Source organism: Rhinoraja longicauda, chromosome 1, assembly GCF_053455715.1.
Source record: "Rhinoraja longicauda isolate Sanriku21f chromosome 1, sRhiLon1.1, whole genome shotgun sequence".
Lineage (NCBI taxonomy): Eukaryota > Metazoa > Chordata > Chondrichthyes > Rajiformes > Arhynchobatidae > Rhinoraja > Rhinoraja longicauda.
In genome coordinates, this window is record NC_135953.1 from 501,111 (window position 1) to 559,942 (window position 58,832).

At 48.1% G+C, this 58,832-nt stretch overlaps 2 protein-coding genes across 2 annotated transcripts; both read right to left on the reverse strand.

Moving 5' to 3' along the window:
• Positions 1–5,825: 5,825 nt before the first annotated feature.
• Positions 5,826–15,110, reverse strand: LOC144598225 (C-type lectin LmsL-like). The gene is made up of 6 exons (XM_078408114.1): positions 15,061–15,110; positions 14,453–14,523; positions 11,717–11,871; positions 7,568–7,708; positions 6,716–6,821; positions 5,826–5,902 (listed from the first exon to the last, which is right to left on the reverse strand). The coding sequence occupies exons 1-6, from the start codon at positions 15,108–15,110 to the stop codon at positions 5,826–5,828; spliced, it is 600 nt and encodes a 199-aa protein (XP_078264240.1).
• Positions 15,111–20,718: 5,608 nt separating this feature from the next.
• LOC144598234 (snaclec rhinocetin subunit beta-like) lies at positions 20,719–29,155 on the reverse strand (the record flags this gene model as incomplete). The annotated part of the gene is made up of 3 exons (XM_078408126.1): positions 29,086–29,155; positions 21,461–21,615; positions 20,719–20,793 (listed from the first exon to the last, which is right to left on the reverse strand). Coding segments are annotated over exons 1-3 (285 nt in total), but the record flags the coding sequence as incomplete, so codon positions are not given.
• Positions 29,156–58,832: the final 29,677 nt, after the last annotated feature.

Consider the following 58,832-nt stretch of genomic DNA (forward strand, 5'->3'; position numbering starts at 1 on the left):
TTGTACGCTTCATCTTTTGTTTTGATACTATCCCTAATTTCCCTTGTTAGCCACGGATGCACAACCTTACCTGATTTATTTTTTTGCCAAACTGGGATGAACAATTGTTGTAGTTCATCCATGCGGTCTTTAAATGCCTTCCATTGCATATCCACCGTCAACCCTTTAAGAATCAATTGCCAGTCTATCTTGGCCAATTCACGTCTCATACCCTCAAAGTTACCTTTCTTTAAGTTCAGAACCGTTGTTTCTGAATTAACTAAGTCACTCTCCATCCTAATGAAGAACTCAACCATATTATGGTCACTCTTGCCCAAGGGGCCACTCACATCAAGACTGCTAACTAACCCTTCCTCATTACTCAATACCCACCTACATGTCTTTGGAGTGTGGGTGGAAAGCGAACATCTTGGAGAAAACCCACGCAGGTCACGGGGGGAACGTACAAACTCCGCATAGACAGCACCCGTAGTCGGAATCGAACCTGGATCTCTGGCGCTGCATTCGCTGTAAGGCAGCAACTCTACCGCTGCACCACCTCGCTGTTCATTTCCATCTTGGGACATGAGTGTTGCTGAGAGATGTGCACTTGCAAAGTTTGGAGACATTATTGTGTCTTTCCTAATCTCCTCTGAGGACATTTGTTAAAGGGACAAGCATTTGTTGTGAGTTTAGTGTCACACAGAGGTTGGAGCTTCATTATACAGTAGAGTCAGAGAGTGATACAGTGTGGAAACAGGCCCTTTGGCCCATCGTACCCACACCGGCCAACATGTCCCAGCTACACTAGTCATAGAGTGATACAGTGTGGAAACAGGTCCTTTGGCCCAACTTGCCCACACCGGCCAACATGTCCCAGCTACACTAGTCATAGAGTGATACAGTGTGGAAACAGGCCCTTTGGCCCAACTTGCCCACACCGGCCAACATGTCCCAGCTACACTAGTCCCACCTGCTGGCATTTGGCCCATATCCCTCCAAACCTGTCCTATCCATGTACCTAACTGTTTCTTAAAGGTAAATAGTCCCAGCCTCAACTGCCTCCTCTGGCAGCTTGTTCCATAACCCCACCACTCTTTGTGTGAAAATGTTACCCCTCAGATTCCTATTAAATATTTTAACCTTAAAGCTACAGAATGTTCTCTTGTGATTCACCTACTCTGGGCCAGAGACTGTGTGCTTCTTCATCCCAAGTGCGTGAAGGAGAGATATAGGAGGTCCTTCCTTCTCGCTGCTGTGAGACTGCACAACCAGCACTGCTCCCAGCAGACCAGTCAACAATAACAGCTAAGAACACACAGGAAACTGATGACAATTTATCCTTGTCTTTACTTTTATTTATAGTGTCTTGCTATCCACTTTGCTGCTATAACACTGTAAATTTCCCCGGTGTGGGACGAATAAAGGAATATATTATTATTAAGATCACCCCTCATCCTCCTGCGCTCCAAGGAATAAAGTCCCAGCCTGCTCAACCCCTCCCCTCAGCTCAGCCCCTCTAGTGATGGCAACATCCTCGTAAATCTTCTCCGCACCCTTTCCAGCTTGACAACATATTTTCTGTGAGATGGTGCCGAGAACTGACCACAATATTCTGAATGTGACCTCAGTGTGATTCAGCAGCTCAGTGGGACACACTGAGAGTGAAGTGGAAACACACATGAGGGTCTGAACACTGCAGCTTTATCTTCACATGAAGAGACCCCCTACTACAGGTAACCACAGCAGTGGTTCCACTGGGTCTCCCCCATCCCCCTCTAGCCGGACGACCCCAAATACTCCCCACATCGGTCCTCATGCCCCCCTCTGCCCTGCTAACCCACCACCCCCTCACCATACATCCCCTCCACCTGCCCCCCTGCCTCCATCCGACCCCAACCCCCACCATTGCCGGGTGTTCACCACCCCCCCTGACCTCCCCCTTTCAGACACCGAACGTTCTGTCCTCAGCAGAGGCCTTACCTTTGTTCCCCTCCGCCCCCACATCAACCAGTTCCGCGTTGCCATGACGTGGAGCTCTTCTTCCGCCTCCGAGCCTTTTACCATGGGAAGGTCCTGACCCCCCACTGATGACCCCTTCTCCTGTCTCCAACGGACCCCCTCCTCCTGGACCCCCCTGTGTGGCCAACTACCCTCACTAGAACTTTTTATCTCCAACTGCCGTCGTGACATCAGCTGCCTCAAATTCTCCACTCCCCTGACTCACTCTAACCTCTCCCCTCCTGAACGTACAGCCCTCCACTCACTCCGCAACAACCCGGACTTAATCATTAAACCCGCTGACAAGGGAGGGGCTGTGGTAGTCTGGCGTGCTGACCTCTACCGGACCGAGGCCAGACGACAACTCTCAGACACCTCTTCCTACCTATCCCTGGACCATGACCCCACCGATAAACACCAGACCTTTATGATCAACACCATCACGGACCTCACCATTTCTGGCAATCTACCCTCCAATGCCTCCAAACTTATAGTTCCCCAGCCCCGCACGGTCTGATTCTACCTCCTACCCAAAATCCATAAACACAACTGTCCCGGCAGACCCATTGTCTCTGCCTGCTCATGTCCCACCGAACTTATTTCCACCTACCTCGCCTCCATCCTATCCCCCCAGGTTAAATCCCTCCCCACCTACATCCAAGACACCTCACACGCTCTCCATCTCCTCAGATAACTTCTGGTTCCCAGGCCCCCACTCCCTCATCTTTACCATGGATGTCCAGTCACTCTACACTTCCATCCCCCACAAGGATGGTCTCGAAACCCTCCGTTTCTTCCTCGACTGTAGATCCAGCCAATCCCCATCGACCAACACTCTCCACCGCCTAGCAGAGCTGGTTCTTACCCTCAACAACTTCTCCTTTAACTCCTCCCACTTCCTCCAAACCAGAGGCGTAGCTATGGGCACTCGTATAGCTACGCCTGCCTCTTTGTCGGGTACGTCGAACAATCCCTGTTCCAGACGTACACTGGCCCCATCCCCGAACTCTACCTCTGCTACATCGACAACTGCATTGGTGCTACCTCTTGCACCCATGCAGAACTCACTGACTTCATACACTTCACCACTAATTTCCATCCTGCCCTTAAATATACCTGGACTATCTCCGACATCTCCCTCCCGTTTCTGGACCTCACCATCTCCATCACAGGAGACAGACTAGTGACTGACATCTACTATAAACGCACTGACTCGCACAGCTATCTGGACTACACTTCTTCCCACCCGGTCCCCTGCAAAACGTCTATCCCCTACTCCCAATTCCTCCGTCTACGCCGCATCTGCGCCCGGGATGAGATGTTTCACACTAGGGCTTCAGAGATGTCCTCGTTCTCCAGGAAACGGGGCTTCCCCTCTTCCATTGTAGATGAGGCTCTCACTAGGGTCTCTTCATCATCCCGCAGCTCCGCTCTTGCTCCCCCTCCCCCCACTCGCAACAAGGACAGAATCCCCCTCGTTCTCACCTTCCACCCCACCAGCCAGCTGATCCAACAAATCATCCGCCAACATTTCCGTCACCTACAACGGGACCCCACCACTGGCCATATCATCCCATCCCCTCCCTTCTCTCCGTTCCGCAGAGACCGTTCCCTCCGTGACTCCCTGGTCCACTCGTCCCTTCCTACCCAAACCACCCCAACCCCGGGCACTTTCCCCTGCAACCGCACGAGATGCAACACCTGTCCCTTTACCTTCCCCCTCAACTCCATCCAAGGACCCAAACAGTCTTTCCAGATGAGACAGAGGTTCACCTGCACCTCCTCCAACCTCATCTATTGTATCTACTGCTCCAGATGTCAACCTCTCTACATCGGCGAGACCAAGCACAGGCTCGGCGATCGTTTCGCTCAACACCAGCGCTCGGTCCGCCTTAACCAACCTGATCTCCCGGTGGCTGAGCACTTCAACTCCCCCTCCCATTCCCAGTCTGACCTTTCTGTCATGGGCCTCCTCCAGTGCCATAGTGAGGCCCACCGGAAATTGGAGGAACAGCACCTCATATTTCGCTTGGGCAGCTTGCAGCCCAGTGGTATGAACATCGACTTCTCCAACTTTAGATAGCTCCTCTGTCCCTCCCTTCCCCTCCCCCTTCCCAGATCTCCCTCTATCTTCCTGTCTCCACCTATATCCTTCCTTTGTCCCGCCCCTCTGACATCAGTCTGAAGAAGGGTCTCGACCCCAAACGTCACCCATTCCCTCTCTCCTAGATGCTGCCTGACCTGCTGAGTTACTCCAGCATTTTGTGAATAAACACCTTCGATTTGTACCAGCATCTGCAGTTATTTTCTTATATTATATATAAGAGACAGAATGTGGTGGCTCAACCACAACAGGCTGGTGGAGCAGAGCTTTCTCACGCCCACCTACGACAATCAGTCTGAAGAACAGTCCCATCTGTCCATTTCCCCCCAAAGATACAGCCTGGCCCCTTGAGTTCCTCCAGCACTTTGTGTTTTACTCAAGAGACATTTTGTCCTGCAGCATTCATCCCATTTTCCCACAGACATAACTATGGTCCAGACATCTTGCATGAAACCCGGGTTTAGCAGCAGAATGCATTTGGATTGAAGTGGTTCATTTGGTCAACTTGTATCAACAGCTAATATGATTAGACAGCTTCCCATGAAAAAACAATGAGCCTTCCTCTTTCTCCTCAGTCACATTTTATCCCACATCACCATTCAGAATACTCTGGCAATAAAGGCTCAGGGCAGGAATTGGAGGAGAGATGATCATTGAGATGAACAGGTTGGACACGTGTGGGATGATCAAGGGGGTAAGGTGTGGGAGGCCCATTGTCCTGGCGGCAGCACTGGTTGGGGTGACAGGGGTCAGCCTGGCCAGACGATGTTGACAATGTCCATCACTGCTGCTCTGCTGGTCTGTGGTGGCTCCTGGCTGTGTCCCCGTGGGCTCAGCTCCACCCGTGGGCTCAGCTCCACCTGCAGGCTGTGTCCCCCCCGTGGGCTCAGCTCCACCTGCAGGCTGTGTCCCCGTGGGCTCAGCTCCACCTGCAGGCTGTGTCCCACCCGTGGGCTCAGCTCCACCTGCAGGCTGTGTCCCACCCGTGGGCTCAGCTCCACCTGCAGGCTGTGTCCCACCTGTGGGCTCAGCTCCACCTGCAGGCTGTGTCCCACCCGTGGGCTCAGCTCCACCTGCAGGCTGTGTCCCACCCGTGGGCTCAGCTCCACCTGCAGGCTGTGTCCCACCCGTGGGCTCAGCTCCACCTGCAGGCTGTGTCCCACCCGTGGGCTCGGCCGGGCAACTGCCAGGGTGCAGTCGGTGGGACCCCAACCCGAATATGGGCTCCAGCCAGAACCATGGGGACATTGCCCGACACCCGGGTGAGCTGATTTATAAACACACAGCACAGGTTTCCTTACAAATGTGCCGAGGAATTTCTGGGCCCAGTTCATCTTTTGCAGCCCACCCACAGGACTGTGAGAGCTCTCTCTCTCCCTGCAACTATTCCACTAACTCCCCGTGGATCCTCTCCACAGCCGTTATTTCTCTCCCAGGTGCGTGTCCGGGACCTGACACACCAGGTGCGGTCGAAGGGCAAGCATTCATTTTGCAAAGTGTGTGCCACCTTCTCCTCAGCGCAGCACTGAGTGCAGAGGTGGGGAACAAGTAACAGTGGGTCAGGAAGGCTGTGGGAAACTGGACTCACACAGCACCAAACACACAGCTCATGATGCAGGTCTCTTTATTATTGGCTGAGAAGCTAAGCGTGTACAGTCACCACAGACAGTGAGAGCGACTACAAAGAAATCAAAGCACTGGATCCACTGCTGGGAGGTTGAGTGGACCATTCTGGAGTCTTCTAATGACAGCCCGGTTTGTAGGAACAAACAAAACCAATTGTTACACCACACGGCAGGTCATTCCAAAGTCCATCATCTAGAAGCAGGAAAAGAGAAAAACATTGACCTGTTAGTCTACAAGCAAATGGAGCTGACACTGGGAATCTGAACTGAATGCTGGCAATACCCAATAGGTCGGGTGGCACGTGTGGAGAGGAAACAGGGAGGTCGTTGGTCAAGAAGATTGTCCCTCTGCTCACTTTGATTTATCGGTGGCTATTTTACATTTACGACCAGTAAATCTAGTTTCACACTCGAGGACACATCCTCTCGACATCCCCCTACAAATCCTTCACAGTGGGATCGGCCCCTGGCTGGTCACGCCTCAATCTTCTCTCTTGTGGATAACAAACCCCAGCCTGTTGGATCTTCATGGCCACTCTGTTTTGTGACCAGTTCACTGCTCCACTGCCTCTCAGTCTTTTGTCAAACAGTGTCATGGAACGTCTCACAGGACAGCATGTCCACTCCAACCGGATATACAGAGGTTGAGCAGAATGTTCCTGCATTTAATTCACTTTGAAATGAATCTCAGGACATTCCTTTCACTTTCCTGTCTGTGTTCAGTTCTTTCTTTATGTGTCGTATCTCACTGTATCTCCCTCTAACTCCAGTGTTCCCCCCCCTTGTACATTCCCCCTGCACAGTCACAGTCAGTGTCTGTTCCCCTGACTCCAGCATTACATCGCATATATCCTCCACTCACTGCTGGGCAGTCAGTCCAGTTCTGCAGAGCACAGGACCCATGGGGCTGGTTCACCCCTCTGTGTACCAGCGGGTCTGTAGAGGTCAATACTGTGTCTGAAATTAACTTCCAGCAAAACAACATTTCTGTCACGGTTGCACTTACAATCAGTGTGCGCACAATCTTCATTGCCTTCATGATTATCAGGTTGATTACCACCCCAGTGTCTGTAACTTGATGGAGATCCATCGATCCAAGTGAAAGTCCCTTCCTGTGGGTACAAATCAATGGTCATTGCTGTTGGAATGCTGAGTAACTGCTACTGAACTGTACAGGGAGGAGCTGTACATGAGCCGAAGTGACAGCAGAATACGAGCAGCCGGGACAAGTAGGGCAGTGGATGGGAGTTTAAACTATGGAATGGCAGGGTGGGGGAATCTCATGGACGTAACAGAATCCTTGAGATGAAAGTGACAGGATCTGAGAGTGAAGGTCAGGGAAGAGGAGAAATGGTAACTCAGAAAATGAGGAAAAGATGGTCATTGAACACAAATACAAAATAAGATCTCCCAGAGAAAGACAGATACGCCCAGTGTTATCCGGGTGCGTTTGCACATTCACCCTGTTTCCCAGCGAGTGCTCCGGTTTATGTGAGAGGAAGTAGGTTACAATGAAATGATTGCATGGATGGGGGTGATGGGATTGTACTGGGAGCTGGCGTGGACTAGATGGGCTGAACGGACTTCTCTGTTGTCAGAAATTATGAAACTAAATCCTGGAACAAAGTCAGCCATTGCAATCATTGTTTTGACCAAGTATCTTGGTTAATGGTGCCCGCCCGGGCCGGGAGGTGAGTTGTTAACTGTACCTAGCGGTTGCCAACTTCCTCACTCCCAAATACGGGACAAGGTGACGTCACCGCCCCGCGCCCCACGTGACCTCACCCAGCCAGCGGCCACGTGCTCCCGCTCTACCAATGGCGGCCGCCCGGGCCGGGAGGGGGGTTGCTAACTGTACCTCACATCTGTCGTTTAGGCCAATCCAGGCGAATGGATTCCCTTTGATCACTGCAGCAATCACGTTGATAATGAACGTGTTGTGTTCACTCGAGGTCACAGTAGCCAGGTGCCCGTAATGTGCTTGCTGTTTGCAGAACGCCTGTAAAATAGTTTAATATCAAAATATTTTATCTGTGAATTAATACATTTCATCCTCTCACATGCCTCCAAATAAATAATCAGGATTAATATTGGAAATGGGCAACTTTGTACATTTGAATCAGAGTTCTTGTTCTTTAATCTCTCTGATGCCAACCCCAGCTCTGAGTTAACTCCTGGATGTGGAGTTTCCCCCGAATCCCAATATTTCACCCACCGGTCGGAGTGATAGAAACAGGAGCCCACGGCCACAGTGAAAGGCAGCCTGGAACACAGGGCCTCATCGCAGGTATTCAACGACAGGCCGCAGTGAAGGGCAGCCTGGAACACAGGGCCTCATCGCAGGTATTCAACGACAGGCCGCAGTGAAGGGCAGCCTGGAACACAGGGCCTTATCGCAGGTATTCAACGACAGGCCACAGTGAAGGGCAGCCTGGAACACAGGGCCTCATCGCAGGTATTCAAGGACAGGCCGCAGTGAAGGGCACCCTGGAACACAGGGCCTTATCGCAGGTATTCAACGACAGGCCACAGTGAAGGGCAGCCTGGAACACAGGGCCTCATTGCAGGTATTCAACGACAGGCCACAGTGAAGGGCAGCCTGGAACACAGGGCCTCATCACATATAACATATAACAACATATAACAACTACAGCATGGAAACAGGCCTGTCCGGCCCTACCAGTCCACGCCGACCATTCTCCCTGACCTAGTCTCATCTACCTGCACTCAGACCATAACCCTCCAATCCCCTCCTATCCATATACCTATCCAATTTACTCTTAAATAATAAAATCGAGCCAGCCTCCACCACTTCCACCGGAAGCCCATTCCATACAGCCACAACCCTCTGAGTAAAGAAGTTCCCCCTCATGTTACCCCTAAACCTTTGTCCCTCAATTCTGAAGCTATGTCCCCTTGTTGGAATCTTCCCCACTCTCAAAGGGAAAAGCCTACCCACGTCAACTCTGTCCGTCCCTCTCAAAATTTTAAAAACCTCTATCAAGTCCCCCCTCAACCTTCTACGCTCCAAAGAATAAAGACCCAACCTGTTCAACCTCTCTCTGTAGCCTAAGTGCTGAAACCCAGGCAACATTCTAGTAAATCTCCTCTGTACCCTCTCCATTTTGTCGACATCCTTCCTATAATTTGGCGACCAGAACTGCACACCATACTCCAGATTTGGCCTCACCAATGCCCTGTACAATTTCAACATTACATCCCAACTTCTATACTCGATGCTCTGATTTATAAAGGCAAGCATACCAAACGCCTTCTTCACCACCCTATCCACATGAGATTCCACCTTCAGGGAACAATGCACAGTTATTCCCAGATCCCTCTGTTCCACTGCATTCCTCAATTCCCTACCATTTACCCTGTACGTCCTATTTTGATTTGTCCTACCAAAATGCAGCACCTCACACTTATCAGCATTAAACTCCATCTGCCATCTCTCAGCCCACCCTTCCAAAAGGCCCAAGTCTCTCTGTAGACTTTGAAAATCTACCTCACTATCAACTACTCCACCTATCTTAGTATCATCTGCATATTTACTAATCCAATTTGCCACACCATCATCCAGATCATTAATGTAAATGACAAACAACAGTGGACCCAACACAGATCCTTGGGGCACTCCACTAGACACTGGCCTCCAACCTGACATACAATTGTCAACCGTTACCCTCTGGTATCTCCCATTCAGCCATTGTTGAATCCATCTTGCAACCTCACTATTAATACCCAACGATTTAACCTTCTTAATCAACCTTCCATGTGGAACCTTGTCAAATGCCTTACTGAAGTCCATATAGACAACATCCACAGCCTTGCCCTTATCAATTTCCCTGGTAACCTCTTCAAAAAATTCAAGAAGATTAGTCAAACATGACCTTCCAGGCACAAATCCATGTTGACTGTTTCTAATCAGGCCTTGATTATCCAAATAATTATATATATTGTCCCTAAGTATCTTTTCCATTAATTTTCCCACCACAGACGTCAAACTAATAGGTCTATAATTGCTAGGTTTACTTTTAGAACCTTTTTTAAACAAAGGCACAACATGCGCAATGCGCCAATCTTCCGGCACCATCCCTGTTTCTAATGACGTTTGAAATATTTCCGTCATAGCCCCTGCTATTTCTGCACTAACTTCCCTCAATGTCCTAGGGAATATCCTATCAGGACCTGGAGACTTATCCACTTTTATATTCTTCAAAAGTGTCCGTACCTCCTCTTCTTTAATCCTCCTAATTTCCATCACTACTCTACTTGTTTCGCTTACCTCACATAATTCAATATCCTTCTCCTCGGTAAATACCGAAGAAAAGAAATTGTTTAATATCTCCCCCATTTCTTCCGGCTCAGCACATAGCTGTCCACTCTGACTCTCTAATGGACCAATTTTATCCCTCACTATCCTTTTGCTATTGACATATCTGTAGAACCCCTTGGGGTTTACTTTTACATTACTTGCCAAAGCAGCCTCATATCTTTTTTTCGCTTTTCTAATTTCCTTTTTAAGATTCCTTTTACATTCTTTATATTCCTCAAGAACCTCATTTACTCCCTGCCGCTTATATTTATTGTATATCTCCCTCTTTTTCCGAACCAAGTGTCCAATTTCCCTGGAAAACCATGGCTCTTTCAAATTATTATTCTTTCCTTTCCACCGAACAGGGACATAAAGACTCTGTACTCTCAAAATTTCACCTTTAAATATCCTCCATTTCTCTATTATATCCTTTTCATAAAACAACAATTTCCATTTCACTCCTTTTAAATCCTTTCTCATCTCCTCAAAATTAGCCTTTCTCCAATCCAAAATCTCAACCCTTGGTCCAGATTTGACCTTCTCCATAATGATATTGAAACTAATGGCATTATGATCACTAGACCCAAAGTGCTCCTCAACACATACCTCCGTCACCTGACCCATCTCATTTCCTAACAGGAGGTCCAACACTGCCCCTTCTCTGGTAGGCACCTCTACGTATTGCTGCAAAAAACTATCCTGCACACATTTTACAAACTCCAAACCATCCAGCCCTTTAACAGAATGTGATTCCCAGTCTATATACGGAAAATTGAAATCACCCACAATCACCACTCTGTGCTTACTACTAATATCTGCTATCTCCTTACATATTTGCTCTTCCAATTCTCGTTCCCTATTTGGCGGTCTATAATACACCCCTATAAGTGTTGCTAAACCTTTCTCATTTCTGAGTTCCACCCAAACAGCCTCCTTAATCGAGCCTTCTAGTCTGTCCTGCCAAAGCACTGCTGTGATATCCTCCCTGACAAGCAATGCAACACCCCCACAGGGCCTTGGTGAGACCGCACCTGGAGTATTGTGTACAGTTTTGGTCTCCTAATCTGAGGAAAGACATTCTAGCCTTAGAGGGAGTACAGAGAAGGTTCACCAGATTGATCCCTGGGATGGCAGGACTTTCATATGAAGAAAGACTGGTTAGACTGGGCTTGTACTCGCTGGAATTTAGAAGACTGAGGGGGGATCTTATTGAAACATATAAAAATTTTAAGGGGTTGGAGAAGCTAGATACGGGAAGATTGTTCCCGATGTTGGGGAAGTCCAGAACCAGGGGTCACTGCTTAAGGATAAGGGGGAAGTCTTTTAGGACCGAGATGAGAAAACATTTCTTCACACAGAGACTGGTGAGTCTGTGGAATTCTCTGCCACAGATGGTAGTTGAGGCCAGTTCATTGGCTATATTTAAGAGGGAGTTAGATGTGGCCCTTGTGGCTAAAGGGATCAGGGGGTATGGAGAGAAGGCAGCTACAGGTTACTGAGCTGGATGATCAGCCATGATCATATTGAATGGCGGTGCAGGCTCGAAGGGCCGAATGGCCTACTCCTGCACCTATTTTCTATGTTTCTATGTATTCAACGACAGGCTGTGCTGTGAGTTCATGGGAATGAACCAGCAGAGAGCAATGTTCCCCTGGCCTCCCAGAACAACCACTAGTTTCAGGGACTTACCTCAGCATCTGACCAGGTCTTTTTGTGACTGAAAAATTGATAACAGGATCCTAATTTAGGAAAATAAAACCAGTTTTCAGCACACGGCCCTTCGGATAAGGCCCGCATTTCAAGGTCTTGCTGAGTCTCCTCCGGTCCCAAGGAATCGGTCGTCCCTGTCAGTTAAGGAGAATTCAGATTTAAACCAACTCACCGACCAAAGGGCCTTCCTCAGTGAGTCCCTTTTGTCTGCATTTGGCCCCTCTCCTCTCATCCTTACCGATCCATGAACCCGTCCAAGTGGCCTTGTAACATTGTAGATGTACCTGCCTGCCCCACTACCTCTGGCACCCTCATTGTGAATAACATCCCTCCAGTGTTTCTGCCCTACACTGTGATATCTATGTTCTATTGCTGCACCTCATGAATTTATAACCCCCCCCCCCCCCCCTTATAACTCAATCCCACCACACCTGGTAACACCATGTCCTGGTGGGGTCTCACCAACATCTTGTAAGGCTGTAACATGGATCCCAACTCCTTTAATCTTCGATGAGGGCAAGCGTGCCAAACACCTTCTTCACCACCTTGTCCACCTGAACCACTACTTTCACAGAGCTATGTGATCGTATCCTGAGCTGAGAAAAGGGCAATGGGTAGAAGACATTGGTTGGATTTGTCCGCAGTCACCCAGCAGTTTGGCCCACAGCAGGGGTGGCCACGTCACTGAGCTGCAAACTGGAAGTGTCCTGAGCTAATGCTGCCACCACCATCATCAGGTAAGACAGGAGAGAAGCAATGGTTGGCAATTAAAGAATTAACCCACAGTTCATAACAGATAGAGAGCCATTTAAGAAACACCAACTACAGAGGAAAGTGTGGTCCAAGCGTGGCCATTGTTTAAACAAGACTGCTCCGAGCCGGGAAACCATAAAGTCCAGGATCAGGAGCCGCTTCTTCCCTACAACCACCAGGCGACTCAACACAACGTACAAATAGGCTCTGAAATAGAGAGACTTTGGGGCATTATTTTTGACGGCACCATTATTGTTTGTTTATTGGTCTGTTCATTTAGTAAATTAACTGAATTGTCTTTGCTGTTTATCATGGGTTTTACAGAGTACTATAGTTCACACATTAGTTAGTGTGGTGCAAGTAAGGATTTCATTATTCCATTTCAGGACATTTGACAATAAAAACGCTGTTGACTCGTGACTCTGAAATGTCCGTGCTACAGGGCAGTGAAATGAAGGTTACCCAGACTGATTCCTGGGAAGGAGGGAACTGTGACAATAGACAATAGGTGCAGGAGGAGGCCATTCGGCCCTTTGAGCCAGCACCACCATTCAATGTGATCATGGCTGATCATTCTCAATCAGTATCCCGTTCCTGCCTTCTCCCCATACCCCCTGACTCCGCTATCCTTAAGAGCTCTATCTAGCTCTCTCTTGAATGCATTCAGATAATTGGCCTCCACTGCCTTCTGAGGCAGAGAATTCCACAGATTTACAACTCTGACTGAAAATGTTTTTCCTCATCTCCATTCTAAATGGCCTACCCCTTATTCTTAAACTGTGGCCCCTAGTTCTGGACTCCCCCAACATTGGGAACATGTTTCCTGCCTCTAACGTGTCCAACCCCTTAATAATCTTATGTTTCGATAAGATCCCCTCTCATCCTTCTAAATTCCAGAGTATACAAGCCTAGTCGTTCCAGTCTTTCAACATATGACAGTCCCGCCATTCCGGGAATTAACCTAGTAAACCTACGCTGCACGCCCTCATTAGCAAGAATATCCCTCCTCAAATTTGGAGACCAAAACTGCACACAGTACTCCAGGTGCGGTCTCACTTGGGTCCTGTACAACTGCAGAAGGACCTCTTTGCTCCTATACTCAACTCCTCTTGTTATGAAGGCCAACATTCCATTGGCTTTCTTCACTGCTGCTGTACCTGCATGCTTCCTTTCAGTGACTGATGCACTAGGACACCCAGATCTCGTTGTACGTCCCCTTTTCCTAAATTGACACCATTCAGATAATAATCTAATTGCTAATGTTTCTTTTAATCCCTTCATCCAAGTCAGTAATGTATATGGTAAATTGTTGCAGTCCCAGCATCGAGCCTTGCGGTACCCCACTAGTCACTGACTGCCATTCTGAAAGGGACCCATTTATCCCCACTCTTTGCTTTCTGTCTGCCAACCAATTTTCTATCCATGTCAGTCCCCTACCTCCAATACCATGTGCTCTAATTTTGCCCACTAATCTCCTATGAGAGACCTTGTCGAAGGCTTTCTGAAAGTCGAGGTACACCACATCCACCGGCTCTCCCCTGTCAATTTTCCTAGTTACATCCTCAAAGAATTCCAGAAGATTAGTCAAGTATGATTTCCCCTTCGTAAATCCATGCTGACTCGGAATGATCCTGTTACTGCTATCCAAATGCTCCGCAATTTCGTCTTTTATAATTGACTCCAGCATCTTCCCCACCACTGATATCAGACTAACTGGTCTATAATTTCCTGTTTTCTCTCTCCCTCCTTTCTTAAAATGTGGGATAACATTAGCTACCCTCCTATCCACCTGAATCTATAGAACATTGGAAAATGATCACCAATGCGTCCACAATTTCTAGAGCCACCTCCTTAAGTACCCTGTTCCACAAACTCCCATGTTCCACAGTCCCAACACAATGCCTGTGCATTCATTCCTCACCCCAATGTATTTCTAACGCTCCTGGAACCAATGGACCTTACCTGCCACATCACTGGCAAGCAGTGCGGTCAGCACCAAAACACACATCAGCATCATGTTTCCTTCCTTGAACCTGAAACACAAGAAAATGATTGATGATTAGTGTCAAGTTTCACAGTGAAGGTGGGCATCTCCTGCTGCCGTTCCCACCTCTCTCTCTCCCAGCTCTCCGTGTCGATGAGGTTTCCAATGCTGTTGCATCTTATATACCTGTAGTTCTGGCATCTTGGAGGCTTTTGGAACCATTGGAATCAACGCAATTGGCTGCAGCAATCTATGTAATACTCCTGATGACCAATCACTGACTGACAGATTAGAACAAGATAAACAGGAAGCCACAGAAATGTCTTGTGATCTCCAAGTGTGACTGTACAATGTGGCACTGTATCTGAACACTTCATGGTCCCATTATCTGGTTATGACATGTCCAATTAATATTATCAATGGGGACAATTAAGATGGACTATCCAGTCAAATATTTCCAAAACAACTGACTATTTATGCAGACCATTTCACTCGTTCCTATTTTCACTCTGGGGTGGGACTGACTGATGGGCCAAATGGCCCTTTCTTTCCCTTGGTTTTCTCTTGTTCCCCAAACACTTCCCACCCTAAAGGCAGAGCAAGTGGTCCTTGGACCCATTGTACTTTCAGCTTCATCGTCAACCCCTGGTAGAATCACAGCATGATACAATGATACTGCACAGAAGGATGCCATTTGGCCCATCCTATGTGTGCCATCTCTTTGATCGTGTGATTCATTTAACACAATTCTCCTGCTCTTTCCCGGAACCACTGGAAATTGTTCCTTCACACATTTCGCCAAGTCCTTTGAAAGTTATTGTTGACTCTGCTTCCACCAGCCTTTCAATCCGTCAGTTTCAGTTCATGACAACTTCCTGAACAAAACGGATTCCTCCTGTCCCCTCTGATCCATTTGCAAATGGAGGCAGTTACGCCGGCTAGAGTAACTGCTTCCAACATGGACCGTGGTGACATGGAGAGTGGGACTACAAGTGATGCAGGCAGGGGAACAAGGTGCGGACTGAGTGGGAGGACAGTAGGAAGCAACCTGATCAGGGCAATGTGGTTCGTGGCCATTCGACAGGGAACAGGGAAGAAAATATGTTGAAAGACTGGAGCGACTAGGCTTGTATACACTGGAATTTAGAAGGATGAGAGGAGATCTTATCGAAAAACATATAAGGTTATTAAGGGGTTGGACACGTTAGAGGCAGGAAACATGTTCCCAATGTTGGGGGAGTCCAGAGCCAGGGGCCACAGCTAAAGAATAAGGGGTAGGCCATTTATCATCATATCATATCATATCATATCATATATATACAGCCGGAAACAGACCTTTTCGGCCCTCCAAGTCTGTGCCGCCCAGCGATCCCCGTACATTAACACTATCCTACACCCACTAGGGACAATTTTTACATTTACCCAGCCAATTAACCTAAATACCTGTACGTCTTTGGAGTGTGGGAGGAAACCGAAGATCTCGGAGAAAACCCACGCAGGTCACGGGGAGAACGTACAAACTCCTTACAGTGCAGCACCCGTAGTCAGGATCGAACCTGAGTCGATGGCGCTGCATTCGCTGTAAAGCAGCAACTCTACCGCTGCGCTACCGTGCCGCCCCACGGAGAACGGAGATGAGGACAAAGGTTTTCAGTCAGAGAGTTGTGAATCTGTGGAATTTACTGCCTTTCCATCTTGGGACATGAGTGTTGCTGAGAGATGTGCACTTGCAAAGTTTGGAGACATTATTGTGTCTTTCCTAATCTCCTCTGAGGTCATTTGTTAAAGGGACAAGAATTTGTTGTGAGTTTAGTGTGACACAGAGATTGGAGCTTCATTATACAGTAGAGTCATAGAGTGATACAGTGTGGAAACAGGCCCTTTGGCCCATCGTACCCACACTGGCCAACATGTCCCAGCTACACCACATAGAGTGATACAGTGTGGAAACAGGCCCTTTGGCCCAACTTGCCCACACCGGCCAACATGTCCCAGCTACACCAGTCATAGAGTGATACAGTGTGGAAACAGGCCCTTTGGCCCATCGTACCCACACTGGCCAACATGTCCCAGCTACACCAGTCATAGAGTGATACAGTGTGGAAACAGGCCCTTTGGCCCAACTTGCCCACACCGGCCAACATGTCCCAGCTACACTAGTCATAGAGTGATACAGTGTGGAAACAGGCCCTTTGGCCCAACTTGCCCGCACCGGCCAACATGTCCCAGCTTCACTAGTCCCACCTGCTTGCATTTGTCCCATATCCCTCCAAACCTGTCCTATCCATGTACCTAACTGTTTCTTAAAGGTAAATAGTCCCATCCTCAACTGCCTCCTCTGGCAGCTTGTTCCATAACCCAACCACTCCTTGTGTGAAAATGTTACCCCTCAGATTCCTATTAAATATTTTAACCTTAAAGCTACAGTAAGTTCTCTTGTGATTCACCTACTCTGGGCCAGAGACTGTGTGCTTCTTCATCCCAAGTGCATGAAGGAGAGATATAGGAGGTCCTTCCTTCTCGCTGCTGTGAGACTGCACAACCAGCACTGCTCCCAGCAGACCAGTCAACAATAACAGCTAAGAACACACAGGAAACTGATGACAATTTATCCTTGTCTTTACTTTTATTTATAGTGTCTTGCTATCCACTTTGCTGCTGTAAGACTGTAAATTTCCACGGTGTGGGACGAATAAAGGAATATATTATTATTAAGATCACCCCTCATCCTCCTGCGCTCCAAGGAATAAAGTCCCAGCCTGCTCAACCCCTCCCCTCAGCTCAGCCCCTCTAGTGATGGCAACATCCTCGTAAATCTTCTCCGCACCCTTTCCTGTTTGACAACATATTTTCTGTGAGATGGTGCCGAGAACTGACCACAATATTCTGAATGTGACCTCAGTGTGATTCAGCAGTTCAGTGGGACACACTGAGAGTGAAGTGGAAACACACATGAGGGTCTGAACACTGAAGCTTCCTCTTCACATGAAGAGAAAGAATGTGGTGGCTCAACCACAACAGGCTGGTGGAGCACAGCTTTCTCACGCCCACCTACGACAATCAGTCTGAAGAACAGTCCCATCTGTCCATTTCCCCCCAAAGATGCAGCCTGGCCCCTTGAGGTCCTCCAGCACTTTGTGTTTTACTCAATAGACATTTTGTCCTGCAGCATTCATCCCATTTTCCCACAGACATAACTATGGTCCTGACATCTTGCATGAAACCCGGGTTTAGCAGCAGAATGCATTTGGATTGAAGTGGTTCATTTGGTCAACTTGTATCAACAGCTAATATGATTAGACAGCTTCCCCTGAAACAACAATGAGCCTTCCTCTTTCTCCTCAGTCACATTTTATCCCACATCACCATTCTGAATACTCTGGCAATAAAGGCTCAGGGCAGGAATTGGAGGAGAGATGATCATTGAGATGAACAGGTTGGACACGTGTGGGATGATCAAGGGGGTAAGGTGTGGGAGGCCCATTGTCCTGGCGGCAGCACTGGTTGGGGTGACAGGGGTCAGCCTGGCCAGACGATGTTGACAATGTCCATCACTGCTGCTCTGCTGGTCTGTGGTGGCTGCAGGCTGTGTCCCCATGGGCTCAGCTCCACCCGTGGGCTCAGCTCCACCCGTGGGCTCAGCTCCACCCGTGGGCTCAGCTCCACCCGTGGGCTCAGCTCCACCCGTGGGCTCAGCTCCACCCGTGGGCTCAGCTCCACCCGTGGGCTCAGCTCCACCTGCAGGCTGTGTCCCTGTGGGCTCAGCTCCACCTGCAGGCTGTGTCCCCGTGGGCTCAGCTCCACCTGCAGGCTGTGTCCCACCCGTGGGCTCAGCTCCACCTGCAGGCTGTGTCCCACCCGTGGGCTCGGCCGGGCAACTGCCAGGGTGCAGACGGTGGGACCCCAACCCGAATATGGGCTCCAGCCAGAACCATGGGGACATTGCCCGACACCCGGGTGAGCTGATTTATAAACACACAGCACAGGTTTCCTTACAGATGTGCCGAGGAATTTCTGGGCCCAGTTGATCTTCTGCAGCCCACCCACAGGACTGTGAGAGCTCTCTCTCTCCCTGCAACTATTCCACTAACTCCCCGTGGATCCTCTCCACAGCCGTTATTTCTCTCCCAGGTGCGTGTCCGGGACCCGACACACCAGGTGCGGTCGAAGGGCAAGCGTTCATTTTGCAAAGTGTGTGCCACCTTCTCCTCAGCGCAGCACTGAGTGCAGAGGTGGGGAACAAGCAACAGTGGGTCAGGAAGGCTGTGGGAAACTGGACTCACACAGCACCAAACACACAGCTCATGATGCAGGTCTCTTTATTATTGGCTGAGAAGCTAAGCGTGTACAGTCACCACAGACAGTGAGAGCGACTACAAAGAAATCAAAGCACTGGATCCACTGCTGGGAGGTTGAGTGGACCATTCTGGGGTCTTCTAATGACAGCCCGCTTTGTAGGAACAAACAAAACCAATTGTTTCATCACACGAAAGGTCATTCCAAGCTCCATTATCTAGAAGCAGGAAAAGGGAAAAACATTTACCTGTTAGTCTACAAGCAAATGGAGCTGACACTGGGAATCTGAACTGAATGCTGGCAATACCCAATAGGTCGGGTGGCATGTGTGGAGAGTAAACAGGGAGGTCGTTGGTCAAGAAGATTGTCCCTCTGCTCACTTTGATTTATCGGTGGGTATTTTACATTTACGACCAGTAAATCTAGTTTCACACTCGAGGAAACATCCTCTAGACATCCCCCTACAAATCCTTCACAGTGGGATCGGCCCCTGGCTGGTCACCCTTCAATCTTCTCTCTTGTGGAGAACAAACCCCAGCCTGTTGGATCTTCATGGCCACTCTGTTTTGTGACCAGTTCACTGCTCCACTGCCTCTCAGTCTTTTGTCAAACAGTGTCATGGAACGTCTCACAGGACAGCATGTCCACTCCAACCGGATATACAGAGGTTGAGCAGAATGTTCCTGCATTTAATTCACTTTGAAATGAATCTCAGGACATTCCTTTCACTTTCCTGTCTGTGTTCAGTTCTTTCTTTATGTGTCGTATCTCACTGTACCTCCCTCTAACTCCAGTGTTCCCCCCCTTGTACAGTCCTCCTGCACAGTTACAGTCAGTGTCTGTTCCCCTGACTCCAGCATTACATCCCATATATCCTCCACTCACTGCTGGGCAGTCAGTCCAGTTCTGCAGAGCACAGGACCCATGGGGCTGGTTCACCCCTCTGTGTACCAGCGGGTCTGTAGAGGTCAATACTGTGTCTGAAATTAACTTCCAGCAAAACAACATTTCTGTCACGGTTGCACTTACGATGAGTGTGCGCACAATCTTCATTGCCTTGATAATTGTCAGGTTGATTATCATCCCAGTGTCTGTAACTTGATGGAGATCCATCGCTCCAAGTGAAAGTCCCTTCCTGTGGGTACAAATCAATGGTCATTGCTGTTGGAATGCTGAGTAAGCTGCCACTGAACTGTACAGGGAGGAGCTGTACATGAGCCGAAGTGACAGCAGAATACGAGCAGCCGGGACAAGTAGGGCAGTGGATGGGAGTTTAAACTATGGAATGGCAGGGTGGGGGAATCTCATGGACGTAACAGAATCCTTGAGATGAAAGTGACAGGATCTGAGAGTGAAGGTCAGGGAAGAGGAGAAATGGTAACTCAGAAAATGAGGAAAAGATGGTCATTGAACACAAATACAAAATAAGATCTCCCAGAGAAAGACAGATACGCCCAGTGTTATCCGGGTGCGTTTGCACATTCACCCTGTTTCCCAGCGAGTGCTCCGGTTTATGTGAGAGGAAGTAGGTTACAATGAAATGACTGCATGGATGGGGGTGATGGGATTGTACTGGGAGCTGGCGTGGACTCGATGGGCTGAACGGCCTTTTCTGTTGTCAGAAATTATGAAACTAAATCCTGGAACAAAGTCAGCCATTGCAATCATTGTTTTGACCAAATATCTTTGTTAATGGTGCCCGCCCGGGCCTGGAGGTGGGTTGTTAACTGTACCTAGTGGTTGCCAACTTCCTCACTCCCAAATACGGGACAAGGTGACGTCACCGCCCCGCGCCCCACGTGACCTCACCCAGCCAGCGGCCACGTGCTCCCGCTCCACCAATGGCGGCCGCCCGGGCCGGGAGGGGGGTTGCTAACTGTACCTGGCATCTGTCGTTTAGGCCAATCCAGGCGAATGGATTCCCTTTGATCACTGCAGCAATCACGTTGATAATGAACGTGTTGTGTTCACTCGAGATCACAGTAGCCAGGTGCCCATAATGTGCTTGCTGTTTGCAGAACGCCTGTAAAATAGTTTAGTATCAAAATATTTTATCTGTGAATTAATACGTTTCATCCTCTCACATGCCTCCAAATAAATAATCAGGATTAATATTGGAAATGGGCAACTTTGTACATTTGAATCAGAGATCTTGTTCTTTAATCTCTCTGATGCCAACCCCAGCTCTGAGTTAACTCCTGGATGTGGAGTTTCCCCCGAATCCCAATATTTCACCCACCGGTCGGAGCAATAGAAACGGGAGCCCACGGCCGCAGTGAAGGGCAGCCTGGAACACAGGGCCTCATCGCAGGTATTCAACGACAGGCCGCAGTGAAGGGCAGCCTGGAACACAGGGCCTCATCGCAGGTATTCAACGACAGGCCGCAGTGAAGGGCAGCCTGGAACACAGGGCCTTATCGCAGGTATTCAACGACAGGCCACAGTGAAGGGCAGCCTGGAACACAGGGCCTTATCGCAGGTATTCAACGACAGGCCGCAGTGAAGGGCAGCCTGGACACAGGGCCTCATCGCAGGTATTCAACGACAGGCCGCAGTGAAGGGCAGCCTGGAACACAAGGCCTCATCGCAGGTATTCAACGACAGGCTGTGCTGTGAGTTCATGGGAATGAACCAGCAGAGAGCAATGTTCCCCTGGCCTCCCAGAACAACCACTGGTTTCAGGGACTTACCTCAGCATCTGACCAGGTCTTTTTGTCACTGAAAAACTGATAACAGGATGTTAAGGTAGGAAAATAAAACCAGTTTTCAGCACACGGCCCTTCGGATAAGGCGCGCATTTCAAGGTCTTGCTGAGTCTCCTCCGGTCCCAAGGAATCGGTCGTCCCTGTCAGTTAAGGAGAATTCAGATTTAAACCAACTCACCGACCAAAGGGCCTTCCTCAGTGAGTCCCTTTTGTCTGCATTTGGCCCCTCTCCTCTCATCCTTACCGATCCATGAACCCGTCCAAGTGGCCTTGTAACATTGTAGATGTACCTGCCTGCCCCACTACCTCTGGCACCCTCATTGTGAATAACATCCCTCCAGTGTTTCTGCCCTACACTGTGATATCTATGTTCTATTGCTGCACCTCATGAATTTATAACCCCCCCCCCCCCTTATAACTCAATCCCACCACACCTGGTAACACCATGTCCTGGTGGGGTCTCACCAACATCTTGTAAGGCTGTAACATGGATCCCAACTCCTTTAATCTTCGATGAGGGCAAGCGTGCCAAACACCTTCTTCACCACCTTGTCCACCTGAACCACTACTTTCACAGAGCTATGTGATTGTATCCTGAGCTGAGAAAAGGGCAATGTGTAGAAGACATTGGTTGGATTTGTCCGCAGTCATCCAACAGGGGTGGCCACGTCACTGAGCTGCAAACTGGAAGTGTCCTGAGCTAATGCTGCCACCACCATCATCTATTGTACCTGTAATGTCCCGTCATATCTGTTAGTCTTGTGTCATGTTCTGTGTTTAGATTCTCATTTCAGGTCCCTTGACTTCCTGCCATTGTAATTGTCAGACCCGCCTTGATTGTTTCCACCTGTGTGCCCTTACCTCATGTATATATAGTCCACGCCTCCCTTTGTCCTGTGCCAGTTCGTATTGTGATTCATGTGCTCTCGGTCGTAGTATAGCTAGTAAGTAATTTTTGTAACTAATGTTTTTGTAGCTGAGTAAGTTTAGAGTTTTTGGTTCGAATCGCAGTGTTCTTTAATGTGAAAATTAAAGAACGCCTTTATTTTCTCCAAATTGACTCTTGTGTGTGAGTCGTGCGTTTGAGTCCAGTTCCTGTGTGCCCCAGAACATAACAGAACGAACTGGCCATAATATGGACTCAGCCGACTCTAAGATTTGGAAATCAGCCCTTGCCAACCAGGGCACTAAGATCCATCACCAGGAGGAGCAGCTGCGCTCAGTCAGTCACGGGGTGCGCGAGCTGAACGATAGACAAAGCGAGTTCCAGTCATCAGTGACGACCCAGATTAACCACCTCGCTGTACAACTCCATCAGGTTCTGGCTCATCTCGACCCAACCTCGGCAGCTTCTCCACTGGCTCACGTTGAACCTTCAGCCGGCCATCCGCCTGCTGTTCCGGCCACACCTGCGAACCCCACGCTGATTCTACGCCTGGCTTCACCAGATAAGTTCTCTGGAGACTCGGAGAATTGTAGATCATTCCTTGTACAATGTGATCTCCACTTCAAGCATAACCCTGCACACTTCCCCTCAGACCAGGCCAGGGTAGCATTTATTGTGTCCCATTTGACGGGACGAGCCGCAGCATGGGCCACTGCGGAGTGGTCTCGGGGCTCCACAGTCTGTCAGGATCTAGACCACTTCCAAAGAACATTTAGCAGTATTTTTGATCACACTTCCTCTGCTAAGGAAGCTTCCCGAGTCTTACTGCAGCTAAAACAGAACACTCGCCCAGTGATAGACTATGCCATTGACTTCCGAACCCTTGCAACAGACAGTGGGTGGAATATGCCTGCACAAGTGGATGCATTCATGAATGGGTTGTCGGAGGCTATAAAGGACAGACTTTCACCTTTTGAGTTACCCAGTGATCTAGAGACATTAATTACCAGGGCTATTCGTGTCGATAACAGGATAAAGGAAAAGGAAAGACACCAGGCTGCTGATCGTCCTCCCAATCACCAGGGGCGCTCCTCCGGGTCCTTCACACCGAAGAAGTCATCGTTCCCTGTCCATCGCTGGCCGGAGAAAACAGCGTCCTCTCAGCCGTCGGAGGAACCCATGCAGCTAGGACGAACCAGGCTGACTCCGGAGCAGCGACAGCGCCGCCTGAAGGACGGAGCCTGCTTTTACTGCGGTCAACAAGGACACCGTCTGGCCGACTGCTCGGTAAAAGGGGTGGCTCACCAGTGAAAAGGAGGACACTGGTGAGCCAATTCCCCGTTTCGTACTTACCTCCTCGACCTCTGACACAGGCCACCCTCACTCTGAATCAGCAAATTGTGACTCGGGGGGTTTTGATCGACTCCGGAGCCGACGATAGTCTCATGGACTGGACTCTAGCTCGATCGTATAAGGCTAAATCTGTGCCCTTGTTGCAACCTATTGTGGCGAGCGCTTTAGATGGACGTCAGTTGTTTGAGATAACTCATCGTACAGAACCTGTCAAAGTCATGTTCAATGCTAACCATGTGGAGATAATGTCTTTTCACTTGTTTGACTCAGCTCAACATCCCTTGGTCTTTGGTTTCCCTTGGCTGCAGAAACACAATCCTCAGATTGATTGGCGATCTGGTAAGATCAGACGATGGGGGGTTGAGTGCACACAATCATGTCTTGTTGAACCAGTGAACAAAGGGGTGAGTTACGGGAAGATCGGGGCGGTTTTGGGAATAAATGTTCTTAAATCTGAAGAAATAAAGATTTCTAATGATGATGATGACTATCCCGATCTGTTGAAGGTTCCACCCTGTTACCATGAACTGAAGGAGGTGTTCAACAAGTCCAGGGCCACCACCCTACCTCCTCATCGACCTTTCGACTGCGCTATCAACCTGCTGCCGGGGGGCCCTATTCCCAAGGGGCGACTGTACTCCATATCCGGCCCCGAGAGGAAGGCGATGGATGAGTACATTGAGTCCTCCCTGAGGACGGGCATTATTCGCCCGTCCTCCTCGGCAGCAGGCGCGGGGTTTTTCTTTGTGGGCAAGAAAGATGGGTCACTTCGTCCCTGCATAGATTACAGCTTCCTAAACGAGATTACGATCAAGAATCGTTACCCACTTCCTTTGATGTCTTCTGCTTTTGAACTGTTGCACAAAGCCAAAGTATTCACTAAACTAGACTTAAGGAATGCATACCATCTAGTGAGAATCAGAGAGGGGGATGAGTGGAAAACTGGGTTTAACACCCCTAACGGGCACTACGAGTATTTGGTGATGCCGTTCGGGTTAACCAATACCCCCGCAGTCTTCCAAGCTTTTATGAATGAGGTCCTCAGGGAATTTCTCAATGAGTGTGTTTTTGTCTACCTTGATGACATTCTTATCTTCTCTCCAGACATACAGTCTCATGAGCGTCATGTCAAGTGTGTGTTGCAGAAGCTCTTAGCTAACCGTCTGTATGTGAAGGCCGAGAAGTGCGACTTCCACGCAGACACAATGTCCTTTCTGGGCTACATTATATCGGCCGACCACATCCAGATGGACCCTGGTAAGGTCAGTGCGGTGGCCGATTGGCCCACCCCCACTAACAGAAAGAAGGTGCAACAGTTTCTCGGATTTGCAAACTTTTACAGACGTTTTATTAGAGACTGCAGTGCTGTTGCTGCTCCTCTGCACTCTCTCACGTCTTCCAAGACCCAGTTCCAGTGGAATCCTCAGGCCGAAGCCGCCTTCCAGCGCCTCAAAACATTGTTCACCAACGCTCCTGTTCTGACCATCCCAGATCCCCAGAGACAGTTCATTGTGGAGGTGGATGCCTCCAACGAGGGGATTGGGGCGGTACTTTCCCAGAGAGCGGAGAAGGACAACCGGATTCATCCCTGCGCCTACCTGTCACGTAAGTTAACCCCCGCAGAAAAAAATTACGATGTCGGAAACAAAGAACTGCTGGCGGTCAGAGCCGCATTGGGGGAGTGGAGGCACTGGCTGGAGGGGGCCGAGCAGCCTTTTCTGGTATGGACAGATCACAAGAACCTGGAATACATCCGTAAAGCCAAGAGACTCAACTCACGTCAGGCCAGATGGACTCTGTTTTTTAGTAGGTTCAACTTTTCTCTGTCTTACAGGCCCGGTTCCCAGAACACAAAACCAGACGCCCTGTCCCGACTTTATGACCCTGAACCTGATACCAGAGAACCCGAACCCATCCTGCCACTTAACCATGTGGTAGGAGCGGTGTCTTGGCAGATCGAAACAGATGTGAAGCAGGCTAATGATGAGACTCCAGCACCGAGTGGCTGTCCTACTAACTGTTTGTTTGTTCCTGTGACATTGCACCCCCAGGTAATCCACTGGGCTCACACGTCCCTGCTCACATGCCATCCAGGTGCCAAGAGAACTGTTTTTGTGGTTAAACAGCGTTTTTGGTGGCCTTCACTTGAGAAGGATGTAGCTGAATATGTGGCCACCTGCCCTGTCTGTGCAAGGAGCAAGCCCTCCAGACAAGCCCAAGCGGGCCTGCTGCACCCACTTTCAGTCCCTCAGAGGCCCTGGTCCCACATCTCCATTGACTTTGTTACTGGGTTGCCGACCTCCAAAGGTAACACAACTGTCCTGACGGTGGTAGACCGATTTTCAAAGATGGTACATTTTATCGCTGTGGCCAAGCTCCCCTCTGCCAAAGAGACGGCAGAGGTAATGATGTCTCACGTTTTCCGTATCCATGGTTTCCCTACAGACATTGTCTCGGACCGAGGTCCTCAGTTTGTGTCCAAGTTTTGGAGTGAGTTTTGTTCCCTCATAGGTGCCACCGTCAGCCTGTCTTCTGGTTACCATCCGCAATCCAATGGCCAGACTGAGCGGATGAACCAGGAGCTCGAGACCTGCTTGCGCTGTCTGATCGCGCAGAACCAGACCACCTGGAGCGACCATCTCATCTGGGTCGAGTACGCACGTAACACGCTTCCTACGGCTGCCACGGGACTCACACCCTTCCAGTGTGCCTACGGCTACCAGCCCCCCTTGTTCTCGGCTTATGAGGGTGAGGTGACGGTGCCTTCTGCCCACACCATGATCCGACGCTGTCGCCGAATCTGGGACGGAGCTCGGAGGGTTCTACTCCGGGGTCAGTCCCGGATGAAAGCGGCAGCCGACCGCCACCGCAGATCCGCTCCGCATTATCGCCCAGGCCAGAAGGTATGGCTGTCTACAAAGGACTTGCCACTTCACGTCCACGCCAGAAAGCTGGCTCCAAGGTTCGTGGGTCCATTTCCCATTTCGAAAGTCATTAACCCTGTTTCGGTCCGTCTACAACTCCCCAGGTCATTAAGGGTTCACCCTACATTCCACGTCAGCAAAATAAAACCGGTCAAGGAAAGTGCACTCGTGCCCGCCTCCAAGCTCCCTCCACCCCCCCCGGCTCGTCGACGGTGGTCCGGTCTACACAGTTAAGGCACTTCTTGCAGTCCGCAAGAGAGGTCGCGGTCGCCAGTTTCTGGTCGACTGGGAAGGCTACGGTCCTGAGGAGAGGTGCTGGATTCCTGCCAGCTTCATTTTGGACAAAACTTTGATCAAGGACTTTGACAAGACTCATCCTGACCAGCCTGGACCGTCAGGAGTCGGTCCTAAAGGGGGGGTACTGTAATGTCCCGTCAGATCTGTTAGTCTTGTGTCATGTTCTGTGTTTAGATTCTCATTTCAGGTCCCTTGACTTCCTGCCATTGTAATTGTCAGCCCCGCCTTGATTGTTTCCACCTGTGTGCCCTTACCTCATGTATATATAGTCCATGCCTCCCTTTGTCCTGTGCCAGTTCGTATTGTGATTCATGTGCTCTGATTCATGTGCTCTCGGTCGTAGTATAGTTAGTAAGTAATTTTTGTAACTAATGTTTTTGTAGCTGAGTAAGTTTAGAGTTTTTGGTTCGAATCGCAGTGTTCTTTAATGTGAAAATTAAAGAACGCCTTTATTTTCTCCAAATTGACTCTTGTGTGTGAGTCGTGCGTTTGAGTCCAGTTCCTGTGTGCCCCAGAGCATAACAGTACCTGTGTGATGGCTGTCACTGATTGCTGCCGGAAGCCTGCGGACTTTTCAGGATGGACAATGACAGCGATGAACATCAAATTGAGACATAGATGACGGACACAAAAGAAGAGGAACCCACCAGTGGTCGGGTATTCTCGAGCACGTATCAGGAAATGAGAGGCACATTTAGGAAGAGTAATGGCACAATTATGAGAGATTTTAATCTTTATGTAGATTGGGCAAAACAAATTAACGGTAAATATGTTGAGAATGTACTCACTGAGTGTATACCTGATGGCTTTCTAGATCATTCTGTTGTGGGACCAAGAAAGCTCCAGTGTTGTGCAATGAGAAAGTGTTAATTAACAATGTTGTGCTTAATGAGCCTATCGGGTAAAGTGATTATAATGTGATGACATTTTATGTTAAAATTCTCACTGGTCTTGTTCAAATCCAGACCAATGCCTTACAACTAGGGTGAGATGAGGAAAGCTGGAGGCCCAGATGGTATATCTGGGCGAGTACTAAAGTCTTGTGCTACTCAGCTTGCTCCAGTGCTCACCACAATATTTAACCTCTCCTTGGCAAAGTTCGTGGTCCCTGCATGCTTCAAAAGATCCAGGCTTGTATACACTGGAATTTAGAAGGATGAGAGCAGATCTTATCAAAACGTATAAGATTATTAAGGGGTTGGACACGTTAGAGGCAGGGAACATGTTCCCAATGTTGGGGGAGTCCAGAACAAGGGGCCACAGTTTAAGAATAAGGGGTAGGCCATTTAGAACTGAGATGAGGAAAAACTTTTTCAGTCAGAGAGTTGTGAATCTGTGGAATTCTCTGCCTCAGAAGGCAGTGGAGGCCAATTCTCTGAATGCATTCAAGAGAGAGCTGGATAGAGCTCGTAAGGATAGCGGAGTCAGAGGGTATGGGGAGAGGGCAGGAACGGGGTACTGATTGAGAATGATCAGCCATGATCACATTGAATGGCGGTGCTGGCTCGAACATATGACAGTCCCGCCATTCCGGTAATTAACCTAGTAAACCTACGCTGCACGCCCTCAATAGCAAGAATATCCTTCCTCAAATTTGGAGACCAAAACTGCACACAGTACTCCAGGTGCGGTCTCCCTAGGGCCCTGTACAACTGCAGAAGGACCTCTTTGCTCCTATACTCAACTCCTCTTGTTATGAAGGCCAACATTCATTGACAGGCTCCCCCCTGTCAATTTTCCTAGATACAAACTCAAAAAATTCCGGAACATTAGTCAACATGATTTCCCCTTCGCAAATCCATGCTGACTCAGAACAATCTTGTTACTGCTATCCAAATTCTCCGCAATTTCGTCTTTTATAAGTGACTCCAGCATCTTCCCCACCACTGATGTCAGACTAACTGGTCTATAATTTCCCGTTTTCTCTCTCCCTCCTTTCTTAAAAAGTGGGATAACATTAGCTATCCTCCAATCCACCTGAATCTATAGAACATTGGAAAATGATCACCAATGCGTCCACAATTTCTAGAGCCACCTCCTTAAATACCCTGTTCCACCATCTCCCATGTTCCACAGTCCCAACACAGTGCCTGTGCATTCATTCCTCACCCCAATGTATTTCTAACGCTCCTGGAATCAATGGACCTTACCTGCCACATCACTGGCAAGCAGTGCGGTCAGCACCAAAACCCACATCAGCATCATGTTTCCTTCCTTGAACCTGAAACACAAGAAAACGATTGATGATTAGTGTCAAGTTTCACAGTGAAGGTGGGCATCTCCTGCTGCCGTTCCCACCTCTCTCTCTCCCAGCTCTCCGTGTCGATGAGGTTTCCAATGCTGTTGCATCTTATATACCTGTAGTTCTGGCATCTTGGAGGCTTTTGGAACCATTGGAATCATCGCAATTGGCTGCAGCAATCTACGTAAAACTACTGATGACCAATCACTGACTGACAGATTAGAACAAGATGAACAGGAAGCCACAGAAATGTCTTGTGAGCTCCAAGTGTGACTGTACAATGTGGCACTGTATCTGAACACTTCATGGTCCCATTATCTGTTTATGATATGTCCAATTAATATTATCAATGGGGACAATTAAGATGGACAATCTAGGCAAATATTTCCAAAACAACTGACTATTTATGCAGACCATTTCACTCGAACCTATTTTCACTCTGGGGTGGGACTGACTGATGGGCCAAATGGCCCTTTCTTTCTCTGGGTTTTCTCTTGTTCCCCAAACACTTTCCACTCTAAAGGCAGAGCAAGTGGTCCTTGGACCCATTGTACTTTTACCTTCATCGTCAACCCCTGGTAGAATCACAGAATGATAGAATGATACTGCACAGAAGGATGCCATTTAACACAATTCTCCTGCTCTTTCCCGGAACCACTGGAAATTGTTCCTTCACACATTTCGCCAAGTCCTTTGAAAGTTATTGTTGACTCTGCTTCCACCAGCCTTTCAATCCGTCAGTTTCAGTTCATGACAACTTCCTGAACAAAACGGATTCCTCCTGTCCCCTCTGATCCATTTGCAAATGGAGGCAGTTACGCCGGCTAGAGTAACTGCTTCCAACATGGACCGTGGTGACATGGAGAGTGGGACTACAAGTGATGCAGGCAGGGGAACAAGGTGCGGACTGAGTGGGAGGACTGTAGGAAGCAACCTGATCAGGGCAATGTGGTTCGTGGCCATTCGACAGGGAACAGGGAAGAAAATATGTTGAAAGACTGGAGCGACTAGGCTTGTATACACTGGAATTTAGAAGGATGAGAGGGGATCTTATCGCAAAACATATAAGATTATTAAGGGGTTGGACAGGTTAGAGGCAGGAAACATGTTCCCAATGTTCCCAATGTTGGGGGAGTCCAAAGCCAGGGGCCACAGCTCAAGAATAAGGGGCAGGCCATTTAGAACAGAGAGTTGTGAATCTGTGGAATTCACTGCCGTTCCATCTTGGGACATGAGTATTGCTGAGAGATGTGCACTTCATTATATAGTGGAGTCAGAGAGTGATACAGTGTGGAAACAGTCCCTTTGGCCCAACTTGCCCACACCGGCCAACATGTCCCAGCTACACCAGTCAGAGAGTGATACAGTGTGGAAACAGGCCCTTTGGCCCAACTTGTCCACATCCGCCAACATGTCCCAGCTACACTTGTCAGAGAGTGATACAGTGTGGAAACAGGCCCTTTGGCCCAACTTGCCCACACCCACCAACATGTCCCAGCTACACTAGTCCCACCTGCTTGCATTTGGCCCATATCCTTCCAAACCTGTCCTGTCCATGTACCTAACTGTTTCTTAACAAGTTTGGAGTCAGTTCACAGAATCCTCATCCACCTGCTACTTCTACTGCCAGGAAGAGTCCGTGCACAACATGTACATGACATATGTGAGATTGCAGCCCCTCTTTGAATATTTGAAGGGGCTGGTCCTCAAATTCTGGTTTCACTTCAGCCCCACTCTTCTGATCTTTGGGCATGCAGTGCAACAGGGGATGGGTTGGTCGAGAGATCTCTTGAGTAATTTGCTGCTTGGCCTGGCCAAGCTGGTCATTCGAGGGTCATTTTGGTGGATAGCTGAGAGTTCCACCCAGGCCAAATGTCTACCCTCTTGGCCTTATGTTTATCTGCAGGTGTTCCTAGAGAGGGACATGTAACGTCCATGGGCATCTTGGCCACCTTCCAGAACGCTGGTCACTGTAGGGGCTTAGGTGCATGTTAGATGAGACTAATATTGTTTTCATTTAATACATATGGATATTCTTTTTTATTAAATATTCTTTTAGAGTTACGTTTTTCAGTTGTCATTTAATAAATCAACTTCTGTAAAAAAGAAATGCAGCCTCACCAACATCCTGCATAAATGCAACATAGCATCCCAACTTCCATACCCATGCACTGACTAATGAAAGCCCGCATGAGCCCTGTTCACCTGCGATGCATTTTCAGGAAATTGTGAGTTGATGAGAATGTGGAGGGATTAAACCACGGGATTAATTTAAACGATTGGTTGATGGTCAGTACTGAGTCTGTGGAACAAAGGGCCTGTTTTCATGCAGTATTTCTGTGGCTATGACTTTTTTTTGCATTTGTTCTTTTGCCAATCAAGCAACAAGTTCTTCTACAACAATGGTATCATTAACAAAGGAATTAATTGCACACATTTGCATATGGTTATCGTAAATGGTGGCCAATATGGGCATGAGGTTTCGTCTGTAGTTTGTTCAACATCTTTATGGGATGTGTCTTGGGCCATTTTTGCACCACATTGACCAACTGTTCATGATATTCTGGGTTGGGTTTGATGTCAATCGCTGCTTTGTTCGAGGTCCGCTGCAAATTAATTTCAGTTGGCTTTCTTCAAGTTGAATCGATTAACAGAATGGCAGTGTTATTTTGGTGTTCCAGCTGGATAGTCAAGTCAAGTCAAGTCAATTTTATTTGTGTAGCACATTTAAAAACAACCCACATTGACCAAAGTGCTGTACATCTGATTAGGTACTAAGGAAAAAATGAAACATACAGTAGTACCCAAACATAACAGCACATACAATACAGTTCACAGCGCCTCCTCAATGAGCCTCAAACGCTAGGGAGTAGAAATAGGTTTTGAGCCTGGACTTAAAGGAGTCGATGGAGGGGGCAGTTCTGATGGGGAGAGGGATGCTGTTCCACAGTCTAGGAGCTGCAACCGCAAAAGCGCGGTCACCCTGAGCTTAAGCCTAGACCGCGGTCGACCTGAGGGACCTGGAGTAAGAGAGGTGGGTTAGAAGATTTTTGATGTGGGGGGGGAATGTCCATTTAGGGCTTTATATGTGAATAGGAGGAGCTTGAAGTTGATTCTGTACCGTACAGGGAGCCAGTGGAGAGAGGCCAGAATCGGGGTGATGTGGTCCCTTTTACGGGTACCCGTCAGGAGTCTCGCTGCGGCGTTTTGGACCAGTTGCAGGCGGGACAGGGAAGATTGGCTGATCCCAGTGTATAGGGAGTTGCAGTAGTCTAGGCGGAAGGAAATGAAAGCGTGAATGATTTTTTCAGTGTCATGGAATAAACGTGCATTGCAATGGCACAGCATTGAGAGAATTAGATTGGGTCCATGATCATCTTGCCTGTTAGTGTTGTGACTGAGATGAGGTGATGGTGCATTCAGAACTTTCAACATTTATTGTTGGTAGCCCAGGGTCTTAAAACAATCGCAACTGCACATTTCCACTAGTTCATGTTAATTGTGTGTGTGCATGTGTATGTATGTATGCATGTATATTTGTGTGTGTGTGTGTGTGTGTATTGGTGTGTGTATGTGTGTGTATATCTGTGTGTATACACGCTGAACTTTTTTTCTCTTTTTATATTGTTTACTTTGTTTACAGATTCTGTTGTGCTGCTGCAAGTAAGAATTTCATTGTTCTATCTGGAACATATGACAATAAAACACTCTTGACTTCACTCTTGACTTGACTCTTGAAACCGGAGTACCCAGGGGAAACACATGCGGTCATAGGAAGAACGTATAAACTCCATGCAGGCAGCACCTGTAGTGAGGATTGAACTCATGCCGCTGGTGCTGTAAGGCAGCAACTCTACTGCTGAGCCACTGTGCTGCCCACAAATCTCTTCTATAGTTGCCACCTGGTAAAGGTTATAACTGTTGTGCCATGTGATGGATGTACTCCACAAGGCAATGCAGTGAGCAGCTGTTTGGGAGGAGAGGTTGAAGAAGATCATGGTGCTGACTTTCTTTATGCTGAACAACACTGTATATACTACAGTGAGATTTATCTTCCTTTTCGAAGATGATTACATCTCTGATATTCCCTACTAAGTCCTTCTCTTAGACGTGGGAATTACAGCTGTGAATCTGTGTCTGAGGTTCCTCTCCAAACATTGTAACTTCTTCAGGGTTATTGTCCACACCCAAGGCCCTTGTTTTTCTGTTAATGTGTGAGAGTAATCTCTGACGTGACCAACACGCCCCCCCCCCCCCACCCCCCCCCCCCCTCACCACACCATGGCTCCCACCATTAGCCTCCCCTGCTCCCTCTGCAGTCCTCTGGGGAGTGTTGTAGAGCAGAGGGATCTAGGAGTGCAGGTGCGTGGTTCCTTGAAGGTCGAGTCGCAGGTAGATAAGGTGGTCAAAAAGGCTTTTGGCACATTGGCCTTCATCAGTCAGAGTACTGAGTATAGACGTTGGGAGGTGATGTTACAGTTGTATAAGATGTCAGTGAGACCGCATTTAGAATATTGTGTTCAGTTTTGGGCACCATGTTATAGGAAAGATATTATCAAGCTTGAAAGGGTTTAGAGAAGCTTTACGAGGATGTTGCCAGGACTAGAGGGTCTGAGCTATAGGAAGAGCTCGATTTGGCTGGATCTCTATTCCTTGGAGTGCAGGAGGATGAGGGGTGATCTTATAGAGGTGTATAATATAATGAGAGGAATAGATCAGGTAGATCATGAATTTCTTGCCCAGAGTAGGGGAATCGAGGACTAGACATAGGTTCAAGGTGAGGGGTAACTGAGGGGTAACTTTTTCACACAAAGGGTGGTGGGTGTAGGAAACAAGCTGCTAGAAGAGGTAGTTGAGCCTGGGACTATTCCAACCTTTAAGAAACAGGTAGCCAGGTAGATGGATAGGACAGGTTTGGAGGGATATGTACCAAGCACAGGCAGGTGGGACTAGTGTAGCTGGGACATGTTGGCTGGTGTGGGCAAGTTGGGTTGAAGGGCCTGTTTCCACACTGTATCACTCTGTGACACTATGACGGCCCTGTTTCCGCACTGTATCACTCTATGGCTCTATGATTCTGAGGAATAGCGTAGATTTTGTGTTCAGTTATGTAAAGTGGACTTCAGCCTCACAGACACGAGTGGAACCAAATAATCCTTGATTGTCATCTGAAGAGTAGTAGAATGTGTCTGGGTTGTGCCTGCATTCTCATCCACGGAAGACAAAAGATACAAATATTATGTTTCTCCAAATGAACTGTGTTGGAAAACTCAACGATGTAATATCAAGCAATTGGAAAAGTTTTTTAAAGATTTAACACGATAACATGGAGATGTTCCCTAACCAGCTGAGTTACTTCAGTATTTTGAGATTTCTTTCAAAAAAGATGTAGGGCCTTGTTTACACATTGTATCACTCTATGACTCTATGACTCTGTCTTTTGCCACAACCCAAGAGAGAATTGGCTGATCACTATTTTCAAAAGTTTGGCACCATCTCAAAATGCAGAGAGTGCAGTAGGTATTTTAATAAGGCTGAACAAATGGCTTGAATCCACTTTGCCACACTGTGCCACAGTCTACTGAGGTTGCAGCGCAGTGCTCAGCCTCCAGTGACAAGCTTAATTGGGAATCATTCTTTTTTAAAACTAATGATCTTCGTACTTTGGGAACATGCTGCTCCAGCAGAAATCTACGTGAGAAAGTGGAATGGATAAATTACAATATTTCCAGAACTGCTAGATTAGCAATACAATAATTGTTTAAGTTGAAGGACTCCTCAGGAGCCTGCATTGCAAGACAGGCATTGGGATCAATAGAATGCTGATTGCTGCATTCTTTCCACTATTCCTGAAGCATACTTGTGAATAACCGGCTGCCTTTTAAAATAGTCAAAATGGAAATGGCACCCCTTGCGCTGTCAGGAGAGCAATTTTCAGGATGATCAGTGCCAGTTATATCCTGATCCGGTGTTAAACCAGCTTTTTGTGCACCAGTTATCTGGATAGGCTAATGTTCATGCCTGTCATTGTACCTAACCCTTAGGAAGTCAGGATTCAGCTGGATTGAGAACGTGCCAGCCTAATCATATTACAATTGAATTCAAATAAATCTCCATGGTGGAATGAGAATGGTAAAAAGAAATGGGTAGGGTGGCAGCATGCAATGTTACTGCATCAGTACTGAGGCCTGAGCAATTGTGACATAGATATTCCATTTAGCAAAGCTAAGAGTTTTGAGTGTCTGCTGGATTGCATTCCAATGAAAGATTGTTAGCAGAATTCAGCACCATCACCTGCAGGAATAAAATGACATTTCTGATTCATGTAGCATGTAGTGATAGCACTGCAAAGAGTGTGATCTCGGCTCAGTAGCATTCAGATATATAGCTAAGTGTTACTAACGTTTTAGGTATGTAAAGAACTGTACTCTCCTGGGACCAATTACAAGATAGTAATCTCACTGTCACCTGAACACTGATATTGCTGCATGAATCTCTGTCTCATGCAGCATCTTTCTCTTTGTTTCAGCATTACATTTTCCATATTCCTGTCAGTCCAGCTTAGTGTTAGACTCAGAGAGTTTGGAACAACGGCACCTTGCAGTAAAATGAGGTTAAAGGACAATGGATAATTCAACCTTGATGTAAGTGTAGCTCAGTCCTAATTTTATATTTCAATCTTCAGATTTTTATTGGAAATTGGCAATAAAAAACATGAAATATTCCTTCTTATTGATGCTGTATCACTTGTAATGGAGATCGTGTTCAATTAGATTATGAGGTTTATACAGGTAGTTTCCTTAAAGATCTGGACATAAGAATTCATATTTTTTTTAAAGTGACAAGAACCGTGACTGATTATAAGACACGGTGCATTGAGTCCACATTTGCTGTCAAAATGATGGCGAGATTACTAATGCTCGCCTTTTATGTGTAAATGATATAGCTCTTTGAAGTAATAAGCAAATGCACTGTTAAGTGCCAATACCCAAATGTTGATGTTTGAATTCTATCACTCTGCTCTCAGATTAGAAAATTATAATGTTGCTGCCTGCAGTACAGTTGACATGCATTGAATATCTTGAAGCTCTGTATTTGTACGTCAGAGACAAACCAAGTCCGATGCACATATTTATGTCACGTAATTAGCAGCACAAGCACCCTTTAATGATAGCTGGTTCGTGATAATTATTAATTACTGTCAGTTAGACACTCTGAAAACAACATTTGTATTACAAGTATGAAGTCTCACTTCTTCCATTTGTTTGAAGTTATTGAAGATTTTAATATCAACAAATTTTAAATGAAAACTTTGTTCTTCTTTCTCACTTAATTCAACTTAGTTTAGTTTAGTTTATTGTCACGTGTACCGAGGTACAGTGAAAAGCTTTTGTTGCGTGCTAAACAGTCAGCAGAAAGACAATACATGATTACAATTGATCCATTCACAGTGTATAGAAACATGATAAGGGAATAATATTTAGATTTAGAGATACAGCGCGGAAACAGGCCCTTCGGCCCACCGTGTCTGCGCCGCCCAGCGATCCCCGCACATTAACATTATCCTACACACACTAGAGACAATTTTTACATTTGCCCAGCCAATTAACCTACATACCTGTACGTCTTTGGAGTGTGGGAGGAAACCGAAGATCTCGGAGAAAACCCACGCAGGTCACGGGGAGAACGTACAAACTCCGTAAAGACGGCGCCCGTAGTCAGGATCGAACCTGAGTCTCCGGCGCTGCATTCGCTGTAAGGCAGCAACTCTACCGCTGCGCCACCGATAGTGCAAGGTAAACCAGCATAAGGCCGATCAAGGTTCGTTGAGGGTCATTAAAGAGGTAGCTAGTAGTTCAGCACAACTCTCTGTGGTAGGATAATCCAGTTGCCTGATAATAGCTGGGAAGAAACTGTCCCTGAATCTGGAGGTATGCGATCTCCACCTTAGAAATATCCATTGACTTGGCCTCCACAGCCTTCTGTGGCAATGAATTCCCTAGATTCACCACCCTCTGACTAAAGACATTTGTCCCCATCTCCTTTCGAAAGATCTGTCTTTTTATTCTGAGCTATGGCCTCTGGTACTAGAATCTCCCACTCATGGAAACATCTTTTCCACATCCACTCTGTCCAGGCCTTTCAATATTTGGTAAGTTTCAATGAGGTTCCCCCTCATCCTTCTAAACTTTGCCTGGAGATTTTCCCTGGATCAGGTTGCACAGAAGTGGATTTCCAAGTTAAATAGTACCCTTTAAATCGGGGCACTATTCACCTTATTTTGTGACTATTGTGAGAATCAGAAGTTCACCTCATGACATCCCAAGTCTCTCATTTACACCCTCCTCAACATAAATTGGGACTTTGATGTGAAACTAACAATCTCAATTATTTGCTCTTAATACCATAAGGAACATATTGCAAAATTTTGTTGCATATGTTATATATTAGAGATAAGCTGATGATATCAGGAGATATTTCTGGGCAGGTTCAGGTCCAGAACCTAATGAAGGCAGTTTAATTACCTCCAGGAAGCATTCATGATACATTTGTACTCTTGTTGATCCAACTGCCGGACATTTTCTGTGGCAAGCACTTCCTGGATAGATGTTTCCCGAGCAAAAAGGTCTATCCTGCATTTTATTGTCTCATCAAACCTGCTTGCAGTCATAAAGTCATACACAGCCCCATCGGCCCAAGTTGCCCATGCTGACTAAGATCCCCATCTACACTAGTCCCACCTGCCTGTGTTTGGCCCATATCTAAACCTTTCCTATCCAGGTACCTGTCCAAATGTCTTTTAAATGTTGGTCTCGTACTTGTCTCAACTTCCTCTTCCAGCAGCTCGTTCCATATCCCCACCACCCTATGTATGAAAAAGTTGCCCCTCAGGTTGCTATTAAATCATTCCCGTCACCTTAAACCTCCACCTTAGTCCTACAACAGCCACTGTGTGTCATTACAATAAGAACCACGCAAGCACCAGAATAATGGAATCAGAGACGTGGAGTCATAAAACATGCCATGGCCATGCTGACAGCAGATACCCATCTATCCTATATACCAATATTTGATCCATAGCTTACTACACTTTGGCAATTTGTGCTTGTCTAGATACTTCTTAAATATTGGGTGTATCTGCGTCCATGACATCCCAATTCTCACATTTATACCCTCCCCAGCATAAATTGGAACTTTTATGCAAAACCCGAAATCTCAATTATTTGCTCTTTGTACCATAAGGAATACATGCATAATTTTGTTGCATATGTGTACGTTTAAAGAGATAAGTTGGCAATGCATCCCAGATTCCAAAAACTCTGGCTGAAACAAATATGGTGCTCATTTTCCCCCTAAACCTCCTCCTTCCTTCAATCTCTGCCTTCTGGGTTTAAACACTGCTACTGGGCAAGTTTCTTAAATATCTACCCTATCTATGCCCTCATCATTTTGACTACATTGGGAATCAAATTTTGTTCCTTGGTCCACTCTCACGGCTCTGTTCAGGATACACCCTATTGGTACAAAGACTTGTTATGGTTGCTTAACACAAAATAATTCCTCACATCCTGCCACTCCGATTAATGATTCATAGAAACATAGAAACATAGAAAATAGGTGCAGGAGTAAGGCCATTCGGCCCTTCCAGCCTGTACGCACCGCCATTCAATATGATCATGGCTGATCATCCAGCTCAGTAGCCTGTACCTGCCTTCTCTCCATACCCCCTGATCCCTTTAGCAAAAAGGGCCACATTGTAAGGGGTTTCTGCGCCGAGCTTTCGCCCGACCTAAGGTCCCCGTGCCTTGCTCTGATCCCTTGACCAGGCCGTGCATACTGGTTCCCCGTGAGTGGTTCGACCCACTCACCCCTTACGGTTCTAGACACTGGGCTTAGATGCAGGAGCTCTTATAGTGCAGAAAAAATTCAACCAGACCAGATTTTAAAACCAGGGTTTAAATGAAAAAGGCTTTTATTCAGCACTTGGGACTATTGTCCATGAATACTTATACAGTTCTATAATACATGTCTATGAAACACATACCGAATCACACGAATACTTATAACTATGAATCATAAAACACACACAGTTCTATAAGACATATACACGAATACCTTTTACTTATGAATTCTTAAACACAGTTCTGCAAGACACATACACGACTGTAAGATGGGGAACGCACAACGCATCGCAACCTTGACCAACACATATTTTAGTACACACCCAACGTTTATTCACAACCACCCTCCCCTCTACACTAAACTATGTCCAGGATATGTAGGATTTGGAATGCATGCTCACCATGGGGCTATTACTGGGGTTACTGGCTGTTCGTTTGGCAGTATTTCTCTTCGAGTTGCGTGCCTGTTCCTCTCTCTTGCATCCGTTTTCTTGCCTGCTTGCGTTTCCTGCAGGTTTTCTTCTAGCTTCAGCTTCTTCCTCCAGTATTTCTTCTTGACTTCAGACTTCGAACCCGGTTTTCTCTGCGCTTCTTGCCTCCTGTCCGTCTTAACTTTTTCACTCAAAGTAGTGGGCAGTTATACTGTTCCTGACCCGTCCTATCTCCCGCCAGATCTTGGAATCCTTTTGTTCAAAAGATATGTATGAGGTTTTATCTTCTGATCTGCCTTATGTTCCGGGATACCGGGGATGGCCAGACGGTGTAAATTGGGATTTCATTGTGAGGTGATGGGTGTTAACTGGTTTCCCATCACCTACCAGGTAGTTTTCTATGGGCTATGTGCCCTCTCACTGAGATGAACTATTTAGGTCGGTTTGGGGCATTGTGAGTATGCTGATGTCAGCGCCCCAGTGTCTGGACTCCGACCTGGTTTCGTAGGTTTCTGCATGGCCAATACCCATCCTTTGTTCTGGCCATGGCTTTGCAGAAAACCTCGAGACTGGGATGTAAGGTTTTTACCTTTTTGTGGCTGGTCACGAGGTCCTGCGGCCATTTTAGGACCCACAGATTGTGACATCCTTTGTTAATCTGACCGCAGCCTTTCTCCGCTATCAGCCCCAGTCTCCCGTTTAAAATGTCCAAACTGCAGCTCTTTGGTATTGCGTTGCTTTTCAATGAGGGAAAACTTCTCAAATCTTACAGTCCCTCCTGTTGATTTGCATAACCCCAGCTTATTGAATCAATTAAATAAAGTGGTTGAGCAATGTTTTCCCGATTCTCCATATCCAGACCCCTGAGGTTTTAACTAAACTAGTGTTTCATTGCGAACGTACAGTCCCCATCTCTTAGGCTGATCTTTACTGCCCGTGTCCCGGGCAAAACTATATTACATGTACATTTTCATATCGGACATATACACCTACACCTTGTCCCAGGCCGATGCCTCCGCCATCCTCCTACTGGTGTCAGCTGCAATGTAGGACATGAAAACAATACAACAGTAAAACGATACATTTTTTTTTTACATTCCTTCACAAATTCGAATACAAAAACCTAGTTTATACAAATTTTTAAAAGGGGACAATATAAATCACAGTCTACTCGGTGCGGAGGGGGGGGCACGTCCTCCTAGCAGCTTGCGGCTGGGTCCTGCTCGCCCACCCGCACGTAACGGTCTTTCCATTCCCCTTGATGTACTCGGTTATTGAGGTGCTGCCCTCTTTTACATTTTACGCATATCAAATATAAGACTATACCCGCTTGTATCACAACTAATGCGTGTGACGCTATCCTAACCCAAGACGGGACCTCGATATTGGTGAACAGGTCCCACCATGGTGGGATCACGATGTCCAATATTTCGGACCCTATCTCTACGGTCTTTTGCTCCAGGGTGTAAAAATGTCTTTGCGACACGGCGACTGCCTTTAACAGGGTTGTGAGATGTTCGGGAAGAGGGGGAATGGCGTACCCGAAATGCGCTACAAATCGCTGCAGGTCAGTGAAGTTTTCCTGTACAGTGAGGTGAACCGTGGAGGGTTCAGGAATGGGGACAATTCGCTGCTGTGCCACTTGAACCTCTGCCCTGGGTTTAAAACAGAAGCTGCTGTCTCTTACCGGACACGAACCGTGCTGTCCGTGTCGATAGTACTGCGCTGCCGTGGTAACACAATAGGTACCACCCCCTATGTATGCCACCTGTGGGGGCACATGGCTCTCTGCCATTGCCTCCATGGTACAATTCATAGGCTTCGCGCCAGCAGTCCTGAACCCGCATTGCTGTTCTGAAAAAGCATTCAAGTGCTGAGGACACAATATGATATGTGCTCCCCGGCTCCGACACCCCGAGAGGTCAGTGCCCGTTATCGACTGCTCCCAGCGGATGACGTGCGATGGGACCGCTGCATAGCGAATATGGGCTCCCCCCTGAATGACTCCAATGTTCTCCACCCTGTACACTGGTGCGGGCCTTGTCGTCTTGCCCAACACTGGCATCCGCACCACTATTCCCATGACTGTGTGGTTTGACTGGCCACAATCTACGGGAACAGGGTATGCCTCCGATGCTAACCTGAGCTGGCACGGGGTGAGCGCGTTCTGAAAGGGTAGCAGCGCCTGTAGGTGCTTGTTACTGATCCAGGACGGGACCAATCCTCCCTTTAGGTCCTCGAGGTTGCTGCGGCCCTCGCCCAGCAACCATGCCCCGTACAGTATACACACCTCATTTTGCGCTGCCTGATCGGACGCGTTCCGATCTTCCCTGATCAGTGCGTTCACCGTGCCGGCATGCCTTTCCAGCTCGGCAATTATCTCGCGCAGGTGTAGTGTCATTGCCTGGTCCTCATGTAGCTCGGACCCCACGACCTTGTTCTCATCTGTGAGGATGTCTTTTAACTGCGCCTTTAACCTGTTAATCTGGGTCTGCAGCTCCACGGTATCTAGAGCGTTGACCACAGATGTCCCGGTGTTAAAGCCTGTAAATACATCATTTACTACACCCCTCCTATGCCTCCCCGTCTGACTCCAGTCCTCCGGCTCTTGGCTATACAAGCTCTCCTTGTCCACACTGGCAAGGTCGAACTCGTAAAATTGCCGGAACATGTTGGCTAGTAGCACCTGGTACAGTTTTTCAGTTTCCCTGGGGCACCACCCCGGCAACCGCACCTCGGTGAGGTTTAAGATCACCGAGGCTACCGCGTAGTGCACCCCCTGGTACAATACCTGGTCAGTCGGTATCAGTACCAGGCCATTCCCGGGCCCCTTAGTGGTTTGTGGGCAATCACCCTCCTGTGCTACTGCCAGTGGAACTGTGGGAGGTGTCATGCGTGGTCTGGTGATGAGTTCAGTGGCGTTTACCGGGATCGGGGAAAGGGGGATCCCACAAGCCCGCGAGCTAACTTCCCACCTCATCCCCTTACCGTCATCCTGCCACTGTCTCTGGAAAAATATGCTGTTGCCCGTGGGGCAACGATACCTTGAACCCCACATACACATATAAATCCCCTCATCCGGTTCCCACCATTTGTCCCAACACACACTCAACTGTTCTGTAGTCCCAGAAATAGTTCTGTGAGTGTTGTTGTTGAGTCTCTCCCACTCAACAGTGGAGTTGGCCATTGTCCTGCTCGTTTTCCTCAGCCACCACCGCCTGCTCGCGGGGACCTTCCCCGTGCATACCAGGCAGATCCTTTTGCCAACGGTGGCGCTGATCTTTTGGGCGATGATCTTGATCCTCGGGCACAATAATGAAGCGTCCCGATAAGCAAAACCTGGGGCGCTGGAATACTCTGAAGAGTTCGATCCCAGCCACCCCGGCCACCGGCCTTCATGGAAGTAAACTGCGGTCTCCTCCGCTTCTCTCCTTCCAGTCCCATCGGTCGTGATGGGAGCCGTGTCCCCGGAGCAGCCGTAGACGATGATGTCCTTGGTGTGGCCCCGATAGGTCCACCCACATCCGATCGCCGTGGCAAAGATCCACCACACGAGTGCCTCCTTCCACTCCAGAAAACAGATAAAGGAGAATGGTATAGCCAGCCTCTTGGGGAGCGCTTGGCTTTGTTAAACGCCTCTGCGGGCGGGTCTCTTGACCCCCAGCCTGCACCCCACACCCACACATCCTGGACGCATCATCTTTATTTAAACGCTAACTATCCCCACAAAACTTATCTAAAATAGCTTATCCTTATCTAAAATACCTATCCTTATCTATATTACCTAAAATACCTTAAATAGCTTATCCTTATCTAAAATACCTATCCTTATTTATATTATCTAAAATATAATACAGTGCCGCCTTCCCCGGGCGGCTCCGCTAATCCCTGTCAGGGCTGCAGCGGTTCGTCTCCTGCGGCTGCACCACGCTGTCTCCCACCTTTGATGCTCCGCAGCCTGTCGCTGCCTGGCGGGGGCTACACCTCCGCTGAAACGTAAGCTCCCTCCTCCCTACTTGGCTCCCTTCCCTCGGGGCGTGATCGACCTCTGGCCAAAACTTTCTAAGTTGGGGTTTCCTGCTGGATCTACGGAGGATCACCTTAGGCACTGCCCCCTGGACAGCCTGGCTGAGGACCGGTTCCTGCCGTGCCGCAGCTCGGGTACCCCCCGCAGCTGCCGACCCTGGCCCTTCCTCATCCAGCTCTGCCCCCTTGGTGCTGGGTATACCCGCGGCATCCGGCCTCACTCTACCTGTACCTACAGGTGGTGAGCCTTCGCTCGCTACCCCCGCCTTCCTGGTGCATGAGTCGGGGACGTTACTGTCGTCCCCCTCCGACTCCTCTTCCTCTGTAATGGGATCCAGCCCCTGGTCGAGCTGATCAGGCTCTTCCTCACCTGAATCCCACCCAAAACGGGAGACCCTCCATTCCTGGAGAATGTCCTCCCCCCTCACGCAGGCAGCCTTACCTGTCTGCGTGGCCTGCCTCATTCTTGGCTCGGAGTCCCCACTCACAGGGCTGGCCCCTGTGGTTGACCCCTGTGCCCCTGGTCTGTACAATTTACATTGGTTGACATGGAACCACTTACTCCGCCGGGGCATCTTCACGGCGTAAACCATGGGGCTGGCTTTATCTACAATGCTGTAGGGCCCCGTGTAGAGTGGTTCGAAACTACCTACCCTAGCGTAGTTCCGAACCATCACTAGTTCTCCTACCTCCCACTCCTGCAGCTTGCGTGGCTCCAGCAACAGCTTGTTGCCCAGGTGCTGCCTACCCATGTTCCCAGCCGCCTGCCCGTGGACCTGTTTTAGATGCTCGAAGAGGTTCTGGACAAACCTGTCCCTCTTAACCTCTTCGAGCTGACCCTCCGTGAGCACTGGGGCCAGAACATGAGTGGGAGTGCGCATAACCCTGCCAGTCATCAGCTCGTACGGGGAATACCCCGTGCTCTTAGACTGGCTGGCCCTGATCCCCATGAGGACTAGAGGCAGGACCTCCGCCCATTTTTGGGGCGAGCCCGTAGCCTCCTTCCTCAGCCTTTCCTTCAGGGTCCTGTTCATACGCTCCACAATCCCTGATGACTGGGGATTGTGGGCTACGTGCCACTTCCCCTCAATGCCCAGGAGCATGAGGGTGTTCTGCATTACCTGCCCTGTGAAATGACTCCCTTGGTCGGACTCCACAAAACGAGGGAGCCCCCACCGTGAGAACACCTCCCGGACCAGGATCTTGGCAGTACCCAATGCCGTAGCTGCCTTGCAGGGGAAAGCCTCCACCCACTTAGTGAACACGTCAACGAGGACGAGGCAGTACTTATAACCTCCTTGGGTGGTGGGCAAGGGCCCGATGTAGTCGATCTGGATCGACTGCCATGGTCCCTCCACCCTCCTGACGTGTCCCATGGGCACTTTCCTTTTCTGGGGGTCTGGGTTATTGGCAGCACAGACGAGGCAGCTGGCACAGAACTCACGGACCTCGTCCCTAAGCCCCGGCCACCATCCCGCCTGCTCTACCCGCTGCCAAGTAACCTCCGGTCCGGGGTGCCCTGCCCCTGGACCCTCATGTGCCAGCTGGAGGAACTCCCTCCTGTGCTGCTGTGGCACAACCCACTGTTCGGCATGGAAGAGCATGCCTTCTTTTACAGAGAGGGTCTCCTTACCGTAGAGACCCTCTACCTGCTTGCCCTCGCTAACTGCTCTGAGGACGGCTTTTAAAACAGGATCCTGAGTTTGGACGGTCCTCAGGTCCAGAGGTAATGTGACCTTTGGGGTCCCGACGTTACCCTCCTTACCCTGGATCACTGCTATCTGCCTGTGCCCATAGGGGTCCCAAAAAATGCCACTGCGGGCGCCCTCCTTGGCCAGGACGTCCGCCTGCTTGTTGCCCTCCCACCGGGGCTCTGTAGCGGAATGAGCCTTCACCTTATGGATGTAAACCTCCCTTTTCTCCCCTACTGCTGCTAAAATCTGCTCTAGCAGGGGTTTGACAGTTAAAGGCCTCCCGTCTGAGGAAGTGTATCCGCGACGGGACCAGATGGCCAGGTACTCTGTACACGAATTGCATGTGAACATACTGTCCGAGCAGATCGTGTACGGGGTTGGGAACCTCTCTGGGTGGGTAATTACGTACGCCACCGCGGACAGCTCAGCCTGCTGCGCGCTCATGAGACTGGGGAGCTTAATTGCCAAGGCAATGCCTGCCTTGGGGTCATAAACTCCACATCCCGTGAGTCGTTCGCCAGCTGACACCGTGCTGGAGCCGTCCACATAGATCTCCCGGCCTGTGGGATGGATCCCAGCCCGTAAACCTATGTCGACGTCCCAGACCCCCTCCACGGAACACCGATGGGCCGTTCCGGGATATATTAAATTTGCCGCGAGCTTGGGCTCGCACAGACCTTCAATTCTCAGATTCATCTGTGACAGGAGGAGGGTCCAGCGCGCGATGCGGGCGCTGCTGACAGTCCCATCCTTGATCCTTCCATCCAGAAGCATCTGGGTGGGTGTGTGATGGGTGAGGAGAGTGATTGGAGAGGTACCTGTGAAGATTAAAGCCCTCTTCACAGCCCAATGCGTGGCTAAAAGGTGCCTCTCGCAATTGGAGAAACTCCTCTCCACATCGGTGAGCACCCTGGAGGAGTACATCACTGGTCGCAGCCTACCGTGCCGTTCCTGCAGCAGCACGGCACTCAGGCTGTCCCCACTGGCTGCCACTTCCAGAGAAAACCCTTTCTCCCCATCTACGGCTCCTAAGGCTGGTGCGGTTTGCAGATCTCCTTTTAACTTCTCGAACGCGGCCTGGCAACCCTCATCCCAAGCCCACTCCACTCCCTTGTGTAGGAGTCGGAGTAGCGGGGCTGCGGTGGCCGCGTAGTCCTCGATGAAGTCTCTGCAATACCCGGTTAGTCCCAGGAAAGACCTCACACCCGTTACTGTATAGGGAATCGGCAACTCCTGCACTGACTCCCTCCTAGCCTGATCTATGGCTCTTTCCCCGGCACGGATGGTCAGACCCAAGAATTTTACTTCTGGCAGACCGATCCGTGCCTTTTTCGGATTTATTTTAAAACCCTTCCTAGCCATCAGCTCCAACAACTCGGTCAGCAGTGGACCGTGCTCCTCCTTTGTGTCTGTGAACAAAAGGAGGTCATCCACATACTGCACGACCTGGTGGCGCTGGCTAAACTCTCTCAGGCTATCCGCCATACACTGATGAAAAATGCTGGGGCTGTTGTGGAAACCCTGTGGCAAGCAGTTCCAGGTATACTGTTGCCCTTTAAAAGTAAAGGCAAACTTGTACTGGTCCTCCCGCCGCAGCGGAATGGACCAAAACCCATTGGAAATATCCAGCACCGTGAACGTGGTCGCGGATGCTGGGATACTTCCGATGAGGTCGGCAACTGCTGCCACCGTGGGTGCGCAGGCGGGGATGTTACTGTTGAGGACCCGGTAGTCCACCGTAGCCCTCCATGAGTTATCCGGTTTCCTAACCGGCCACAATGGAGAGTTTACGTGTGTGGCTATAGGCCTCAGTACGCCCTGCTGCACCAGTGAAGATATGGCTATCTCCAGATCGGGTTCTGCCTCCTTGGGGAAATTGTACTGCTTCTGGGGTCTGATCATGGGGTCCCCGTCTATGCTGACCTCGAACCCCACTACCCTACCACAATCGTGTTTGTGGGTCACAAACGCGTTCAGGTTGCTCCCCACACACTCTTGTAATTCGGCCGGGACCTCTGCCACCATGCGCTCGAGATCGTAACCCTCGGGCGGCTTCATGGTGCACAGAGTCCCTTTCCCCTCCTTTCCCCTAATCACTATTATCTCCCCTTTACCGCCCTTGTCCACCCAAAGGCAGTGGTTCCGTAGGTCCATGAGGATCCCATGGCTTACTAGAAAATCGGAACCAATGATTCCCTTTCCACCCCCTTCTGTCCACTTCATTAGGATACACTCCCATGTGGTGCGGAGTGTCCCCAAATGAACGGACAGCGGGATGGAACGCGCGCCAGCCTGTTCCTTCCCTGTGAACCCCGCCAGTGCGAAAGGGACCCCTGTGGACAGGGGAGAGTCAAAGGGTTCCTCTGTGTGGACCACGGTGCATGAAGCCCCCGTGTCCAACAGATAATTGCCCCTTTGCTTCTCCACTACCATCTCCACAAGCGGCCTCTTCCACGCATCGTAGCGGAGAGGACACAGATAGGCGGGCTGTGCGGGCTGATGTCATTGGGGAATCTCCAGTGTCCCTCCCGTACCCTGGGAGCCGGTAGCGACTGCCACCTTCCCCTGTGCTGTCATGAGGGACCGCATCACCTCGATCATTGTCTCGATGATCTCGGGCTTAACTGGGACATCGGCTCGCTGGGTGGTGCCAACCCTATCCCCCTTAATGTGGACCCTGCAATCCTTTCGCCAGTGCCCCACCTTACCGCACTTAAAACACTTGGACTGTGCGGTAGGGTTACCCTCCTGTCGCCACCCCTTTTGGGCCGGTGCAGTAGCCTCCGCTACGTGCACCTTCCCTTTTACTAACCGGGTGGTCGTACTCCGGGTATTCCTATACCCAACCGTGAGACGGTCCAAAACCGCCTCCTCCGTGCTATTTGTGGGATCAAACCAGGCTTTCGCCTGTTCCCTGACGGCCGCCAGGCTGTTTGATACCAAACATCGGAGCCACTGGGCTCTCCCATTCCCGGCCAGGTCATCCCGCGCGGGGACGTGCGGGCAACTACTCTGATATACCGTCCATAGACGCGCCGCAAAAACTCTTGGGGGTTCTCCCTCCATCTGGAGGGTCTTCCCTAATCGGGCAAAAGGACCCTCATCCCCCACCCCCAAGACTTCCAGGACCTCGTCCCGCAGGAGATCGTAGGTCCTGGTCCCTCTTTTACTCTCATCTGAGAGGCATTGGAGGATCGAGCTGTCTAGGGAGAACAGCAACAATTTTGCCCGTTCTCCCTCGTCGCAACCGTTGATTGCGGCGGTTTGCTCGATCTCCCTGAAATGTATTGAGGGGTCCCCTGATCCGGACAATTTTGTAACATGCCCGATCATGGCTCTTAAATGCTGGGAGTTGTGGGGCACCACGATCTCGCTCTGAATGGGTCCTGTGTCCCCATTGTCCAGGGGGGGTCCCCGTCTGGTTTCCAGGACCGGGCACATGGGTGCCGGTGCCGAGTATTCTACCGGGAGCTCCTCTCTCTCTCTCTCCCCTACACTACCCCTTTCCCAGTATGCCTCGTAGCTAGGGGGATCGCGGAGTTTGGGGGCTGAAACCACCATGGTCTTTCTAAGGATCGGAACCGGGACCTTCACACCCGCTAGTGACTGGCCCGCTGAGGGGTTCATTAAACAAACCAGCCCGCTTGCTTTATTTAAAGCACTCCGCAGACCCTCTATCTCCTGCAGGCATGCCCCGTGGTCAGCCCCTTCCGACCTGTCCTCTAAAATCATTTTGTAGGCTGCCCTAACCCCCTTGAGGTTTTCTTCCTGGGTCTCCAGCTGGTGGCTCAGGGAAGCGCACTGCTCCCGGAGCCTGCCCTCACTGAGCATAGCCTCAGTAGCCTGACATTCCATGAGTTCTACCCTGGCTTCATGGCGGTTGGTCACGACCCGGCGCTCTTTGTTTAAAGAGTCCAGAGCCTCAATCAACTGGTTCCCACCCGCAGCCTTCTCCTCTACCTCCTCCTGAAGGTCCCTGATCTGGGCTGCCTGTGCCACAACCACGCAGTCCAAAAGCTGGACCTGCTTTTTATAGCAGGTCAGCCAGACCGCCTTCTCTACAGATTTCTTGTGGGCTTTACTGGCCGTCCACCGGATTGCTGCATCCAGTGGGCGCTTGTCATCTAGTAACGCACACATCCATTGTTTGGTGATATTCACCTTACTAAACACATAGTCCGCAATGCGCTCGTCCATTATGTCCCTAGTTTTAAAATCTTTTTCTGGCACACTATCATCCTGCTGCCAGTGTCCCTTCGTGGTCGCCATTATCTGTAAGGGGTTTCTGCGCCGAGCTTTCGCCCGACCTAAGGTCCCCGTGCCTTGCTCTGATCCCTTGACCAGGCCGTGCATACTGGTTCCCCGTGAGTGGTTCGACCCACTCACCCCTTACGGTTCTAGACACTGGGCTTAGATGCAGGAGCTCTTATAGTGCAGAAAAAATTCAACCAGACCAGATTTTAAAACCAGGGTTTAAATGAAAAAGGCTTTTATTCAGCACTTGGGACTATTGTCCATGAATACTTATACAGTTCTATAATACATGTCTATGAAACACATACCGAATCACACGAATACTTATAACTATGAATCATAAAACACACACAGTTCTATAAGACATATACACGAATACCTTTTACTTATGAATTCTTAAACACAGTTCTGCAAGACACATACACGACTGTAAGATGGGGAACGCACAACGCATCGCAACCTTGACCAACACATATTTTAGTACACACCCAACGTTTATTCACAACCACCCTCCCCTCTACACTAAACTATGTCCAGGATATGTAGGATTTGGAATGCATGCTCACCATGGGGCTATTACTGGGGTTACTGGCTGTTCGTTTGGCAGTATTTCTCTTCGAGTTGCGTGCCTGTTCCTCTCTCTTGCATCCATTTTCTTGCCTGCTTGCGTTTCCTGCAGGTTTTCTTCTAGCTTCAGCTTCTTCCTCCAGTATTTCTTCTTGACTTCAGACTTCGAACCCGGTTTTCTCTGCGCTTCTTGCCTCCTGTCCGTCTTAACTTTTTCACTCAAAGTAGTGGGCAGTTATACTGTTCCTGACCCGTCCTATCTCCCGCCAGATCTTGGAATCCTTTTGTTCAAAAGATATGTATGAGGTTTTATCTTCTGATCTGCCTTATGTTCCGGGATACCGGGGATGGCCAGACGGTGTAAATTGGGATTTCATTGTGAGGTGATGGGTGTTAACTGGTTTCCCATCACCTACCAGGTAGTTTTCTATGGGCTATGTGCCCTCTCACTGAGATGAACTATTTAGGTCGGTTTGGGGCATTGTGAGTATGCTGATGTCAGCGCCCCAGTGTCTGGACTCCGACCTGGTTTCGTAGGTTTCTGCATGGCCAATACCCATCCTTTGTTCTGGCCATGGCTTTGCAGAAAACCTCGAGACTGGGATGTAAGGTTTTTACCTTTTTGTGGCTGGTCACGAGGTCCTGCGGCCATTTTAGGACCCACAGATTGTGACATCCTTTGTTAATCTGACCGCAGCCTTTCTCCGCTATCAGCCCCAGTCTCCCGTTTAAAATGTCCAAACTGCAGCTCTTTGGTATTGCGTTGCTTTTCAATGAGGGAAAACTTCTCAAATCTTACAACATCTAACTCCCTCTTAAATATAGCCTCAACTACCTTCTGTGGCAGAGAATTCCACAGACTCACCACTCTCTGTGTGAAGTAATTTTTTCTCATCTCGGTCCTAAAAGACTTCCCCCTTATCCTTAAGCTGTGACCCCTGGTTCTGGACTTCCCCAACATCGGGAACAATCTTCCCGCATCTAGCCTCTCCAACCCCTTAAGAATTTTATATGTTTCTATAAGATCCCCCCTCAGTCTTCTAAATTCCAGCGAGTACAAGCCCAGTCTATCCAGTCTTTCCTCATATGAAAGTCACGCCATCCCAGGGATCAATCTGGTGAACCTTCTCTGTACTCCCTCTAAGGCCCTTTAACATCACTGGCTTGGGACCAATGATCTGTAATTCTGGAGAAGTGATAGCTTGCTTAAGCAACAGTGACTATTGTCTATTGTCTATTGACCACTGAACAAAATACATTTTGCGTGGATCAGCTCGACACTATAGGTGCAAACTGATCAAGCAATTGACTCCTTTGGACTGCCGATTAAAATAATTGGTGGCTACTCAGCATTGTTAGTGTAGCTGTTACAACGGAGATAAGGAAAAACGTTTTCACTCAGAGAGTTGTGAATCTGTGGAATTCTCTGCCTCAGAAGGCAGTGGAGGCCAATTCTCTGGATGCTTTCAAGAGAGAGCTGGATAGAGCTCTTAATGATAGTGGAGTCAGAGGGCATGGGGAGAGGGCAGGAAGGGGGTACTGATTGTGAATGATCAGCCATGATCACATTGAATGACGGTGTTGGCTTGAAGGGCCGAATGGCCTCCTCCTGCACCTATTGTCTATTGCTGAGAATAAAGCACATAATCAAACACCGATTGGATTGTCATCCAGTGGTCTGGAATATACATTGAAGAGAATTCATTCCAGCAATGAATAAAGGGCCTGTCCCACTTAGGCGATTTTAAGGTGACTGCCGGTGACTAGGCTGTCGCCGACAGTTCGCTGGGGTGTCGTGGGCGGGCATGATCATGAGGAGTCTTCCAAGAATCGTAGTGGATCTCAGCGCGTCACTGAGAAATCAACCGGAGTGAAATTTCTCGGCGACAGCTGGCTTGTCGCCAGGTATCGTTGCTTATTGCGGGCGCCGTCGCATGCTGTCCCCAGGTTTGCTTGGTTCTCTTAGATGCATTTAGAAGCACATAATATTAAAATAATTAAAGTTATTTCAAGATACCATAAAATACTTGTGTTTAACCAATTCATTTACCGTCAGGACATTTGGCAGGTAGATTGGAGGCGAGTTTGACGGTCAGGTAACCGTGGGAATTTTTGCGATGTTTATGGCCATCAGCGATCACATTTAAAGTAGGCTCCCAACCCAGATATGCAACCCAGAAATCAGATATGCATCTCCCATACATTTTCAAAGAATGCCCACGCACTTTTCACAAAAATCCATTTAACCACTTTTTAAATTAAATTTCTTAACGCTGCTATTAGTAAACTGGAAGTCAATCCAGTTTATGCCTTGTTACCGTGAAGCTTGGTTTTCAAGTAACCCGAGCAAGATGTTATATTTCAAAAATCTCAAGTACTTACTGAGTTGTCAGTGATTTCAGCGAAAATTAGGACGCCGGAGAAGCATTGGGAATTTTGCGATGTTTCCGAAGACGGTGTAATCTTGACGTGACTCGGCATTGTCGTGGTCACTGTCGTGGTCATTGTCGTGGTCATTGTCGTGGTCATTGTCGTGGTCATTGTCGTGGTCACTGTCGTGGTCACTGTCGTGGTCACTGTCGTGGTCACTGTCGTGGTCACTGTCGTGGTCATTGTCGTGGTCATTGTCGTTGGGTAAAGAAAATTTCGGCGATCTGCTACGACTTTGACAGTCGCCGGCAGTCGCCTAAAAAATCGCTTAAGTGGGACAGGCCCTTAAACCTTCAGATGAGGTTCATGATAAACTATTTCATCAGTTGACCATGTCCAGAAACGCAACCAAGCACAATCACTGAAATGCTTCTTGGGTTCTGACCCGAAACATCGACTACTCATTTTCCTCCAGAGATGCTGGCTGGCCCATTGATTCCTTCAGCACATTGTTTTATTGCTCAAGATTACACCATCTGCAGTGTCTTGTGTCTGCAGCAAATGAAGTAACCAAAGATCTCTCAGCTTGAAACAATCTCAATTCAAAGCAAACCTTGTTGTTTTGATCTTTCTCCATGCCCACTATTGACATCAGGTTCTTTTTTCCATGAAATAATACTTTGTCACTCCTTTTTACCTGTAATCCTTGCATTATTTCTCTCGTCTTCTTCTTGCCATTCTGAAAAAAAGATTTTGTGTTTATACAGTGTCTTTAATGTGGGCATTGACCGTAGTGCAACAAGACAGCTGCTGCCTCACCAGGCCGGGGATCTGGGATCAATCCTGACCCTGGGTACTATATGTATGGAATTTGTACCTTCTCCCACACATAGTTCATAAATTCGAGGAGCAGAATTAGGCCGTTCAGTTGATCACGTCTACTCGGCTATTCAATCATGGCTGATCTACCTTTTCCTCTCAATCCCATTCTCCTACCTTCTCCCCATAACCCCTTACACTCGTACTAATCAAGAAATCTTTCATTTGCTCCGCTTTACTCCCACATTCCAAAGACGTGCAGGTTCGTTGGTTAGTTGGCCTTTGTAAAATGCCACTGATGTGTAGGTGAGTGGTAGAATCTGGAAGGAATGAATGAGAATGAGGGAATAATAATTGGTGAAGCTCACTCACTCAGACTATCCTTGATCAGACCTTGCTGGCTTTACCTTGCACTCAAGGTTATTCCCTTATGTATCTATACACTATAAATGGCTCGATTGTAATCATGTTTTGTCTTTCCGCTGACTGGTCAGCACGCAACAAAAGCTTTTCACTGTACCTCGGTACACAATATTTGGTATACGTGACAATAAACTAAACTAAACTAAACTAAAAGTGGGATGAATGTACAATTTCAGTATATGGAAGGTTGGTTGGTGGTGCTGTCTCGGTGGATCGCAAAGCCTTTTCCCACACTGTTTTTTGGATGACTAGAAAATAAAGAGGGACAGTCAAATGATTTAATATGTATTTTCATAGGGTGTAGCAGGGACCCAATCAGGGTTATGCCAGCACCCCAGGCATTTTCATCAATCCTATGATACTTCATATTTACCTGCAAGATATTCTTTCTAACATTTCTTTCTAACATTTCTGATATTCTCCCAGATTCTCCTACACTCGCAGGAATTTATAATTGCCAATTAACCGTACAATAGTATGTCCATGGGATGTGGAAGTAAACTATAGCGCTGTGGTGGAGAGGGAGGGCATGGGTGACTGAGACGGTCACAGACAGAACATGCAAACTTCACACACACAGTACCAGAGGTCAGACCTGAATTGGACAAACTCACTGCTAAAGAGAAAATTCAGTGTACATGGGCTTGCTGTTTTCCATAGTTTTGGAGGGATTAACAAATGTTGAGCAGGATGCATATTGTTCAGAACAATAGAATCAGAGAATGCTGCTTGGACTGAAATCCAGTTCAAAACTAAACTGCAAAAATACTTGGGTGAATCTCACTCATCATAAATTGGTGAACTTGTGTCTGGCATTCAACCCAGCTCTAGGGAGCTGGCATTCAACCCAGCTCTAGGGAGCTGGCATTCAACCCAGCTCTAGGGAGCTGGCATTCAACCCAGCTCTAGGGAGCTGGCATTCAACCCAGCTCTAGGGAGCTGGCATTCAACCCAGCTCTAGGGAGCTGGCATTCAACCCAGCTCTAGGGAGCTGGCATTCAACCCAGCTCTAGGGAGCTGGCATTCAACCCAGCTCTAGGGAGCTGGCATTCAACCCAGCTCTAGGGAGCTGGCATTCAACCCAGCTCTAGGGAGCTGGCATTCAACCCAGCTCTAGGGAGCTGGCATTCAACCCAGCTCTAGGGAGCTGGCATTCAACCCAGCTCTAGGGAGCTGGCATTCAACCCAGCTCTAGGGAGCTGGCATTCAACCCAGCTCTAGGGAGTAGGTTGTCAATCCACCCATTGTCTTCTCTCAGTTGGAATGGTGGGTATTAAAGTGGGTAATAGAGTTTGAGTCATACAACATGGAAACATGAAAGCATCTGCAGTTAGAGAAACAAAGATCTTGCTTCAGAAATGGAAAAGTAATAACAAAAGCTTGTTCAAAGTTCAATGGTTCAATGGAACTTTATTGTCACATGTACCTAGGTAGTGAAATTCTTTATTTGCATACAGTTCAGTAACAATCTTACTATACATTAGGCAAAATGTACGCAAGTGCAAGAGTGGATGTTTAAGGAATGGTTTAGGTTTAGTCATATAATAAAGGGAATATTTTTGTGAGATCTGTAAATCAAAATGGCTCATATTGTTATCTGATTTCCACTCGATCCATTAGCACCTGCCACCATTGACTTTGATAGACACAAAATGCTGGTGTAACTCAGTGGGACAGGCAGCATCTCTGGAGCGAAGGAATAGATGATACAGGAATAGTCTGACACATGAATATTGGTCGCTGTCTGCATTGTTCAACACTTTAACTCTACTCGATAGTCTACATTACCACTCTCCTGCAACGGCTGTATGAATATGATTGCAATTTTTCTTCCGTGAGGCTTTTTTGTCACATAATAGTCTGGAATTTCAATTAATTTGGCACGCATAATGAAAATTCAGTATAATTCAGAGGAAACAACTCAGCGGCCTACAGATGAAGAAATATAGATCTGGGACACACATCAGTTCGGATGCCAATTATTAATTTGTTGTGGGCTACACATTCATTTTAAATATCAGAATTATTTGTCGATCATTCACATAGCTTTAAAGATTTCATTGCAGTGTGTGGAGCAGCCATTTATTTCCTTGAATACATGGGGTTTAGGGACTTTATAAGTGAAATATTTGACAATAAAAGCAGCACGTAGGGTAGATAGAGAGAAATGTTTTTCTCTGGGAGTGGGCCAGAATATGGGGTCAAACGAATATGGGTTTGATTTCAGAAAGCATTTTTTTTTCAAATAAGGCATAGAGGAAATTTGATATTCTGTCTGCAAAAAAAAGCCGTTGAGGCAAGATGACTTGAAAGTTTTTAAACTGAGTTTGCTAGATTTTTTTTTTCAAATGAGTTTGGAGATAATTTAGGGTTTTGGAGATACAGAATGGAAACAGGCCCTTCAGCCCACCGAGTTCTCACTGACCACTGATCACCCATTCACATTACTTTTATATTATCCCACTTTCTCATCGACTAGTGGAAGTTTTAGTGAAGCCAATTAACCTACAAACCCAGATTAAATACTAAAGCATTCACATATCAGATGAACAGTGAGATACAGATGAGAACTGATCTAATTGGATAGTAGAACAGGCTCAAGAGGCAAATCGATTACTGAATCTGTTTTCCATTATTGCAAATTATGAGTTTTTGTGAAAATTAACAGAACTTCATCTGGTGTTGTGGCGGTATTTTAAATGACACAATATTGACTTCTATTGATGATAAAGCCATATGATACATGTAAAAACACCCTGTGCCATGGAATGACTCCGTGTTTGAACAAAATGAACAACACGGAATTGAGACGTATAATCCTTTAAACAAATTAACAGGCTACTTTCACCTGTGCAGTCAGGTAGGTTTCCTGCTGAATGTCGAGTCATGGCTGAGACTCCCCCTGGTGGAGCCAATGTGTACAGTTAATGACTTCACCACCTCCATCCTGAACTCTCTTAAAGCTATAAGCGCACACAAAGTGAAATTTGGAAATTACTTTTTGCTCTAGTCTAACACGACCCGTCCACAATTTCTCAACTAAAGGAAGAGTTTAGGATACACGGTTAGGTTTTGAATAGATATTTCCAGTTTTCACTCAATGGGATTCACAGTCTCCCATGGTGCTCTAAAATGGTATAGTTCTTTGAAAAGTTTCAGTTTCCATTGTGGGTGGAGCCATAGTATGGCTCTGTGTACCACTCCCCACCCCGATGTAAAGGGTGAAGACTTCTGCATACAGATATCACCACTGAGGATCCACCTCACCACTGAATGGCAAAAACTGACATCGGCGACGTGCCCAGAAGGCAGACAAGGGCGAGGAAGTGGAGAGTGTGCAAGAACAGCCAGTACATGGTGAGGCCGTATTTACTGTGTACTGTGTTTAGTTTTGGTCTTCCTGGTATATTTGGACACTTACATAGACAGGAGAGGTGAGGAAGGAGATGAGTCAAACACAGGCAAATGAGACTAACATACTTGGTCGATATGGACGAGTTGGGCCGAAGAGCCTGGTTTGGTGTTGCATGACTTTATTATGCTCCAGAGGTAAATAAATCACAAGAGGGTGGTGAAGGCGTGGAATTCTCTGCCTCGGAAGGCAGTGGAGGCCAGTTCGTTGGATGCTTTCAAGAGAGAGCTGGATAGAGCTCTTAAGGATAGCAGAGTGAGGGGGTATGGGGAGAAGGCAGGAACGGGGTACTGATTGAGAGTGATCAGCCATGATTGCATTGAATGGCGGTGCTGGCTCGAAGGGCTGAATGGCCTACTCCTGCACCTATTGTCTATTGTCTATTGTCTATAACCCATCCAACCTCTCCTTATAAACCCTTGATTCCGAATAAATTAATCGTGGTCATTTTTCTGCACCATTTCAGGCTTAATTACATCTTCCTTTAGAAGGGCAACCAGAACTGCACATAATATTCCAAATGAGGTCTCACTAACACCTTGTACAGCCATAACATGATGCCCTGTGCTCAATACCCTTACCGATGAAGGTAAACATGTCAAATGCCTTCTTCATTGATCAAAGTACCGATATAATTTATAATAGCAGGAAAGCTCAGTCTACAATTAAGAGCAACAACTCACTAAGAGCCAAGCAACACCACAGCTCACCAGGTAACATTTCAATTACTGGGAAAAAAAGCAAACCAGCTCTCAAAAAGTACAAAAGGTAACTAATGGCAAGGACATCAAAAAGTAAACAACTCTGATGACCAATTTAAAGCAGCCAAAAGGGAAAAGAAAAAGAAGAACATGAAGGCTGGCAAGGCTGCGAGCTTGGATATTATTCCTTAATGAGTAGATAAAGGAAATCAAATCGCTAACAAGAGACTGGCTTTTGAGATGATTTCACTTCTATGCAAGAACAAACTGCATTTCACGAGCAACAGGCAATTGCACACTGTAGTAAAACTCCCATAGTCCATCACGCTCAGGATTTGGGTGATATTGAATTGGCAGATTTTCTGGACAATTGAATTTTATATTTATTAATACCTTAAAGCCCTTTTAATTTACTTTTTTGTTTCACAGTATGATAACAAGTTTACTGCCAAAGCAGATAAATTCAAAGAGAGTGTGTGAACTGGAGCCCCAACCAGGGGAAAGGAAGTTTCGCTGAACACCTCCGTTCAGTCCGACTCAACCAACCTGATCTCCCGTTGGCTCAACTCCCCCTCCCATTCCCAATCTGACCTTTCTGTCCTGGACCTCTTCCATTGTCAGAGTGAGGCCCAGCGCAAATTGGAGGAACAGCACCTCATATTTCTCTTGGGCAGTTTACACCCCAGCGGTATGAACATTGACTTCTCTAACTTCAGGTAGTCCCTGCTTCTCCTACCCTATCCCCTCCCCCTTCCCAGTTCTCCCACTAGTCTTCCTGTCTCCGACTACATCCTATCTTTGTCCCACCCCCTCCCCTGACATCAGTCTGAAGGAGGGTCTCCACCCGAAACGTCACCCATTCCTTCTCTCCAGAGATGCTGACTGTCCCGTCCCGCTGGGTTACTCCAGCATTTTGTGTCTACCTTCGATTTAAACCAGTATCTGCAGGTTTTTTTCCTGCAGGAAGCAGGGCTTCAGCGAGTTTAGTTTAGTTGTATTATTGTCCGAGATGCTATTGCTAATCTTGCTCTCTTTGTCCCTTACCTCTCATCTGCC

Bases quoted from the DNA above. Each gene is read 5' to 3' on its own strand.
- LOC144598225 (XM_078408114.1), bottom strand. From the start codon at position 15,110: ATGAAGCTGAAAGTACAATGGGTCCAAGGACCACTTGCTCTGCCTTTA. The intron at 11,872-14,452 runs GTAAGGTCCATT...CTTAACTGACAG, and splicing joins GCTTGCCAGTGATGTGGCAG to GGACGACCGATTCCTTGGGA. The intron at 6,822-7,567 runs GTACAGTTAGCA...TTGTACCCACAG, and splicing joins GCCTAAACGACAGATGTGAG to GAAGGGACTTTCACTTGGAT.